Source organism: Bos indicus, chromosome 19 (assembly GCF_029378745.1).
Source record: "Bos indicus isolate NIAB-ARS_2022 breed Sahiwal x Tharparkar chromosome 19, NIAB-ARS_B.indTharparkar_mat_pri_1.0, whole genome shotgun sequence".
Classification (NCBI taxonomy): Eukaryota; Metazoa; Chordata; class Mammalia; order Artiodactyla; family Bovidae; genus Bos; species Bos indicus.
Window position 1 is genome coordinate 7,762,986 of NC_091778.1, and position 72,089 is coordinate 7,835,074.

The 72,089-nt window shown below is 41.5% G+C and overlaps 1 long non-coding RNA gene across 3 annotated transcripts; it reads left to right on the forward strand.

Moving 5' to 3' along the window:
* Window positions 1-19,752: 19,752 nt before the first annotated feature.
* LOC139177497 (uncharacterized) lies at window positions 19,753-47,810 on the forward strand. Of its 3 annotated transcripts, none has more exons than XR_011561895.1 (4): window positions 19,753-20,051; window positions 25,366-25,535; window positions 29,826-42,954; window positions 44,466-47,810. It is a non-coding gene; the product is annotated as an uncharacterized lncRNA (long non-coding RNA). The 3 variants fall into 3 exon arrangements; XR_011561894.1 differs by having other exon boundaries at window positions 29,826-41,983; window positions 42,621-47,810; XR_011561893.1 differs by having other exon boundaries at window positions 29,826-47,810.
* Window positions 47,811-72,089: the final 24,279 nt, after the last annotated feature.

Here is a 72,089-nt window from a genome sequence, read left to right on the forward strand (position 1 = left end):
AAAACCTTTTAGGATGTTTGACTGAGCTTGGCAAAATAAGTACCTGGGCCTTGGCCCTTCCTTCTTAGACAAAGGTGACCAAACACCTTACAATGACTCAGGTCTAAAAGAAGCCACAGGCATGATTACCCTTTTGTGGGAGACGGCACAATAGCACCCTCTGTCAGTGGAAATTTTGTTGGGGTATTAACTAAGGACACAGTCATAATAACTGGGTTTTTGAGAAAGAGTTAAAATCAACTGAAGTATCAGAATGTGTGTCCTAAAGGAAAGCAATGTATCTTTCCATTCCACTCTTCATGATCAAGAGCAGAGGCTGAAAAGGAAATTGTCTTACAATGACTCTTCCCAACCCCTTATTCTGTGGATGGTAAAGTATTCCTAGGAATTTTTTCGTGGTCCCATCTCATCCTTTGATTTTTCCATTAGATTTTTTAGAATCAGAGCAGGACTAAATGAGATTCTTAGGATCAGAGAGCCATCATCTAGATGTCAGTAAACCCAAACCCTCCCTGACAGAGTGAATAGAAGTAACAGGAGAGCAAAGATGACATCATTGGAGAAGCTAAGCCCTTCTTGAAACACTGTAATAGATATGAGACTGTTCATAGGCAGATACAATGCTTTCAAAGTGGTTTCTATCATTAGTTCACAGTATTTACTGAATGTTTACTATCTTCTATGCATTAGAAAGACACAGGAAGTGAAACGAACAAAATTCTTTGCCTTCCTAGAGTCCACATTTCAATGGATAAAAAACATTGTCATTTGGGAGATATACTATTAAACTATTAGTTTTTTTAAAAATTATTTTATTTTTTGCTGCACTGGTCTTCATTGCTGCACACTGGCTTTCCCTAGCTGCGGCAAGCAGGGGCTACCCTTTATTGCAGTACATGGGCTCTTCATTGCAGTGGCTTTTCCAATTGTAATGCACAGGCTCCAAGAATGTGGGCTTCAGTGTTGCAGCATGGGGGCTCACTAGTTGCAGCTCATGGGCTCTACAGAGCAGGCTCAATAGCTGTGGTTCACAGGCCTGGTTTCTCTGCAACACGTGGAATATTTCTGGACCAAGGATCAAACCTGTGTCCCATGCATTGACAGGCAGATTCTTATCCACTGTACAACCATAGAAGTCCAGAAGTTTTTAAAAGTCAGTTGCTGAATTGGTCAAAGATGGGTAGAATTTATTTCCTTTCTCCTATAAGCAGTTCTAATCCCCTATTTGATTTTTTTACCATGGTGCTACAAGTATTAATATTTATTCTTTTACTGAAATATTTTAACATTGACCTCCACTGTTACCTCAGACAGAATATGTTGTCTTTACCACTAGTATAACATCATATGCCCAAAATTAAATTTTATGAGGAGAAGCAACTAGATGCATTGCTTAATTTTCTTTTTTCCCAAATGACTAAAAAATGGAGATTGGGAAGTGCTAAATCTTTGAGCTAAAGCTTCCTCCATGGTTATGTCTTTCCTTCTCCTTGTCTTCTCATCAGCAGGCTTTTTTTATTCACTAAGAAAGCCACATTTGAAAGTAAAGATGTAAAATAGAATCTTATAAAAGCAGCAACCAACAGCTTGTATTTCTGCTTCAGAGCAAAAATATGGCACCCGGTCTCTACTTCTTCCCATTTCCCCATGTCAGTGTCATAAATGAATTCTTTGTATAGACAATGCCATGTTTAGTGAATTCCAGTCCAGACAGTTATCAACAGAGCTCCTATAAGATATGCTCTGTGGACTTTTCACAGGTACAGCCTTTCCAGTGCTGCATTAGCCCCAGCCTTGCTTTACTGCTTCCTAGTCCCCAGCTGGTCACAGCTGCTTCTGCTGATGCTCCCATCTAGAGGCTCAGCTCTCTCACCTGCTCTAGATAGAGATGAACAATGCAGCATGACTGCTATTTCAGGTTGGTATTTTATATTATCCTAGACCTAAGACTCTGAGCCCAGATGACCGAGGGACTCTACACTACTTGCCACTAACTAGATTTTAGATCTTCTAGTTAGATTGGTTACTAGGAGGGATGGGTAAGAGTTGGCTGCAGATCACTTCATCTACTTTCTTCCCCTACATTCATCCAGTCCAGGCTAGAGCTGCAGCCTTGATGCCCTATCCCCTGTAAAATCAGTTTACAGCCCTAGTTCATTAGTCCAGGTTCTAGCTGTAGTGACCCAGTTACTGACATTGATATTTTTGTTTTGAACAAGACCTTGGAGAATTTGTCCACCTAGCCTTCTAGTTTCTCGGTGTCTACCAGTCTAAATCTAGCTCCACTGACTGGAGGCAATTTGTTGGTACAGCCTTTTCCAAAATGAAGATGGAGACATGTACAGCCACAGGAACATTGGGCATGATCTGATATATAGTACCTCTGGAGCTATCCCTTGTTTCCCACCTTGATGCATATGTTTCAAGCTAACTCCTTCTCCATCCCCAGCTCACCTAACGATACTGTAGGAAGCAGGTGCTAAGTCACTTCAGTCGTGTCCAACTCTGTGTGGCCCTATGGACTGCAGCCTGGCAGGCTCTCAGTCCATGGGATTCTGCAGGCAAGAATACTGGAATGGGTTGCTGTGCCCTCCTCCAGGGGATCTTTTGAACCAAGTATTACACACTCATCTCTTACATCTACCTGCATTGGTAGGTGGATTCTTTACTGCTAGCATCACCTGGGAAGCCCACGTAGGAAGCAGGGGTACCCTAGAATTTCTTCGGAACTAGTTTGAGGCCTCATTAAACACCCTCTTGTAACATCTTGAAATTCACATTTCCATATTCCTTGGTGTTCCCAAAGCATGGCATGGATTTCAGTCATCACCAGCCCCTTTCAATGTTTCCATGTTTTTCTTTCATCTCTTCTCTAGTGATTCCTTGAAAAAAATCTGACTTTGGTTATACAAATGAATTTGGGAGGGGAAGAAGGAATCTGGAGCAGAAAGGGAAAGTGCAGTTCAGAAGAAGCTTGTTTAGATAATTAGATGACTCTTACCTTGGGAAAGTTGCCTACATTCCCATCACTGCATAGGTATTTTAAAGTGTCCTTTTTTCTTGCTTAATAAAAAGAGCCATGTGGCCCAAGTGTATAACTCATTGTCACATACAGGCGGTACTAGATATTTATCTTTTCATCCATGTCTAAACAGGGTATACATCTTCTAATATGATTTAAAGCATAGTGAGACACCTATTCTTTAGAGCAAAAAGAATGAACATTTCCTTCTTTTAAAATATCCATGATTCTCCAAGTCAGACTGTATTTCAGTTAAGTTACTCAGTCGTTTCTGACTCTTTGCGAACCTGTAGACTGCAACATGCCAGGCATCCCTGTCCATCACCAACTCCCAGAACTTACTGAGACTCTTGTCCATCGAGTTGGTGATGCCATCCAACTATCTCATCCTCTGTCATCTCCTTCTTCTCCTGTCTTCAATCATTCCCAGCATCAGGGTCTTTTCAAATGAGTCAGTTCTCCACAATAGGTGGCCAAAGTATTGGAGCTTCAGCTTCAGCATCAGTTCTTCCAATGAATCTTCAGGACTGATTTCCTTTAGTATGTACTGGTTGGATCTCCTTGCAGTCCAAGGGACTCTCAAGAGTCTTCTCTAGCACCACAGTTCACAAGCATCAATTCTTGGGTGCTCAGCTTTCTTTATGGTCCAACTTTCACATCCATACATGACTACTGGAAAAACCATAGCTTTGTATATATGGACCTTTGTTGGCAAAGTAATGTCTCTGCTTTTTAATATGCTGTCTATGTTTGTCATAGTTTTTCTTCCCAGGAGCAAGCATCTTTTAATTTCATGGCTACAGTCACCATATGCAATGATTATGGAGACCAAGAAAATAAAGTCTCTCACTGTTTCCATTGTTTCCCATCTGTTTGCCATGAAGTGATAGGACCAGATGCCATGATCTTGGTTTTTGAATGTTAAGTTTTATGCTAGCTTTTTCAATCTCCTCTTTCACTTTCATCAAGAGGCTCTTTAATTTCTCTTTGCTTTCAGCCATACAGGTGGTGTCACTGTATATCTGAGGTTATTGCTGCTTCTTCCGGCAATCTTGATTCCTGTTTGTGCTTCACCCAGCCTGGGATTTCACTCTGCATATAATTTAAATAAGCAGGGTGACAATATACAGCCTTGACATACTCCTTTCTCAATTTGGAGCCAGTCCATTTTTCCATGTCCAGTTCTAATTATTGCTTCTTGACCTGCATACAGATTTCTCATGAGGCAGGTAACATGACCTGATATTGCCATCTCTTTAAGAATTTTCCACAATTTTGTGATCCACACAGTCAAAGGCCTTAGCATAGTCAGTGACACAGAAGTAGATATTTTCTGGAACTCTTGCTTTTTCTATGATCCAACAGATGTTGGTAATTTGATCTCTGATTCCTCTGCCATTTTAAAATTCATCTTGAACATCTGGAAATTCATGGTTCACATACTGTCAAAGCATGGCTTGGAGAATTTTGAGCATTACTTTGCTAGCATGTGAGATGAGTGCAATTATGTCTTAGTTTGAATATTCTTTGGCATTGCCTTTCTTCAGGATTGGAAGAAAACTGACCTTTTCCACTCCTGAGGACACTGCTGAGTTTTCCAAATTTGCTGGCATATTGAGTGCAGCAATTTCACAGCATCATCTTTCAGGATTTGGAATAGCTCCACTGGAATTCCATCACCTCCACTAGCTTTGTTGGTAATGATGCTTCCTAAGGCTCACGTGACTTCACATTCCAGGATGTCTGGCTGTAGGTGAATGATCACACCATCATGGTTATCTGGGTCATTAAAATCTTTTTTGTATAGTTCTTCTGTATATTCTTGCCACCTCTTCTTAATGTCTTCTTCTTCTGTTAGGTTCATACCATCTCTGTCCTTTATTGTGTCCATCTTTTCATGAAATGTTCCCTTGGTAACTCTAATTTTCTGGAAGAGATCTTAGTCTTTCCCATTCTATTGTTTTCCTCTATTTCTTTACATTGATCACTGAGGAAAGCTTTCTTATCTCTTCTTGCTATTCTTTGGAACTCTGCATTCAAATGGGTATATCTTTCCTTTTCTCCTTTGTCTTTCATTTTTCTTCTTTTCTCAGCTATTTGTAAGGCCTCCTCAGACAACCATTTTGCCTTTTTGCATTTCTTTTTCTTGGGGGTAGTTTTGATCACCATCTTCTGTATATAATATTTTATGAACCTCTGTCCATAGTCCTTTAGGCACTCTGTCTATCAGATCTAATTCTTGAATCTATTTGTCACTTCCATGTAAGGGATTTGATTTAGGTCATACTTGAATGGCCCGTGATTTTCCCTACTTTCTTCAATTTAAGTCTGAATTTGACAATAAGAAGTTCATGATATGAGCCATAGTCAGCTCCCAGTCTTGTTTTTGCTGACTCTATAGAGCTTCGTCATCTTTGGCTGCAAAGAATATAATCAATCTGATTTCAGTATTGACGATCTGGTGATGTCCATATGTAGAGTCTTCTCTTGCATTGTTGGAAGTGGGTGTTTGTTATGACCTTCTTGGCAAAACTCTGTTACCCTTTGTCTTGCTTCATTTTGTACTCCAACACCAAACTTGCCTGTTACTCCAGATACCTCTTGACTTCCTACGTTTTAATTCCAGATCTCTATGATGAAAAGGACATCTTTTTCTGGTATTAGTTCTAGAAAGTCTTGTAGGTCTTCATAGAACCATTCAACTTCAGCTTCTTCAGCATTACTGGTTGGGGCATAGACTTGGATTACTGTGATATTGAATACCTTGGAAATGAACGATTATTTTGTCATTTTTGAAATTGCACCCAAGTATTGCATTTCAGACTCGTTTATTGACTATGAGGGCTACTCTCTTTCTTCTAAGGGATTTTTGCCCACAGTAGTAGATGTAATAGTCATCTGAATTAAATTCGCCCATTCCAGTCCATTTTAGTTCACTGATTCCTAAAATGCTGATGCTCACTCTTTCCATCTCCTGTTTGACCACTTCCAATCTACCTTGATTCATGGACCCAACATCCCCAGTTCCTATGCAATATTGTTCTTTACAGCATTGGACTTTACTTCCATCACCATTCACATCCACAACTGGGCATTGTTTTGCTTTGGTTCAGCCTCTTCATTCTTTGTGGAGCTATTTCTCTACTCTTCTCCAGTAGCATATTGGATACCTGCTGATCTGGGGAGTTCATCTTTCAGTGTCATATCTTTTTGCCTTTTCGTGCTGCTCACAGAGTTCTCAAGGCAAGAATACTGAAGTGGTTTACCATTCCCTTCTCCAGTGGACCACATTTTGTCAGAATTCTCGGCCATGACCCATCCGTCTTGGGTAGCCCTACACAGCATGGCTCATACTTTCATTGAATTAGACAAGGCTGTGATCCATGTGATCAGTTTGGTTAGTTTTCTGTGATTGTGGTTTTCATTCTGTCTTCCCTCTGAAGGAGAGGGATAAGAGGTTTGTGGGAGCTTCCTGATGGGCGGAACTGGCTGTGAGGGCATCAGAGTCTTGCTCTGATGGGTGGATAAATCTTTAATCCAATTTTCTGTTGGTGGGAGGCGCTGTGTTCCCTCCCTATAGTTAGGCCTGAGGTGAACCCCTTTACTGTGGTATCCAGTGCCCCTGACCCCAAGGAAAGCCATGTTGACTCAGTAGTATCTTCCATTTCCTTTGCATCTAGAAGCCTTCCCATTTTCTCACCCCTCTGTCTTCCCCCAGATCAAGTCCTGTGCCTCTCTAGTTTTACTTCTTATCCTGGATTCCTCTCTATTCTTTGGCTCAGCCAGGTCCACTTCTCCAGACCCACTCCTCACTGTCTCTGTTCCACATTAACTCCATCTCCCTTAAGTCCCACCTTCTACCCAACTCTTTTTGGGTCCCTGCCAATCACACAGGGCCACCCTCTTTCTCCCACCTGCAACACACACACCAAGCCTTTACTGGGCCTCCTGTGTAGGCAGAACTGCTGCAGCAATGGAACAATGGCTTATGCTGCTTGCTGTTTCTCTGAGGTGCAGTTAAGGAATGTCTGCGTGGAGTTCCAGCAGTCCAGGGTAGGTGGGGCTGGCTGGGAGTTCTTGGTGAAGAGCATGGGCTGCAGCTAAACCAGGTAGCTTTTGGTGGGCTAAAGTCACATGGAGCAGCAGCTGGAGGAGTGGGGTGGTGGGGTGAGAGGGTTGGGGCTCTGGGTATGGAGATTATCGGGCTGTAGCCAGAAGTCCAAACCCTGCGGGTCTTCTGGAGCCCAGAGGTGCAGGACTGAGGTGCCTCCAGCTGACCTTGCCCCCTACAGGTTTCAAGGAGTGTGGAGGTCATCAGAATTTAGTTTCCGGTCTGAGGCCTGGGAAAGTAGTTTGTTTGAGAAGGTTAATAATAGAGTTAAAACCTGGATGGGCTAATTCTTAGCCCTATGCACTTGCCTGCAAAGAATGTGGAGCCGCACTCCTGGTGGACAACAGTGCTGTTTGTGTTGCAAGGAGTATTTTAGGATTAAATATAGGTAGAAAAGAGACTGGGCTATTCAGACAGAGACTGGATGTTCAGGGTGACTTGTGGGGTGAGGAGTGTTGATGAGAGGAAACCTACTGTCATCTGTGGTCATTTTACTGACTTGCTGCATTTGGCAGCTGCCCTCTTCCTTGTAAACTACACTTAATAACTTTAGTCTGAAGCTTCTGCGAGAAAGATTAACTAAAAGGATAGGAGGAATGAAGTTGGGAGCATGCCTGCAGGCCTTTGGAGCCAGGTAACCAGCCAGGTGGAATGATGGCCTGTCATCAGTTGCTCTGTGTGCTAGCTACTGCATGGTAAGTAGGTAAAAAGTCACCTTTAGGCAAGGTAAGTGCAGGTTTCCTGGCAGAGATCAGAGTATTAAACTGTTAGAGTAGGGAGGAGCTCTGAATGTCTGTGTGTCCCAGGGTCACCAGGTACAACAGGATGAGCAGGAAGCTCAGATTACAATTAATTTCTGAGAGTCATTTCAGCAGTTGCCTTGCTGCAAAAATGAACATGTTTTCAGACAACTTCCTTTTATCTTCCCACCATTTGTTTTGCATACCAGCCACACCCAGGCATTTACCAAGTGTCATTTCACTGCTCAGATGTATCTGATGTCCAGCCTGTTTACCTTCCTTTTTTTCCTTTTCCTTTGCCACTTTGGGTTACACCTCTCACCTAGAATTGCTGTGGCCTCTTAACTAGCTTCTCGGTCTTCCATCTTTCTGATCCCTTTCATCCTATGCATTTACAGCCCAGTCAAGCACCTGAAAGATTGTAATCTTATCAAGCCCTTTCCAGTGTCCCTGTTGATTGCAGAGTTAATAACAATAATACCTGCAGTAATAACGAACACATTGCATGCTTTCTTAAGCTTTTGGCACTAAATGCTTTGCAGATGTTGACTTACTCAATCTTCATGTCAACCCTATATTGTAAGGTGCTCTGCACCATGTTGTAAGGTCCTATGTATGTGTATGTAAGGGACTGTGCTTATTACCTATTTACACTTTGGAAATAGGTATGTAGAAAGATTATGTTTACTGCTAAAGACTCAAACAGGGACTAGAACTCATCTGTCTAGGTCAAGACATGTGCCAAAATTACACTCCTGCATTGACTCTTTTAAAGAGGGCAAGTGCTGGTGAGTGGGCTATGCCCACTAATCTGTGGTCCAGTTTTACTGTCTATGACTCATCCACATCCTTCCTCTCCTCCAGTCAATACCAGCTATATAAATTACACATCCCACATCCCCCTACAGGTTTGCATTCATTTGTTTTGTGTGTTTCATCCCAAAGCATCCATTGCCTGAGCTGAGAAAGAGTGACTGGCTTTGTTTTGCATATTGTTTCCATTGTGTATTGTTATATAACAGGGCCGTCCTCCCTCCTGTGGGGAGGATATGAGTTTATTTAGAATAGTTTCTGTCCCTACCAAAAGTAGGAAATCAAGAAACACCTGGAGTAACAGGCAAATTTGGCCTTGGAATACGGAATGAAGCAGGGCAAAGACTAATAGAGTTTTGCCAAGAAAATGCACTGGTCATAACAGTTACCCTCTTCCAACAACACAAGAGAAGACTTTATACATGGACATCACCAGATGGTCAATACCGAAATCAGATTGATTATATTATTTGCAGCCAAAGATGGAGAAGCTCTATACAGTCAACAAAAACAAGACCAGGAGCTGACTGTGGCTCAGACCATGAACTTCTTATTGCCAAATTCAGACTGAAATTGAAGAAAGTAGGGAAAACCACTAGACCATTCAGGTATGACCTAAATCAAATCCCTTATGATTATACAGTGGAAGTGAGAAATAGATTTAAGGGCCTAGATCTGATAGATAGAGTGCCTGATGAACTATGGAATGAAGTTCATGACATTGTACAGGAGACAGGGATCAAGATCATCCCCATGGAAAAGAAATGCAAAAAAGCAAAATGGCTGTCTGGGGAGGCCTTACAAATAGCTGTGAAAAGAAGAGAAATGAAAAGCAAAGGAGAAAAGGAAAGATACAAACATCTGAATGCAGAGTCCCAAGAATAGCAAGAAGAGATAAGAAAGCCTTCTTCAGTGATCAATGCAAAGAAATAGAGGAAAACATCAGAATGGGAAAGACTAGGGATCTCTTCAAGAAAATCAGAGATACCAAAGGAACATTTCATGCAAAGATAGGCTCGATAAAGGACAGAAATGGTATGGACCTAACAGAAGCAGAAGATATTAAGAAAAGATGGCAAGAATACACAGAAGAACTGTACAAAAAAGATCTTCATGACCCAGATAATCATGATGGTGTGATCACTGACATAGAGCCAGACATCCTGGAATGTGAAGTCAAGTGGGCCTTAGAAAACATCACTACGAACAAAGCTAGTGGAGGTGATGGAATTCCAGTTGAGCTATTCCAAATCCTGAAAGAGGATGCTGTGAAAGTGCTGCACTCAATATGCCAGCAAATTTGGAAAACTCAGCAGTGGCCACAGGACTGGAAAAGGTCAGTTTTCATTCCAATCCCAAAGAAAGGCAATGCCAAAGAATGCTCAAACTACTGCACAATTGCACTCATCTCACAAGCAAGTAAAATAATGCTAAAAATTCTCCAAGCCAGGCTTCAGCAATATATGAACTGTGAACTTCCTGATGTTCAAGCTGGTTTTAAAAAAGGCAGAGGAACCAGAGATCAAATTGCCAACATCCACTGGATCATGGAAAAAGCAAGAGAGCTCCAGAAAAGCATCTATTTCTGCTTTATTGACTATGCCAAAGCCTTTGACTGTGTGGATCACAATAAAGTGTGGAAAATTCTGAGAGTTGGGAATACCAGACCACCTGACCTGCCTCTTGAGAAACCTATATGCAGGTCAGGAAACAGCAGTTAGAACTGTTAGACATGGAACAACAGACTGGTTCCAAATAGGAAAAGGAGTTCGTCAAGGCTGTATATTGTCACCCTGTTTGTTTAACTTCTATGCAGAGTACATCATGAGAAACGCTGGACTGGAAGAAACACAAGCTGGAATCAAGATTGCCGGAAGAAATATCAATAACTTCAGATATGCAGATGACACCACCCTTATGGCAGAAAGTGAAGAGGAACTCAAAAGCCTCTTGATGAAAGTGAAAGAGGAGAGTGAAAAAGTTGGCTTAAAGCTCAACATTCAGAAAAGGAAGATCATGGCATCTGGTCCCATCACTTCATGGGAAATAGATGGGGAAAGAGTGGAAACAGTGTCAGACTTTATTTTTCTGGGCTTCAAAATCACTACAGATGGTGACTGCAGCCATGAAATTAAAAGACACTTACTCCTTGGAAGGAAAGTTATGACCAACCTAGATAGCATATTCAAAAGCAGAGACCTTATTTTGCCAACAAAGTTTCGTCTAGTCAAGGCTATGGTTTTTCCTGTGGTCATGTATGGATGGAGAGTTGGACTGTGAAGAAAGCTGAGTGCTGAAGAATTGATGCTTTTGAACTGTGGTGTTGGAGAAGACTCTTGAGAGTCCCTTGGACTGCAAGGAGATCCAACCAGTCCATTCTGAAGGAGATCAGCCCTGGGATTTCTTTGGAAGGAATGATGCTAAAGCTGAAACTCCAGTACTTTGGCCACCTCATGTGAAGAGTTGACTCATTGGAAAAGACTCTGATGCTGGGAGGGTTTGGGGGCAAGAGGAGAAGGGGATGACAGAGGATGAGATGGCTGGATGGCATCACTGACTCCATGGACGTGAGTCTGAGTGAACTCCGGGAGTTGGTGATGGGCAGGGAGGCCTGGCGTGCTGCGATTCATGGGGTCGCAAAGAGTCGAACATGACTGAGCAACTGATCTGATCTGGTCTACCAACCATAATATAAGATACATCTTATTTCTGCCTGTTCTGAGCATGAAGGCAGTCATGGAACATGGATGTAAACCACAAGTCTTTGCAGAGAATTTCATAATTTGGAGATCATATGATTCCCATAGGTGTGCCCTTGAGCCTTCACAGCTAGATGGAGGGTCACTGCCCCATGGCCACAGTGATCTTCATCTGTATTAAATGTCAAGAGGCCCTTTTGTCTCGAGTACAAGCTCTTTCCTAGAACCCTTACTGGATTCTAGCATATTGAGTATTATTTGCTGCGTGACCCATTTTGCTAGAGCCTCATTTTCTGTCCAGGTTAACTCCCATCCTTTACTTTTCTCCTGAAAGAGAATTCCCTCGAATAGCCATTTAATAAATCGTGTCTTCAGAATACCACTTCACATCAAAGGTGCATTCAGCTTGTCTCACACTCTGCCTAGACTTGCAGTTGCCTCCTTTAAAGCCCTTTGACCTCCTCTTTGTCTTATGGGCCCAGTGGTTTCATCCACCATGTATGTTTTTGCATTGTACACCCCTTCTTCCTTCTCCACCCATTTCCCTGCCTGGAATCGTTTTACCATTTTACATATATGCATATGGTTTTGGGTCCCCAGGTCTTTGACTGGAGGTCGTATCAGACCAGAACAACCTGGCCCTTCTGTCAATCTTCACCTTGGCTAACATACTTGACTTAGTGATTCTAGGCCAGGTTTCTCATTGCAATCTTTTCCTTCTAGCATTTTAAATTCCTCCAACTAGAGTACATAGAGTGGATCTGTTTGGGACTCTTCAATATTGAGGGACCAATGTGTGTGTGTGGGGGGGGGGGTCTTATTGATCCACCCAACTTTTGATAGTGCTGCATTAAGACATTAATTAAGTACCATCCATAGGCACTTCATTAATCTTGTTTCTTAATAACAATCTAAGATTTCCACTCTGCTAGAATGAGTCCCGTTATTCTCCCTGTCTCTCCTGATTTCTTGTTAATGTAAGACCCATAGAAGACACTAAGACAAGTAATCTGATAAGTCTTCTTGAATTGCTCAGTTTCACATCAGTAAGGTTTCATGTGATGCCCATGCAAAAGGAATCCTCTTCATCAACATTTTTGCCAACGTTTTGCTGAGTCAGCATATTTGATGGACGAATATCCTGATCACAGTAATGGCAGTCCATCACAGTTTGATACAAATCATATTAGTTGCTTAATCAAGGGTGTCCCATCTGGAATTTATAGAATAGGAAGAATCAGACAGTTCCCCTTCTCAAACTTTCTAGTGACTTTATCCAGCTGAAACAGGCTGGCTGTTCTTTAGGGAATAATCTGCTGTGAGTCTGGATCATGTATAGCTGTCTATGACTGGCTTAGAAGCCATAGTGAGGTGCTTATAGCATAAATGATGCTATAACAAAGTTGTTATCCCAAGATGTGAAAAGACTGTAAGAAATGTAGAGGCATTTGAAAGAGTTTGCAATGTAACAAATTATATCATATTTTATTTTTAATAAATTTATTCATTTTAATTGGAAACTAATTACTTTACAATATTGTAGTGGTTTCACCATACATTGACATGAATCAGCCACGGGTGTACATGTGTTCCCCATCCTGAATGCCCCTCCCACATCCCTCCCCATCCCATCCTTCTGGGCCATCCTAGTGCAACAGCCCCAAGCACCCTGTCTCATGCATCGAACCTGGACTGGTGATCCATTTCACACATGATAATATACATGCTTCAATGTCATTCTCCCAAATCATCCCACCCTCACTATCTCCCACAGAGTCCAAAAGACTGTTCTATACATCTGTGTCTCTTTTGCTGTCTCGCATGTAGGGCTCTCATTACTATCTTTCTAAATTCCATATGTATGCGTTAATATACTATATTGATGGTTTTCTTTCTGGTTTACTTCACTCTATATAGTAGGTTCCAGTTTCATCCACCTCATTAGAACTGATTCAAATGTATTCTTTTTAATGGCTGAGTAATACTCCATTGTGTATATGTACCACACTTTCTTATCCATTCATCTGATGATGGACATGTAGGTTGCTTCCATGCCCTGGCTATTATAAACAGTGCTGTGATGAACATTGGGGTACATGTGTCTCCGTCAATTCTGGTATATGCCCAGCAGTGGGGTTGCTGGGACATATGGCAGTTCTATTTCCAGTTTTTTAAGGAATCTCCACACTGTTCTCCACAATAGCTGTACTAGTTTGGATTCCCACCAACAGTGTAAGAGGGTTGTGTCTTTGTATTGTTTGTAGACTTTTGGATATCAGCCATTTTGACTGGCAGGAAATGGTCCCTCATAGTGGTTTTGATTTGCATTTATCTGATAATGAGTGATGTTGAGTATCTTTTCATGTGTTTGTTAGCCATCTGTATGTCTTCTTTGGAGAAATGTCTGTTTAGTTCTTTGGCCCATTTTTTGATTGTGTCATTTATTTTTCTGTAATTGAGCTGCAGGAGTTGCTTGTATATTTTTGAGATTAATTCTTTGTCAATTGCTTCATTTGCTATTATTTTCTCCCATTCTGAAGGTTGTCTTTTCACCTTGTTTATAGTTTCCTTCATTGTGCAAAAGCTTTTAAGTTTAATTAGGTACCATTTGTTTAGTTTTGCTTTTATTTCCAATGTTATGGGAGGTGGGTCATAGAGGATCTTCTGTGGTTTATGTCGGATAGTGTTTTGCCTATGTTCTCCTCTAAGAGTTTTTTAGTTTCTGGTCTTACATTTAGATCTTTAATCCATTTTGAGTTTATTTTTGTGTATGGTGTTAGAAAGTGTTCTAGTTTCATTCTTTTACAAGTGGTTGACCAGTTTTCCCAGCACCACTTGTTAAACAGATTGTCTTTTCCCCATTGTATATTCTTGCCTCCTTTGTCAAAGATAGGGTGTGCATAGGTGCATGGATTTATCTCTGCGCTTTCAATTTTGTTCCATTGATCTATATTTCTGTCTTTGTGCCAGTACCATACTGTCTTGATGACTGTTGCTTTGTAGTAGAGCCTGAAGTCAGGCATGTTGAGTTTTCCAGGCCCATTCTTCTTTCTCAAGATTGCTTTGGCTATTTGAGGTTTTTTGTATTTCCATACAAATTCTGAAATTATTTGATCTAGTTCTGTGAAAAATACTGTTGGTAGCTTGATAGAGATTGCATTGAATCTATAGATTGCTTTGGATAGTATACTCATTTTCACTATATTGATTTTTCCAATCCATGAACATGGTATATTTCTCCATCTATTTGTGTCCTCTTTGATTTCTTTCATCAGTGTTTTATAGTTTTCTATATATGTTTTTTGTTTCTTTTAGTAGATATATCTCTAAGTATTTTATTCTCTTTGTTGCAATGGTGAATGGAATTGTTTTCTTAATTTTTCTTTCTGTTTTCTAATTGTTAGTGTATAGGAATGCAAGGGATTTCTGTGTGTTAATTTTATATCCTGCAACTTTACTATGTTGAATAGTAGTGGTGAGAGTGGGCACCCTTGTCTTGTTCCTGACTAGGGAAAATGCTTTCAATTTTTCACCATTGAGGATAATGTTTGCTGTGAGTTTGTCATATATAGCTTTTATTATGTTGAGGTATGTTGCTTCTATTCCTGCTTTCTGGAGGGTTTTTATCATAAATGTTGAATTTTGTCAAAGGCCTTCTCTGCATCTATTGAGATAATCATATGGTTTAAGAAATGAAGAACCCCAGGGTTAGTAGAAGGAAAGAAATCTTACAAATTGGGGCAGAAATAAATGTAAAAGAAACAAAAGAGACTATAGAAAAAATCAAACAAAACCAAAAGCTGGTTCTTTGAGAAGATAAAATTGACAAACTATCAGCCAGACTCATCAAGAAACAAAGGGAGAAAAATAAAATCAATAAAATTAGAAATGAAAATGGATACATCACAACAGACAACACAGAAATACAAAGGATCATAAGAGACTACTATCAGCAACTATATGCCAATAAAATGGACAACCTGGAAGAAATGGACAAATTCTTAGAAAAGTACAACTTTCCAAAACTGAACCAGGAAGAAATAGAAAATCTTAATAGACTCATCACAAGCACAGAAATTGAAACTGTAATCAGAAATCTTCCAGCAAACAAAAGCCCAGGACCAGACGGCTTCACAGCTGAATTCTACCAAAAATTTAGAGAAGAGCTAACACCTATCCTACTCAAACTCTTCCAGAAAATTGTAGAGGAAGGTAAACTTCCAAACTCATTCTATGAGGCCACCATCACCCTAATACCAAAACCTGACAAAGATGCCACAAAAAAAGAAAACTGCAGGCCATTTATCACTGATGAACATAGATGCAAAAATCCTTAACAAAACTTTAGCAAACAGAATCCAACAACACATTAAAAGGATCATACATCATGACCAAGTGGGTTGTATCCCAGGGATGCAAGGATTCTTCAACATCCACAAAGCAATCAATGTAATACACCACATTAACAGATTGAAAAATAAAAACCATATTTGAATGAGATACTTTCTAGGTACAGTAATATGGGTTGTAGGTTTTTCTCTTTCATCACTTTAAGTATGTCCTGCCATTCCCTTCTGGCCTGAAGAGTTTCTATTGAAAGATCAGCTGTTATCCTTATGGGAATCCCCTTGTGTGTTATTTGTTATTTTTCCTTTCCTGCCTTTAATATTTGTTCTTTGTGTTTGATCTTTGATAATTTGATTAATATGTGTCTTGGGGTGTTTTGCCTTAGGTTTATCCTGTTTGGGACTCTCTGGGTTTCTTGGACTTGGGTGACTATTTCCTTCCCCATTTTAGGGAAATTTTCAACTATTATCTCCTCAAGTATTTTCTCATGGTCTTTCTTTTTGTCTTCTACTTCTGGGACTCCTATGATTCGAATGTTGGGGCATTTCACATTGTCCCAGAGGTCTCGGAGGTTGTCCTCATTTCTCTTAATTCTTTTTTCCTCTCTGCTTCATTTATTTCTACCATTCTATCTTCTATCTCACTTACCCTATCTTCTGCCTCCATTATTCTACTGTTAGTTCCCTCCAGAGTGTTTTTTATCCCATTTATTGCATTATTCATTATATATTGACTCTTTTTTATTTCTTCCTTGTTAAACATTTCTTGCATCTTCTCAATCCTTATCTCCAGGCTACTTATCTGTAACTCCATTTTGTTTTCAAGATTTTGGATCATTTTTACTATCATTACTCTGAATTCATTTTCAGGTAGAGTTCCCTATCTCTTCCTCTTTTGTTTGGTTTGGTGGGAATTTATCCTGTTCCTTTACCTGCTGAGTACTTCTCTGCCTTTTCACCTTGTTTATATTGCTATGTTTGGGGTGGCCTTTCTGTATTCTGGCAGATTGTGGTTCCTCTTTATTGTGGGGGTTACTTGCTGTGGGTGGGGTTTGACGGGTGGCTTGTCAAGGTTTCCTGGTTAGGGAAGCTTGTGTCAGTGTTCTGGTGGGTGGAGCTGGGTTTCTTCTATCTGGAGTGCAATGAAGTGTCCAGAAGTGAGTTTTAAGATGTCAATGGGTTTGGTGTGACTTTGGGCAGCCTGTATATTCAAGCTCAAGGATATGTTCCTGTGTTGCTGGAGAATTTGCGTGGTATGTCTTGGTCTGGAACTTGTTGGCTCTTGGGTAGTGCTTGGTTTCAGTGTAGGTATGGAGGCTTTTGGATGAGCTCTTATCGATTAATGTTCCTTGGAGTCAGGAGTTCTCTGGTGTTCTCAGGTTTTGAACTTAAGCCTCCTGCCTCTGGATTTCAGTCTTATTCTTACAGTAGCCTCAAGACTTCTCCATCTATACAGCACTGATGATAAAACATCTAGGTTAATGATGAAAAGTTTCCCCACAGTGAGGGACACCCAGAGAGGTTCACAGAGTTACATGGAGAAGAGAAGATGGAGGAGGGAGATAGAGGTGACTAGGAAGAGAAGAGGGGGAATCAAAAGGGGACAGAACAAGCTAGCCAATAATCAATTACTTATGTGCTCTCCACGGTCTGGACCCCTCAGAGATGTTCACAGAGTTACACAGAGAAAAGAAGAGGGAGGAAGGAGACAGAGGTGACCAGGAGGAGAAAGGGGGAATCAAAAGGAGAGAGACAGATTCAGCCAGTAATCAGTTCCTTAAGTGTTCTCCACAGCCTGGAACACACAAAGAGACTCACAGAGTTGGGTAGAGAAGAGAAGGGGGATTGAGGAGATATAGGTGATCTGCTGGAGAAAAAAGAGAGTCAAAAGGGGGAGAGAGTAATCAAGCCAGTAATCTCCCTCCTAAGTAAAAATGGGTACTGAATATTGGATTCTTAAAGGTACAAAATTGATCAGATCAGATCAGATGAGATCAGTTGCTCAGTCGTGTCCGACTCTTTGCAACCCCATGAATCGCAGCACGCCAGGCCTCCCTGTCCATCATCAACTCCCGGAGTTCACTCAGACTCATGTCCATCGAGTCAGTGATGCCATCCAGCCATCTCATCCTCTGTCGTCCCCTTCTCCTCCTGCCCCCAATCCCTCCCAGCATCAGAGTCTTTTCCAATGAGTCAACTCTTCACATGAGGTGGCCAAAGTACTGGAGTTTCAGCTTTAGCATCATTCCTTCCAAAGAAATCCTAGGGCTGATCTCCTTCAAATGGACTGGTTGGATCTCCTTGCAGTCCAAGGGACTCTCAAGAGTCTTCTCCAACACCACAGTTCAAAAGCATCAATTCTTCGGCACTCAGCCTTCTTCACAGCCCAACTCTCACATCCATACATGACCACAGGAATAACCATAGCCTTGACTAGACGAACCTTTGTTGGCAAAATAAGGTCTCTGCTTTTGAATATGCTATCTAGGTTGGTCATAACTTTCCTTCCAAGGAGTAAGCGTCTTTTCATTTCATGGCTGCAGTCACCATCTGCAGTGATTTGGGAGCCCAGAAAAATAAAGTCTGACACTGTTTCCACTCTTTCCCCATCTATTTCCCATGAAGTGATGGGACCGGATGCCATGATCTTCGTTTTCTGAATGTTGAGCTTTAAGCCAACTTTTTCACTCTCCTCTTTCACTTTCATCAAGAGGCTTTTGAGTTGCTCTTCACTTTCTGCCATAAGGGTGGTGTCATCTGCATATCTGAGGTTATTGATATTTCTCCCGGCAATCTTAATTCCAGCTTGTGTTTCTTCCAGTCCAGCATTTCTCATGATGTACTCTGCATATAAGTTAAATAAACAGGGTGACAATATACAGCCTTGACGAACTCCTTTTCCTATTTGGAACCAGTCTGTTGTTCCATGTCTAATAGTTCTAACTGTTGCTTCCTGACCTGCATACAAATTTCTCAAGAGGCAGATCAGGTGGTCTGGTATTCCCATCTCTTTCAGAATTTTCCACAGTTTCTTGTGATCCACACAGTCAAAGGCTTTGGCATAGTCAATAAAGCAGAAATAGATGTTTTTCTGGAACTCTCTTGCTTTTTCCATGATCCAGAGGATGTTGGCAATTTGATTTCTGGTTCCTCTGCCTTTTCTAAAACCAGCTTGAACATCAGGAAGTTCACGGTTCACATATTGCTGAAGCCTGGCTTGGAGAATTTTGAGCATTACTTTACTAGGGTGTGAGATGAGTGCAATTGTGTGGTAGTTTGAGCATTCTTTGGCATTGCCTTTCTTTGGGATTGGAATGAAAACTGACATTTTTCAGTCCTGTGGCCACTGCTGAGTTTTCCAAATTTGCTGGCATATTGAGTGCAGCACTTTCACAGCATCCTCTTTCAGGATTTGGAATAGCTCAACTGGAATTCCATCACCTCCACTAGCTTTGTTCGTAGTGATGCTTTCTAAGGCCCAATTGATAACAAATACCAAAAAACAAAGATTAAAACTCTAGAGTAGAGGTTAGACTCTCAAAAATACAATATTAAAAAAAAAAAAAAACAAAGTCACCAAAATTATAAAATATATATATGAAGTTTGCTTTAAAAACAGGGTCTTTTTTTTTTTTTTGCAAGGTAATAGTAGATTATAAAAATGAAAATTAAAGGAGTAATAAAGGGCTTAAAAATATTTTTTTTAATTTAAAAAATGATAATAGTAAAAATATATCTAGGAATTTCTCTGGAGCTGTTGTGGACAGTGTGGGATCAATTCAGTTTCAGATAGTTCCTTGATCCGGCTTATACTTCTCAAGATCTATAGGCCCCTTCCAATGTAGTCAGTGCTAACTACAGGGTTTTAATCTGTTGCACCTGTCACTTCCAAAACGGTTCCCTGTTTACTTTAGCTTCTTCTGTTTGCTGTTTTTTTCAGTGTTTAATTTCCACCCTGACACAAGGGGGCGAAGGTCGTCACTTATTTAGGCTCACTTGTTCAGTCGTGCTGTGGGGAGGGAGGAACACTGCAAACAAATATCACTGGCATGTGTGGGGAGTGCTCACAGTGTTTAAGCCGCACTCGGTTTGCCCCCACTCATGGCATGTGTGCTTTCATGGTCTACACTTCGCAGGCTCTAGGTTGCTCTGCTGGGAACTGTCTGAGGTGGGCCCTGGGTTGTGTGCACTTTCCAGGTCTAAGCCACTCAGATTCAGGTTCTTGAGAACTCCCCAAAGGCGCGGACTCAGTTGGGCCTGCGTTTTGTGCCTTTCCCAGGTCCGAGCAGCTCAAGTGACCAGGAGCGCAGTCATCCCCAGGTGGGTGGTGCATCTTATCGCCTCCCCTGTCCCGGCCTCTTGGTTTTGTGGGTGTTCAATGGGCGCGTCTTCTCAGGTGTGCCGTGAGTCTCTTCTGGGGAGCTGATCTCTGGCTGCGACCCTCCCGGTGGATGTCAACCATCCAGAATCCTAAGAACTCTCGGTTAGCAATGGAGCCTGTTTGCAGTGTGGTAGAGGATGCCTCTCTGGGCCTGTGATTGCCCCTTTCCGGCTCTGGCTGCCCTTGCCTGCCTGTCTCTGGCAGGAGATGGGCAGCTCCACAGCTAGCACTCAGTCCTTTGTTCTGTGAGCGGGCCTGGCAGTGCCGCAGGTTAGGGCTTTTACCAGGATAGTTCTCTTTCTTCTTTCTCTCTCTCTCTCTCTCCCTTTTTTTTCTCTCTCTCTCTCTCTCTCTCTCTCTCTCTCTCTCTGGCTATCCCACAGTTTGGGTTACTATCTTATGTTAGTTCCCTCCGATTGCCCTCAGGGCATTCAGGCTCAGTCCTTACCCTAAGCAATGCAGCCCACGCCTCCCTGTTCAGCCCCTCCTTGCTGGTGGTGGCTGTGAGCCCTGGGAGATGTTAGGCACGTAATCTGTGGGTTTTATTTATTTATTTATTTATTTTTCCTCCTGAGATTATGTTGTCCTCTGAGATTCCAGGATTCCCCACAGACCGCTGGTGAGAGTGTTTCCTGGTGTTTGGAAACTTCTCTTTTAAGACTCCCTTCCCGGGACAGATCTCCATCCCCACCTCTTTTGTCTCTCTTTTTGTCTTTTATATTTTGTCCTAATTCCTTTTGAAGACAACGGGCAGCCTTTCTGGGTGCCTGATGTCCTCTGCCAGCATTCAGAAATTGTTTTGTGGAATTTGCTCAGCGTTCAGATGTTCTTTCGATGAACTTGTGGCAGAGAAAGTGGTCTCCCTGTCCTATTCCTCTGCCATCTTAGAACCTCCCCAGCAAATTAGATTTTAAAATTAAGAAGATTATGGCTTCTTCTTAGTAGATGTAAATAATTCTGAATCTTGATTTTGGACAATTACTATGTTTTACATACATTTTTATACCATTTCATTTTCTATTTTTCTATTAAACCAGATAATTTTAGATTCAGAAAGTCTCTTCCATACCCTCTGCCCTATACTATCACCTTTTCATTTTTCTAGTTTTTTTTTTTCTTTTTCTCACTTTCTCTTTCTTTCTCCCTATCTTGTAATGGTAATAACTTATCTTTAGATGGTGTTTTAACGTACAAAATGCTATTACATAGAAGTTTTCATTTATCCCTCTCAACAAATCAATATGATAGGCATAGATGCATTTATTTTCCTATTTTATAGATGGCAATAAGACCCAGAGTTATTAAATGAGCCACACAATACCTCATAATTAGTAACTATGCATGAACCAGTCTACTTTGATAAGCTCAATACCAAATATACAGCTTGCTTCAATTCAGAAGTACATTCTCTTTCCAGAAGCTAAGCAAAGCTAGAGCAAAGCTACTATGTGCTATCCAACATAATATGGCAGGAAGAACATTGCTTTTAGAGGCAGATATTCTTGGATAAAATCTCTGCTCCATTCCACATTATTCATTTATTCAGGAAATATTCACTGCATGCCTCCCATGTAGTAGTGTCTTGACAGGCACTGGGCATAAGCAGGGAGTAGGAAGTTGGAGCTGCTGGTTCAGTGAATGAGCTTCTCAAACAATGAGCCACATTCATTGATGGGAACAAACTCATAGACTATAATGAAATGGTAGCTGAAAAATACTACAAAGAAAGTGAAAGTGTTAGTCACTCAGTCATGTCCAACTCTCTGACTCCATGGACTGCAGCCCTCCAGGTTCCTCTGTCCATGGAATTCTCCAGGCAAGAATACTAAAGTGGGTTGCCATTCCCTTCTCCAGGAGATCTTCCCGACCTAGGGATGGAACCCAGGTCTCCAACTTTGCAGGCAGATTCTTTACCATCGGGGCCACCAGAGAAACTGACAAAAAAAGTATAGTGGGATAAAAGAGGGGCTATGGCAGAGGGGGTATCCAGGGATGATGTGATGTACTTCAGACAAAGGGTATCTGGAAAGCCCCTTTTCCAGAGATAACACTGGAGTGGAGATAGACGTGATGAGAGATTTATTCCACAAATATCTGGAAGAGAAATGGATCAGAGAGTGTTCCTCAAAGCTCAATCACATTAGAATTGCCTGGGGGTCTCTAAGGACATCACCAAGACCTACCCTAGAGCTACAAATTGAATTGAGCTGGCATGGAGTTTGGAAGATCCTTTGGAAGAACTCTTCTTTCAAATAGATATTTATTATTCTGTCCTCCCTCCTTTTGTGTGTGCCTGAAATGCTGGTGCATAAGAATCACCTGCAGGACCTGTTAAAATTCACAGTGAGACCCCACTCCCAGTTTCTGATTCTGTGGGTCTGGCTTGAGAGTTGGGATTTTACTTCTTTTCCCATCCTTCTCCTCCTTCTTCTCCTTCTCCTTCTCCTTCTTCTTCTCCTTCTTCTTCTTCTTCTTTTTTTCCAGATAAGGAAGCTGAGGTTTAAAGAAATTCTGAGAAATATCTGGAGAAGGTAAATCTGTAGAGACAGGAAGTGGCTTGGTGTTTGTGATTGGGAATGGAAATAAGGAGGTGACTACAAATGAACAAGAGGTTTCTTTGGGGATAACACAAATGTTCTAAAATTAGACTTGGGGAAGGATCCTCAGTCAATCAGTCATGTCTGACTCTTTGTGACCCTATTTGCTGTAACCCCTAAGCTCCTCTCTCCATGGAATTTTTAAGGCAAGAATAATGGGGTGGGTTGCCATTTCCTAATCCAGGGGACATTCCCGACCCAGAGATGGAATCCTATCTCCTGTGTCTCGTGCATTGGCAGGCAGATTCTTTACCACTGAGTCACGTAGGAAGCCTGTGGAAGGATGCATGATTCCATAAATTTACTAAAAATCATTGAATTGTACACTTAAAATGAATAAATTTTATGGTATTTAAATGATACTTCTTCTCCCCTTCTCTTTGCCATGAAGTGATGGGGCCAGATGCCATGATCTGAGTTTATTTAATATTTAGCTTTAAGCTGTTTTTTTTTTTCACGCTCCCCTTCATCCTCATCAAGAGGTTCTTTAGTCCCTCTTCTCTTTCTTAGAGTGGTATTATCCACATATCTGAGGTTGTTGATATTTCTCCTGGTAATCTTGATTCTAGTTTGTGACTCATCCAGCCCAGCATTTCTCATGATGTGCTCTGCTTATAAGTTAAATAAACAGGGTGACAATAAACAGGTTTGTAGTACTCCTTTCTCAATCCTGAACTAGTCAGTTGTTCCATATAGAGTTCTAACTGTTGCTTTTTGACTGGCATACAGGTTTCTCAGGAGACAGGTAAGATGGTCTGGTATTCCCCTCTCTTTAAGAATTTTCCTCAGTTTGTTATGATCCACACAGTTCAAGACTTTAGTGTAGTCAATGAAACAGAGGTAAATGTTCTTCTGGAATTCCCTTGCTTTCTCTGTGATCCAGAGAATGTTGGCAATTTGATCTCTGGTTCCTATGCCTTTTCTAAACCCAACTTGGACATCTGGAAGTTCATGGTTCACATAATGCTTAAGCCTCGTGTGCAGGATTTTGAGCATAACCTTACTAGCATGAGATTAGTGCAGTTTTCTGGTGGTGTAAACATTCTTTAGTACTGCCCTTCTTGGGAATTGGGATGAGGATTGACCTTTTCCAGTCCTGTGGCCACTGGTGGGTTTTCCAAATATGCTGAAATGTTGAGTGCAGCACTTTGATAGCATCAACTTTTGAGGACTGTAAATACTACTGGAATTCTGTTGCCACCATTAGCTTTATTGACAGCAGTGCTTCCTAAGGCCCAGTTGACTTTGCACTCCAGAATGTCTTTCCCTGGGTTAGTGACAATGCCATCATGATCATCCAGGTCATTAAGATCTTTTTTGTACAGTTCTTCTGTGTATTAATTTATTAACAGTAGTCATATATGCCTGTGAGAGTTGGATCATAAAGAAGGCAGAATGCTGAAGAATTGATGCTTTCAAACTGTGTGGCTGGAGAAAACACTTGAGAGTCTCCCTGAGCAAGGAGATTAAACTAGTCTATCTCAAAGGAAATCAACCTTTGAAAGTACTGGTGCTGAAACTGAAGTTCCAATATTTTGGCTACCTGATGCAGAGAGCTGACTCATTGGAAAAGACCCTGATTCTGGGAAAGACTGAAGGCAGGAGGAGAAGGAGAGGACAGAGGATGAGATGGTTGGATGGCATCACTGACTCAGTGGACATGGTTTGAGCAAGCTCCAGGAGTTGGTGATGAACAGGGAAGCCTGGCGTGCTGCAGTCCATGGGGTCTCAAAGAGTTGGAAACAACTGAGTAACTAAACTGAGACATCTCATTAGAAACCACCCTGAAAAAAAGAGGGTGGAATGAAATATATAATATTTTGAAAGAACAAACCACTGACCTAAAACTCTATATCTAATGAAACAGCCCTGCAAAATTGAAAAAGAAATAAAAACTTTTTCAGACAAATAAAAACTGAGGGAATTCATCAGCAGCAGGTTTGCTTTGGGAAAAAAATGCTAAAATAAGCTTTTAAGGGGAAAAAAGGTGGTATAGGTCAAGAAGTCAGAGCATCTACATAGAATATAAAAAGTGCCTATTACGTTGTCTTAAAGCTTATGGAAGGCATGAAGTTTGTCCTGTTCATCAGGCATCACCGAGGCTTAGCAAAACACATGCACACAATAGATCCTGAAAGACTGCTGAATAGTTCAGCTCAGTTCAGTCACTCAGTCGTGTCCGACTCTTTGCGACCCCATGAACCGCAGCATGCCAGGCCTCCTTGTCCATCACCAACTCCTGGAGTCCACCCAAACCCATGTCTATCGAGTCGGTGATGCCATCCAACCATCTCATCCTCTGTCGTCCCCTTCTCCTCCTGCCCTCAATCTTTCCTAGCATCAGGGTCTTTTCAAATGAGTCAACTCTTGGCATGAGGTGGCCAAAGTATTGGAATTTCAGCTTCAACATCAATCCTTCCAATGAACACCCAGGGCTGATCTCCTTTAGGATGGACTGGTTGGATCTCCTTGCAGTCCAAGGGACTCTCAAGAGTCCTCTCCAACACCACAGTTCAAAAGCATAAATTCGTCGGTGCTCAGTTTTCTTTATAGTCCAACTCTCACATCCACACATGACCACTGGAAAAACCATAGCCTTGACTAGATGGACCTTTGTCAGCAAAGTAATGTCTCTGCTTTTTAATACACTGTCTAGGTTGGTCATAACTTTTCTTCCAAGGAGGAAGCGTCTTTTAATTCTGCAGCTGCAATCACCCCATGCCCAAGGGCAGGAGCGGTAGCCGAGAGGAGCTACCCTGCCTCAGAGGTAAGGAGCAGCGGCTGCCCTTTGCTGGAGCAGCCGTGAAGAGAGACCCCATGTCCAAGGTAAGAGAAAGCTGAATGGTACATGAACAAATGTTCTGGAGTTTTCTTCTCACTAAGGTATACTCAGAAAATCCAAAGGCAGCTATGAAAGCTGTATTTCCTAAACTAAATGGAAAGATAAGGTAGCTTTGTATATATCTAAGATTTTTTTATGTCTTAAAAACATGTTAAAAGTCCCAGGCTAAAACCTAAACCCTAGCATTCACAGGAATTCTCCCTTTCTTACAAAATATATGTTCATTTGCATGATATAGCCTGCCAAAATCATGTCAGGGAGTGGTTAGCTTGTGGAGCAAGAAAATACTCCCACAGGAGAGCCTGCTGGAATTCTCCTTCTGCCCTTAAGAGGTGATTTTTATATTGAAGGCAGATTGGAAGACTAAGAAGGACCATCATCCTCTGTCAGTTCAGCCCCTGGTTCACCTGGGTATTACTGGCATAATGTTATATCCAAAGATCCAAAACATCCAAATCCCTCCTACAAAGTCATCTTTCCTCTCAATGTTTACCAAGGCCCCCAAAAAATCAAATTAGGTATATTAGTAGCCACCTCCTGTGACTTTCATGCAAGGATCCATGAAAGACAGGCTTATACCTGGAGACAGATGAGTGGGATTTTGCTTATCCCTCTATCTAATTTCTTGGACTGCAAGGAGATCCAACCAGTCCATTCTAAAGATCAGCCCTGGGATTTCTTTGGAAGGAAGAAATGCTAAAGCTGAAACTCCAGTACTTTGGCCACCTCATGCGAAGAGTTGACTCATTGGAAAAGACTCTGATGCTGGGAGGGATTGGGGGCAAGAGGAGAAGGGGATGACAGAGGATGAGATGGCTGGATGGCATCATTGACTTGATGGACATGAGTCTGAGTGAACTCTGGGAGTTGGTGATGGACACGGAGGCCTGGTGTGCTGCGATTCATGGGGTCACAAAGAGTCGGACACGACTGAGTGACTGATCTGATCTGATCTACCTAATTTCCCCAAAGTGAGTTTATTGATGACCATACGTCATATTAGCTCATTGTGTAGGTTAAGTGGGATGACCCCTGTGAAACACTCTGCCCGGTGCCTGGTATTCAGTAGGCACTCAATGAACATTAGCTATCACTGTTATCTTACTAGTTCTCTGTAGTCCTTCAGGTTAAACCTGTCATGTGTTTTTGGAAAGACCTTAAATATTGAATCAGATTTAGTCATCTTTCTTCATACAGTCATGGTACACACTTCCCAGTGGCAGCTGCAGCTTTGACACCTGCTATTGGGTGTGATTCTTGTTGGTGAAAAATGCTTACTTTTCATACCATCTGAGTCTGTAACTTGTCACAGAGGGCTGACAGTGGACAGCTCCCACAGTGGTAGATTGGAGAGGCTTCCTGGCCTCTGCAGAAATGGAAATGAAGTCTTCTATGAGAGACAAATAGAATTCAGTGCACACTCGAGTTGCATTACAGGATTAGAGAGATGTGAGTCATCAAGTGCCTTGATGAATCACAAGTAGTAAGTGATGTAAAGTATCATGTAAAGTACACGATAATTGAAAAGAATGAATAGTGCCTTTCTCCAGATCAAGCTGTGGGTGGGCTGGGGGTGGGAGAATTGGGATTACTCCATTGTATGAATTTATCCTGTGGAGTAATTGCAAATATCAAATGCCAACATTATGAGATTTTAACATTTATCATAAGTAAATGCATTAGCTTTTACAGAATTTATTCTGCTTAGGACAAATAAGTGTCTTAGGGGCAGTTTTGTTTCTCTAAATATATGTTAACCCTATGAATGCAGTTGAAAAAAATGCAGTTTTTTAATGCACTTGAACCACTACTGGTAATAAATATTCAGACTAATTTTTAGACAAATTAGATAAAACAGCAGAGCATCTCAAAAATTAATGACGACAATAGCAAATTGCTTAAACATGCCTCCCTATCCCCTCTGTTTCTTCCCTGAAACAGTGGAGGTAATGAGATGCTTATTTCATCATTGTGAGTATTTACCTCCCAGCACAGTTATGAGCTTAGAGCAGGTGCTCCAAAGATGTTAGTTCTCCCCACATGTGCATTATGTTACAGTTCTGATCTCCAGTTCTTTAATCTGACAAAAGAAGATCATTTTTATACCTACACTGTTAGTGAAAATGATATATAATACATACTAGTTACTTGTAATGTACTAGCCACCAAAGTAAGAGCTTTAGATGGACTACCTAACTTAACCTTCACAATCATTCCTCTACATAGAAGCTCTTTTCAGACCCACTTTGCAGCTGAGGAAAGCAAGGCAAGCAGGTGGAAGAGTTTAGAACATATCTGGGCTGTGACTCTAAGCTCCTTCTATAACTGCCATGCTGTATTCTTGGCTACGGGAATTTTGAAATGACTCTGGAATAATATGAGAAAAGAAAACACAGCCTAATTCACTTAAGGTAATAATATTCTTACTTCATCCTTATTCCATTCCTGCCTTTTCTTTGGTCCTTGTCTCAAGACCCCAGAAGCAACAGCTAAAAAACACTTCTTCTAGCTGTTGGAGGCCTATTGGACAAACACACCAGGGGATCATCTCAGGCCATCCTGATGGTTTAAGGCAGGAACCCTGGCTTGGAAACTGGAAGGAACAGTTTCCCATCAGGCTTTGCCACCAAGAATGTCATTGCCTTACTCTTGGCTAGGCAATGACATATTTTACATAAGCGTCTAAGATCCTTTACAACTCTAATATTCTGTGCTGTCTTTATTGTAATCATTAACTTATGATTTGGAACAATGGCTTGGAGGAAATGTGTGAAGAGACTAGACCTAAATTAACAGACATTTGGGAAGAAGGGGCTGATGTCACTCTCTTTCTGGCTATCCCAAGCCCTGGTCAATATCACAGATCTTTGTTCAGATTACAGGAGATAATGAATCTAAAACTGGAAACTACACTGTCTTTAGAGAAATAAAAATTAGTATTATTGAAAGAATTTATAGCAGTTCAAATTAAAAGACATTTGCTCCTTGGAAAAAAAGCTATGAGCAACCTAGACAGCATATTAAAAAGCAGAAACATTACTTTGCCAACAAAAGTCCGCATAGTCAAAGCTATGGTTTTTCCAATAGTCATGTATGGATGTGAGAGTTGGACTGAAAAGAAAGCTGAGCACCAAATAATTGTTGCTTTTGAACTGTGGTGTTGGAGAAGACTCTTGAGAGTCCCTTGGACTGCAAGGTGATCCAACCAGTCCATCCTAAAGGAAATCAGTCCTGAATATTGGAAGGACTGATGCTGAAGCTGAAACTCCAATACTTTGGTCACCTGATATGAATAATGGACTCATTTGAAAAGACACTGATGCTGGGAAAGATTGAAGGCGGGAGGAGAAGGGGATGACAGAGGATGAGATGGTTGGATGGCATCACTGACTCAATGGACATGAGTTTGAGTAAACTCCAGGAGCTGGTGATGGACAGGGAGGTCTGGTGTGCTGCAGTCCATGGGGTTGCAAAAAGTCAGAAATGACTGAACGACTGACTGAACTGAACTGAAAGTGATTGGAAAACTTCAAATGCAGAATACATGGTTATCACAGTGACATTGACAGATCACCAAGAGAAACATATTCTGAAATGAAAAGCCAAGTATTGTTTGACCAAAGAGTTTGTTTGAATTTTTCCTTACCATTCCATGGGAAAACTTGAACAAAATTTTTGGCCAAGACATTATAAGCCTATTCCTAATTGTTTGATCAGGGCCAAGAATGTAGAAAGTCCCAAAAAGTTTATAATTTTTTTTTCTAAATTTCTTAGTGGGAAGAAGGAGGTGGAACTTTCTGTAACAGAGGGTGTGGAGTTTCAGATGTGCTGTGCTGTGCTTAGTTGCTCCATCATGTCTTACTCCTTGCAACCCCGTGGACTATAGCCCGCCAGGCTCCTCTGTCCAGGGGATTGATTCTCCAGGCAAGAATGCTGGAGTGGGTTTCCATTTCCTTTTCCAGGGGATTTTCCTAACCCAGGGACTGAACTCCTGCATTGTCAGGTGGATTCTTTACCACTGAGCCACCTAGGAACCCTCTTTTGTCCTACTTAAGTTACCTGGATGGTGATTTTAGCTCTCACCACCACCAATGCCTAAAGCAAAACATAAGACCTATGAAAACAGGATTCTCATCTGTTTTTTTCACCACTGTGTCATCAAAGCCATAGGGGAGGTGTGCCATAGTGGTGCTGCATGACCAGCTGTTTTTTGTATGCTGTGTAATCTCAGCTTGGAAATAAATAGTCTGCATCTGCCTGTTCTGTTTATACAGACATTATGAGAATAAGGCCTTTGGTGTTCTGGAGGATTTCCCACCAGATCTACCTGCAGATGTGTATACAAACTTGAACTATAGGAGAATGGGATGGATTTGTTAAAGGTGAGTAACATTTGCAATTTTTAAAAATCAGTTATTGAGTAGGATCTATTGTCATTGACTGTAGCCAGTAGAAAACAACAGGTTTGATTTCTATAGTGTTATATTTCATTTTAAATTTTGGCTTATATGTCTGGAGTGCTGGGCTGAATTATGCCTTCACAACTTCTAGGGCTTGCTCTTTGTATACTCATATTTACTCTCTGATTTGCTCTGAAGGCTACTTTGCCCTTGCTGCTGCTGCTGCTGCTAAGTCGCTTCAGTCAGGTCCAACTCTGTGTGACACCAGAGATGGCAGCCCACCAGGCTCCCCCATCCCTGGGATTCTCCAGGCAAAAACACTGGAGTGGGTTGCCATTTCCTTCTCCAATGCATGAAAGTGAAAAGTGAAAGTGAAGTCGCTCAGTCATGTCTGACTTCTAGCGACCCCATGGACTGCAACCCACCAGGCTCCTCCGTCCATGGGATTTTCCAGGCAAGAGTACTGGAGTGGGGTGCCATTGCCTTCTCCGACTTTGCCCTTACTATAAGTTCATTCTTATCCCATGTACCTGGGTGGGCATGGAAGTCTTCTTGAAGAAGATAGTCCCTAAGCTTCGTTTTTGAAATCGAATCAAAGTTTTAGAGACAACAATGATACATATATGTGGAGAGGTAAGAGGGTGAGGGGCTAGTGGTATAAGGACATTCTAGACCCAGGGAACAGATGACTAAAGTGAGGAAGACATTAAACAACATGAAATTTTTTTTTTTTTTTAAATTGTGCGTAGTTGAAGGCTGTTGTGTTGTTGGGTACCAGAATCTGGAACTAGGCTGGGAGGAGTGTCCACAGCTTCTAGAAAATCTAGAGTTCTTAGAAAATCTAGAAAAATGGCCTTAGAAAATCTAGAGTTCTAAGATTTCCCCAGCTGAGCTATTTCAAATCCTGAAAGATGATACTGTGAAAGTGCTGCACACAATATGCTAGCAAATTTGGAAAACTCAGCAGTGGCTATAGGACTGGAAAAGTTCAGTTTTCATTCCAATCCCAAAGAAAGGCAATGCCAAAGAATGCTCAAACTACCGCACAATTGCACACATCTCAGACCCTAGTAAAGCAATGCTCAAAATTCTTCAAGCCAGGCTTCAGCAATACGTGAACCGTGAACTTCCTGATGTTCAAGCTGGTTTTAGAAAAGGCAGAGGAACCAGAAATCAAATTGCCAACATCCGCTGGATCACGGAAAAAGCAAGAGAGTTCCAGAAAAACATCTATTTCTGCTTTATAAAGCCTTTGACTGTGTGGATCACAATAAACTGTGGGAAATTCTGAAATAGATGGGAATGCCAGACCACCTGACCTGCCTCTTGAGAAACCTATATGCAGGTCAGGAAGAAACAGTTAGAACCGGACATGGAACAACAGACTGGTTCCAAATAGGAAAAGGAGTTCGTCAAGGCTGTATATTGTCACCCTGCTTATTTAACTTCTATGCAGAGTACATCATGAGAAATGCTGGACTGGAGGAAATACAAGCTGGAATCAAGATAGCTGGGAGAAAGATCAATAACCTCAGATATGCAGATGATACCACCCTTATGGTAGAAAGTGAAGAGGAACTAAAAAGCCTCTTAATGAAAGTGAAAGGGGAGAGTGAAAACGTTGGCTTAAAGCTCAACATTCAGAAAACGAAGATCATGGCATCTGGTCCCATCACTTCATGGGAAATAGATGGGGAAACAGTGGAAACAGTGTCAGACTTTATTTTTGGGGGCTCCAAAATCACTGCAGATGGTGATTGCAGCCATGAAATTAAAAGACACTTAATCCTTGGAAGGAAAGTTATGACCAACCTAGATAGCATATTGAAAAGCAGAGACATTACTTTGCCAACAAAATTCTGTCTTGTCAAGGCTATGGTTTTCCCAGTGGTCGTGTATGAATGTGAGAGTTAGACTGTGAAGAAAGCTGAGCACCAAAGAACTGATGCTTTTGAACTGTGGTGTTGGAGAAGACTCTTGAGAGTCCCTTGGACTGCAAGGAGATCCAACCAGTCCATTCTAAAGATCAGTCCTGGGTGTTCATTGGAAGGACTGATGCTAAAGCTGAAACTCCAGTACTTTGGCCACCTCATGCAAAGAGTTGACTCATTGGAAAAGACTCTGATGCTGGGAGGGATTGGGGGCAGGAGGAGAAGGGGATGACAGAGGATGAGATGGCTGGATGGCATCACCAACTCAATGGACGTGAGTTTGAGTGAACTCAGGGAGTTGATGATGGACAGGGAGGCCTGGTGTGCTGCAATTCATGGGGTCGCAAAGAGTTGGACACAACTGAGTGACTGAACTGAACTGAAGATTTCGCCTAGAAATTATGGAGAGTTATAAGAGGCATTAAATTGGAGATCTTCCTGCTACTTATAGCAGGGAGTGGTCTCTTCCATCCCAGTCGCAGTGTAATAGATACACAGCTAGCCCAGAGGCACAGAAATTCTGACAGACCCTTGCTGTGGTCAGGAATCTTGGTTGCAAGAAATAAAAGCTTACAAACTTCAAAAAAAGAGTTTATTGGCTCATAGCATTGAAAATCCATGGGTGTCTGTCTTCCAGGTCAGCTACATCCAATACTCCATTCCTCCAACTGAACTCTGTTTTCTTCTGTGTTAACCAGATTTTCAGGCAGAATCTTGTGCCATTGCAGAGATGCCACCAGAAGATGCCAGCTTACATTCTAACAATATATGTTAGCCCAGAGGAATAGAACATTTCTATTGATGGCAGTGAGTCCCAGGATTGGCTTTCAAAACCTCAGCATGGATTATGTATTTACTGCTTACTGGGGACACTTGTCATAGTTTTGGGTTTCTTAGTATTTTCAGATAGTCTTACTGCTGCTGCTGCTGCTGCTAAGTCGCTGCAGTCATATCCGACTCTCAGTGTCCCCATGGACTGCAGCCCCCAGGCTCCTCGATCCATGGGATTTTCCAGGCAAGAGTACTGGAGTGGGGTGCCATTGCCTTCTCCAGATAGTCTTACTAGTTAGGGTTAATTGTGATGCTCACTTATTGAAGGGAAAGCCAGACATTCCCTGTCCATCTCCCTACTGGCTGTGGTTCAGTCATGTGCTGTAGCCTTTTGCAGAGCCTCTGATGTGTGATACCTGGCATCAGAAGTCCACAATACAGAGTATGGCCCAAAGGCAGCAGCAGGTTGGCTTCTCTGGAATAGTCCTGAAGTTCTGAACCTAACTTTGGTCCTCGTAGATCTTCTGTGAGCTACCTGAAAGCCTTTAATAAGCCAATTTTTCTGCTAAACTTGCTCGAGTGGTGGTAAGCCAAGCCTTTTTTCACAGGTGCCTTCCCTGAACTGATCACTGTGACCATGTCTGGCTCATTTTCCCAGCCCTGAGATTAATGCCAAGTCAGTCCTGCTTAAACCACATAGTGGAGAAGGAGGAGAAGGGTGATGCCCTGAAGGAGAATGAGAAGCTAGCCTAAGAAGGGGAGAGTCATAGCAAAGCAGGTGAAAGCAACGGATGTCGACAACTACCCTTCCTTTCAAGGGCATCTTCAGCCTCTTATACCAATGGGCTGGCAGTCTTCACCCCATGATCTGCTTCTAATAGCTTTCTTTTTTCAAAAGCTAAATTAACACATTTCTACAGTCAGTATCATCTCAAGGGACTCTCTTGGTTCCTACAGCAGCCTTGGCTTGGATCCTTCTCAATGGTTGGCTAGAAGCTTCCCACACAGCTTGAAGGCAAAGGTTGCGTGCTTCGTAGCATTTCTTTGCTGCTGCTGCTGCTGCTGCTAAGTTGCTTCAGTCGTGTCTGACTCTGTGCGACCCCTAGACAGCAGCCCACCAGGCTCCCCTGTCCCTGGGATCCTCCAGGCAAGAACACTGGAGTGGGTTGCCATTTCCTTCTCCAATGCTTGAAAGTGAAAAGGGAAAGTGAATTCGCTCAGTCGTGTCCAACTCTTAGCGACCCCATGGACTGCAGCCTACCAGGCTCCTCCGTCCATGGGATTTTCCAGGCAAGAGTACTGGAGTGGGGTGCCATTGCCTTCTCTGATTTCTTTGCTATCTCCCTCCAAAAACTGATGCTATTTGCATGCAATAGCACAGTAGATATTAAAGAGATTTGGCCCCTATAGCTGTGACAGAAAGTAACATGGGAAAGAGGCAAGAAATTTAAGGTTAGCACAGTGAAATTTCTAGCTGTTCAGGAAGGACACTAACCTCTATGGAAATTTCATTTCCCCACTAAACACACCAGACTGGGTGGCCTAGTCCCAGGATGCCTGTAATATGTCAAGTCTTAAGAGAGGAGAAAGGGCACAACAGAGTAGCTGTTGGTACTCTAGTGACATCTGGTGGTTACCCTGATTTTTAAACCAAAAAAAATATTTTTGAATGCCTAATTTTGCTTCACTCATCATAAGAAAATTGTTTTGGTATATAATGAAAGTTTTGTTAGACTGTTTTTTTAAGTCATTATTGAATGTGCTATAATATTATTCCTGTTTTATGCTTTGGTTTTTTGGCCATGAGGCATGTGGGATCCTAGCTCCTTGACCAGGCATCAAACCTGCACTCCCCACACTGGAAGGCATTGTCTAAAGCACTGGACAACCAGAGAGGTCCCTGGATTGTTTTACTTTTAATGTGTTTTTATATCTATTAGACATTGTCCCTGGGCAACAAGCCTTCAGTGGTAACAAATGTCTGACTTTTTCTATTATTTTGTGCCTAAGTTAGTGGTTTATCATTCCCTATAAAGTCATCATATCAAAGCTTCTTGTGTAATTGGAATCACAGAAGCTTTCAGATGCAGTAACTTCTTTTTTTCTCCTTAGAACTTTATGAAAGAGAGGTAGGCGACTGCTGAGAAGTGGAGAGCCCTTCTCACAAGTTCAGCAGAGATACATTCTTTCCAAAGGTGCGGCTTTACTCATCCTTCTAAGTGTTTCTTTGCCCCATGGCTGTCACCCAATGGTGGTGTGTCCGGCAGGTGTGGACAACATTGTCTGATTCTTTCAGAAGCATCTGCTAAAGCTGTAACTTCTTGTGTGACTTTCAGAAAACTCAGAGTGTGATTTCTGGGCCTGACTACATGCAGTATCTGTAATTGTGGGAAGGCAGCTCATATTTTTTGAGAACTTTTCTAGGAAATCTTTGTGCCACAGTACTGGGGACTTGAAAACAACTTTCATAAAGAGTATTCAATATATTCCCTCCATGTATAGAGGACAAAGCCGGAATCCAGAGGGGTTAGGTAACAGGCGCACAGACAGGTGGTTAGCAGCCAGCTGGGGGCTGGAACTCAGGCCCACATTCCCAGCTCTCTCCTCCTACCCTCCCCCACAAGTACTGGCTCTAGACATTGTGTGTGTGTTTTTCTGCTCACTTTCATTGATTATGATATGAAGCAGTGGAATGGATGTGGGAAGTTTTAGCTGATACTCCAGGGTTCTGTGAAGCTTCCTTAGGGTCAGGCTAGGAAGGTGTGATGGACATTTACTGGGTGGGCAGATGGGATGGAATATAGGCAGGGACAGGGGAGATTTCAACTCCACTGTCCTCTTCAATCACACCAGCTGAGTGTTTTATACACTGAATTTCCATAAAAGTTCCTTTAAACAGAGTCTCTGTGATTTAAACAAAACTTTGGAACCACTGTACGGGATTATTGCTGGATTATTTTCTAACTCTACCATTCTGTAAGTCTGTTTGTATTATCCATTAAATATTGGCCATTAAAAAGAGATGGAGTGTAAGGGTGTGTTTGTGGGAATTGTTTGCATGTATTTTGTGTGTATACCCATTTGAATTCAGAGTTCCAAAGAACAGCAAGAAGAGATAAGAAAGCCTTCCTCAGTAATCAATGCAAAGAAACAGAGGAAAACAATAGAAAGAGAAGGACTACAGATCTCTTCAAGAAAATTAGAGATAGCAAAGGAACATTTCATGCAAATGTAGGTACAATAAAGGCAGAAATGGTATGTACCTAACAGAAGCAGAAGATACTAGGAAGAGGTGCCAAGAATACACAGAAGAACTATACAAAAAGATCTTAATGACCCAGATAACCACGATGGTGTGATCAATCTCCTAAACCCAGACATCCTGGAATGTGAAGTCAAGTGGACCTTAGGAAGCATCACTATGAGCAAAGCTAGTGGACGTGATGGAATTCCCGTTGAGCTATTTCAAATCCTAAAAGATGATGCTGTGAAAGTGCTAAATTCAATATGCCAGAAAATTTGGAAAACTCAACAGTGGCCACAGGACCAGAAAATTCCAGTTTTCATCCCAATCCCAAAGAAAGGCAATGCCAAAGAATGTTCAAACCACACAACTGCACTCATCTCACACACTAGCAAAGTAATGTTCAAAATTCTACAAGCTAGGCTTCAACTGTACATGAACAAAGAACACACTGATGTTCAAGCAGAATTTAGAAAAGTCAGAGGAGTCAGAGATCAGATAGGCAACATCCACTGGATTATCGAAAAAGCAGGAGAGTTCCAGAAAAATGTCAACTTCTGCTTTATTGACTACGCCAGTGGCTTTGACTGTGTGGATCACAACAAACTGTGGAAAATTCTGAAAGAGATGGGAGTACCAGACCACCTGACCTGCCTCCTGAGAAATCTGTATGCAGGTCAAGGAGCAACAGTTAGAACCGGACGTGGAACAAGAGACTGGTTCCAAATTGGGAAAGAAGGATGTCAGGGCTGCATATTGTCACCCTGCTTATTTAATTCATGTGCAGATTACATCATGCAAAATGCCAAGCTGAATGAAGCACAAGCTAGAATCAAGATTGCTGGAGAAATATCAATAACCTCAGATAGGCAGATGATGCCACTCTTACGGCAGAAAGTGAAGAGGAGCTAAACAGCCTCTTGATGAAAGTGAAAGAGAAGAGTGAAAAAGCTAGCCTAAAACTCAACATTCAAAAAGCTAAGATCATGGCATCTGGTCCCATCACTTCATGACAAATAGATGGGGAAACAGTGGAAATAGTGACAGACTTTATTTTCTTAGCCTCCAAAATCACTGCAGATGGTGACCGCAGCCATGAAATTAAAAGATGCTTGCTCTTTGGAAAAAAAGCTATGACCAATCAGCATATTAAAAAGCAGAGACATTACTTTGCCAACAAAGGTCTGTATAGACAAAGCTATGGTTTTTCCAGTAGTCATGTATGGATGTGAGAGTTGAACCATAAAGAAAGCTGAGCACTGAAGAACTGATGCTTTTTAACTGTGGTGTTGGAGAAGACACTAGCGAGTCCCTTGGACTACAAGGAGATCAAACCAGTCAATCCTAAAGGAAATAAGTCCTGAATATTCATTGGAAGGACGATGCTGAAGCTGAAATTCCAATAGTTTGGCCACCTGATGCAAAGACCTGACTCATTGGAAAAGACCATGATGCTTGGAAAGATTGAAGGCGGGAGGAGAAGGGGACGGCAGAGGATGAGATGGTTGGATGGCATCACTGACTCAATAGACCTGAGTCTGAGCAGGCCCCAGTAGTTGGTGATGGACAGGGAAGCCTGGCATGCTGCAGTCCATGGAGTCACAAAGAGTCAGACTGAGCGACTGAACTGATTTTGTGTGTATGTATCAATCCTAGTCCAGCTTGATTAGAGACCCCATAAGGGACTATTTCTGGCACAATTTGCACAGATTGCTAATTAGTTTGTATATAGATGGTTGGTAATTCAAGAAATCATCATTACTTAATCTCTTAGATTTTATGTGGCTTTCTGTCATCCTGCCAACACCTGTGCAGGATAGGAGCCATCATCCCCATCAGACAGGGAAGGAATCTGAGGCAGAGGGATGTTCAGAACTCTGCTCAGGTTCTCGTCAAGGTCTCACTGCTAGTTGGTGGCAGAGGCAGTTGTGGATCCAGGTACATCTGTGTCCGGAGAGGGTGATCTGGACCAGAGCAAACCCACCTCTCTGACCTCACAGGAACACTGCAGTGGGGGTGCTCTCAGGAGTGGACACTTGGGACTCCTTGAAGGTTTGTTCCATTGGCTTCCCAATGCCACACAATCCCATAATGAGTTTCTCAGTCTTTGTATATACGTATAGGTCACATACATATACACAATGGACTATCTGCAGAGTGTCTAGGGGAGGAGAAGACCAGTGTGGGTGCTGTAGAGATTTGAGCTGGCCCTGGCTGTGGTTTTGGCTGTTGTAATTATGTTACACTTAAAGTGAAGTTTTTGGATTATTTTAGGCATTGATTCTTTCTCCTATGAAACCTAAAATTCTGTGGTGAGACAGTCTAATGAACACATTAAAGAGCTGAGCCCTCTGCAGCTATGAAAGGAAGTCTCACCAGATTGTAGAGCCTCATCTGGTTCACGTTCCGTCACTTCAGCTGGGCAGTGGGATCTTCTGCAACTTTCTTTACTTTTCTGAGCCTCAGTTTTGTCATCTATAAAATGAGAATACTTATGGCAAATTCACAGGGAAAGTTTCAGCATCAAATTTGATGCTGCATGATATGTGTACATAGTAAGGGCTCAGTAAGATGTGATTCCTGCTGTTTCTTAGTCAAATTGTCTTCTCAATATTAGTACTAGAGACATAGTTGTTGTTCTGTGAGTGTTTATGGAGATGAACATGAAAGTGTTAGTTACTCACTCATGTCCAACTCTTTGCAACCCCATGGACTGTAGCCTGCCAGGCTCCTTTGTCCAGGAAATTCTCCAGGCAAGCATACTGGAGTGTGTGGCCATTTCCTTCTCCAGGGATCTTCCTGGCCAGGGATTGAACCTGGGTCTTCTGCATTGCATGCAGATTCTGTACCGTCGAAGCCGCCAGTGGAGACCTTATGAGATGAAATGGCTTCATTATTCTTGGTGAATCAGAACCAGTGAAGATATCAGTCCACTAAATATTTGGGTATTCGTGCGTCTTCCTATGACCACCAGGTGTAAGCAACCGTGTCTGACCATCCTCTTTGCATAGATGTCAGTGATTTAGGGGAGAACAGAGAGTAACGGCCTCATTTTTATTGAGTGTGATTCTGCTCCAGTCTCTCTCCAGAGCCTCCACCAAGTTGATTAACTTACCTAGGATCACACAGCTAATAAGTGAACAATCCTCTGTGACTTCATTGCCTTCTTGGAGAAAGGAGTAGTTTTCCTACATAATTAGGTCAACAAGGAACCATTCACAGGTGGGTAATGCATGTTCTCAAATGAGAACACCAGGTGGGAGCAGCCATGGTTTTGCAGGGGGCAGGTAGGTAGACAGGGTACAAAGTGAAGTAACAATTTAAGGGAGCAAATACCAAGTGGAGGAACAGAATCATGTCCCTTTGCTTCTGGCTTGTGGGCTTTCCTTCTGCTCATCTGACATGCTGGCCTTGATATTGTGCTTTGCTGGTGGTGTAGTGTGTCTATGTGTGGCAGTGGTGATAGCTGGACATTGAAGGGCAGAAAATCCATGTGTTCCTGGCCCAGAGTACCTCTGAGCCACAGTTTCCAGAGAAGTCAGGTGTGATCTGGCTGAGGCAGTTCTAACAGAGGCTGGAGATCCAGAGCGATGGCAAGAGGGGGAGCAAACGTAAAAAGAGGGCACATGTTGGGGCGCCTGCCAAGGCCACCCGTGTGAAGGCCACATTGACTGCTGGCATGTAGAGTGCAAGACGCTTATTCCCTGAGGTCAGAGACTGGACATGGTGTAAAGAAACAAGGGAGACTCAATTTATCCCCGGAAGCTTGGGTAAAATGTAAGTGGATGTTTAAACCTGATCAGTTCATTCTTTACCCTTGCATTGTCCAGGTGAAATCAGAACATCCAAGTGAATCAGAAGGCTTAGAAACTCACTTCAGGCTCATCTTATACTGCACACACCAGCCTCCTGCACATGGGCAGGAGAGCTAGTGGGACCATCTCTGAGGAGACACCTCTTCTCAGCAAAAACTCAGGGACTGAGGACCTGCTTTCCTTGACTTCCAGCCTCAGGAGAGAATCTGAGAGGGTTCCATGTGGCCACTTGCTAGACTGAATGGATGTGGCTATGGGGCTATAGCAAAATCTGAACAACAGTTCTGACATGTAAATCTGCCACCTTGGACATGTCACCTCACTCTTCTGAGTCTCCAACTTATCGTATATCAACTGGAGTCTATTTTATCAACTTCTTAGAACTGAGATAATTAATGAGCTGCTGCTGCTGCTGCTGCTGCTGCTACTAAGTCACTTCAGTCGTGTCTGACTCTGTGCAACCCCATAGACGGTAGCCCACCAGGCTTCCCCGTCCCTGGGATTCTCCAGGCAAGAACGCTGGAGTGGGTTCCCATTTCCTTCTCCAATGCATGAAAGTGAAAAGTGAAAGTGAAGTCATTCAGTCATGTCTGACTCATTGCAACCCCATGTACTGCAGCCCAGCAGGCTCCTCTGTCCATGGGATTTTCCAGGCAAGAGTACTGGAGTGAGGTGCTACTGCCTTCTCTGTAATTAATGAGAGAAATAATTAAATGAGTGATATATTGAAGTGTCCAGTACTTGCCAGTCAGTCAGTTCGGTTCCTCAGTCATGTCCGACTCTTTGCGACCCCATGGACTGAACCATACCAGGCCTCCCTGTCCATCACCAACTCCTGGAGTTTACTCAAACTCATGCCCATTGAGTCGGTGATGCCATCCAACCATCTCATCCTCTGTCATCCCCTTCTCCCCTTGCCTTCAATTTTCCCCATCATCAGGGTCTTTACAAATGAGTCAGCTCTTCACATTAGGTGGCCAAAGTATCGGAATTTCAGCTTCAACTTCAGTCCTTCCAATGAATATTCAGGACTGATTTCCTTTAGGATTGACTGGTTGGATCTCCTTGCAGTCCAAGAGACTCTCAAGAGTCTTCTCTGACACCACAGTTCAAAAGCACCAATTCTTCTGCACTCGGCTTTCTTTATAGTCCAACTCTCACATCCATACATGACCACTGGAAAAACTATAGCCTTGACCAGATGGACCTTTGTTGGCAAAGTAATGTCTCTGCTTTTGAATATGCTGTCTAGGTTGGTCATAACTTTCCTTCCAAGGAGTAAGCGTCTTTTCATTTCATGGCTGCAGTCACCATCTGCAGTGATTTTGGAGCCCAGAAAAATAAAGTCAGCCACTGTTTCCCCATCTACTTGCCATGAAGTGAGGGGTAAATAGAACATTTGCGGGAAGTCTTGAACCATGTTCAACACTAAGTAAAGGATGACATATCCTGTCTTTTGCTCCTGATTCTTGCCATTTTCTAACTCGGGAAAGCAAGTTCTTTCTCTCATTTCTTTGGAAGCATCCCTTAGTCCAAGCCAATCTCGTTACATGCTTTCATTTTCCTTTTAAAAAAATGATGTCTTAGAAATACATGTTTCAATATACCTTAGCATTTTATTAGCCAAATCTAAAATATACAGCAAGATTTTACAACAGTGGTGCCTGCCTTACCTATGCCCTGCATCTTGCCTTTTGTCATCATCTGTAGCAACATTCTAGAAATCTGCTCATGCACCCTATTGTCATATATATTTCCCTAGCCATCTTCCTTCACCTTCACCACATCCTGAGAATCAGGAGCAATTGGTATACGGATATAGAAGTGACAGTCTCTTTTCATTTGTAGAATGAAAGTCCCACCTACTTGAAAAATGAGGTGAATGCCTGTCTAAAGCACTGGAGAAGGATCTAAGAGAGAGATTTGCAAGCCTCCAATGACTTCCATGGACTAATGCCCTCAGACGTGCTGCAAGCACTAATGCTCAGCTTTCCTTTCTCTTTCCCATCCTCAGAGGCCTGCACACTCTCCAGCACCTTGTCCTTGAGTGTGTTTGCCTGACTCTGGGCTTCCTTTCCTCTCTTCCCACCCAGGACCCACTGCCTTCCTCCACTGTTGAATGTGGGTCAGATTATGGAAACCTTCACCTGTTATTTCTAAAAAGGGGAGTCCTCAATCATTCCATTGAGACACTCTAGGGTGGTCATGAGTGGAGGACTGACAACACCACCTAAGAGAAGCTGATCCCAGCTACCAGGCGACTTCCCAAATGTGAGTCATTGCAACACAGGAGGGTGATTCTGCTGAAGTTACATTGCCTTTACAGCTGACTCAGTGCACCAGGACTAGAAGACTCATGTCCATTTGCCATATGCCTTGCTGACTTGATTTACCTAATTTGAGATGACAATCCACTAAGTCTCTCCCCATTCCTGCTTGGGGAGGATCATTAACTGTTTTGATTTCAAACTATTTTGCAAAACAGTACAGGCTTGACAAAGCAAATAGTTTTCTTATCATTAATGTCTAGGTTTTTCTCTTTCCCATATGCCCCTGGAGAAGTCTGTCCACACCTCACTCAGTTCAGTTCAGTCGCTCAGTTGTTTCTGACTCTTTGTGAGTCAGTTGTGACTGACTCTTTGCAGCATACCAGGCCTCCCTGTCCACCACCAACCCCAGGAATTTACTCAAACTTGTACTTGTCCTGTGTACACTCTCCTCCCTACCTTGATTCTTCTTTGAGAATGAATCAAGTTAAGTCTCTTTGGTTTGCAAGTCCAAATGTGATCCAAGCACATTTTTAAAAATATAGCAGATAAAATGCTATTTTATATTTAAAAGATCATAACAGTTTTACTTCAGTAATAAGCATACATTTTTACTTGTTTGTTTGTTTCTCTCCTTTTAGAATCTTTGTCCAAATGAGTTCTGGCAGTCAATATGGGCTTGTTCTAAGAACTCCACATTCAAATTATTGCTCATCATTCCTGACTGCTTTTCTTCTAAACCAAGTGATTCCAGGAGGAAGACTGTCCGCCGGCAGTCCCTTCAGTGGCCACTTTGATGTCTGTGTCCCCCATGGCTGCTTTGCCCCCAGCAGCACCTGAGGGACCACGTTTGGTGACCGGCAGAGCTGGGGTGCCCCCTCATACAGCAGAATCCTGAGGTCTTGTCATGGACTGGAACATTAGATGGAATCTCAGGCTCACTTACATGCAAGGCCAGGGGTACAGTGATCCCAGGTAGGAATTTGGTACAGGGGCTCAAACCTGACATTAAGAATGAGCTCTGTTCTCTAAGGTTTCTTTGATGTTGGGCCATCTTTGGTGGCAGGCTGGCTTCTAAGAGCCAAAGGCAGGCCTACATCTTCCCAGGTTCATGCCGAGTCGAAAAAAGACAGCATTTCTTTCTAGTTGGTCCCAAACTATCCCATGATCCCCTCTAAACCATGTGTCAATCCCTGCCAGTCACTGTGGTCATATGGATAGAATTATGCAAAAAGGTGAATACTTCATAGATGTATAATTAAAATATCACCATTTGTAATATAGCTAGAATTTTAGGTGAATTGAATCTAAATGTCTCATATAATACAGGTCAAGTTGACATTTTATGTATAGAGTCATTCAGACCCAAGCACTAGGATTATACTCTTTGAGCAGAGAATCAATATGAAATGCTGTCATAGAAACTATATCTTTAAACAGTGTTTGATGGTCTGCTACTGCTGCTGCTGCTAAGTCGCTTCAGTCGTGTCCAACTCTGTGCGACCCCATAGACGGCAGCCCACCAGGCTCCCCTGTCCCTGGGATTCTGCAGGCAAGAACGCTGGAGTGGGTTGCCATTTCCTTTTCCAATGCATGAAAGTGAAAAGTGAAAGGGAAGTCGCTCAGTCGTGTCCGACTCTTAGCAACCCCATGGACTGTAGCCCACCCAGCTCCTCCTCCATCCGTGGGATTTTCCAGCCAAGAGTACTGGTCTGCTAAGAACTGAGAATGATGAGCTTTTAGATAAGGAAGTTGAAAAAAGTCACTAAGCCTGCTATAATTAGCAGAGTCAAGACCAATTCACATTCGTGCTTGCTAATACGAAGAAGACAGAACCATACAGCATTGATATATGAGATTATGTGGGAAACTGAGAACCTCTGAACCAAGAGTAAAGCTGGCATTAGGCACTCAAATGGTACTTAATGAGTGACTTTACTGATCTGGAGAAGACTGACCACATGACACATACCCCTCTGGATGTTTTGCCTCTGCAAAACCCACCCAGACAGAGAGGTTTGATGTGATTACGTTAAATACTACTTTGAAGTTTAATAAGGCAGGAAGAGAAGGGGACGACAGAGGATGAGATGGTTGGATGGCATCACTGATTCAATGGACATGAGTTTCAGCACCCTCCAGGAGGTGGTGAAGGACAGGGAAGCCTGACGTGCTGCATTCCATGGCGTCGCAAAGAGTCAGACATGACTCAGCAACTGAACTGAACTGAATTTAATTCAAGCCAAAATTTTCCCCCAAGCTATCATTTTAGGGGTTACAGATTCCTCAGTTTCTGATTGGTCTTTTCTTGAGACCACCAGATCCTTTATTTGTGAAGGGGTGTCTTTGCTGGTGTGGTTACTGGTTATACTTTAATATTATGGAAATGGCTCAGTCTGGACTGAATTCAGCTAAGATTAGTCAGGATTTCAGAATTTTGATGACTAAAGTAGCACTTTGGTCAGTGCTAATTTCTTTTCCCACAGGCGAATTATTCATACTGTGTAACAGTTTAAAGTTAATGAACACCTTGGTAACGAGAAATTACAGCAGAGAGTCACTTCCTGAAGATGTTCGTATTTCACAGTGAGAGTCTTGACCTGGCTCTCTGGCTGCAATTTCTCACCCAGAATCTTCACATCTAGGGCCTGCCCTTCAAAACCCCTGCTTCCCTACTGGGCTGAAAGAGAGAAAGCAGGAAGAGCCCATTCAATTCTCTTGTTTCCGGAAGCACCACCCAGCCGGCTCAGGGAATTGTCTTTAGATGTTTTGAGATGTGTGTTCACTTCACAGATATTTCTCAATGGTCTGGCATCCATCTGGCCAGGGGACAGCATGGTAGCTCCTGGGATGAGGGAGACACATGGGGTGCACCTTCAAGGAGCTATGATCCAGTGAAGACACAGCAGGCAAGCTGTTAACAGGTGATGAGTTGTGAGAGGGGGCAAGTAAAGGGGGCTAACCAAGTTTGGGGGGTTGGGCAGAACATGTTGGAGTTGGCTGGATGAGGGTTGAAGAAGAAAGCTATTCCACATGGAAGGAATAATTTCCATAAAATCCCTCAAGCAGGAGAGCCAGTCATGTTGCAGGAACAACTGGAGGCCCATAGGTCTGAGCAATGAGAGTGGAGGAAGGCATCTCACATGTGGCTGAAGAAGAAGGTGGTGAGGCTGTGGGAGATCCTGAGAGACATGGTAAGGACTTTTACTTTATACCCAGAATGCCAGTAAGTTTTGAAAGATTTTGGGCTGAGCAGTGACCTGATGAGACATACTCAATCCTAACAGCTGCTCATTCCCCAACGGTTCATCATCTCCAGCATTCCTAGCATGGTGTGGGGGTGCTGGCCAAGACGCTCTAAGCCCGTTCTATGAATCCTTCCTTCCCACTGTGAGGCAGCACGCTGAGAAGCCCCCACTCAAATCTAGTTTCCAAAGTAGAGCATGAGACTCAGAAGTTTAACCAGAGAAAAGAGATCAGAGAATCTCCATGTGCATGACCCCTGATGCTCCTGGCCCATGCTGTTCTCAGTACACCTTCCAGTGTGACTATATCATGCATCCAGTAAGAACAGAGCCACTGCAAGAGCCAGAAGTGGTAGAGAAAAAGGAAAGTCATATAAAATGTAAGCAGGTCTGCATTTCCCAAAGTTTAATTTTCTAAACTCCTCCCCAACTACAAGGAAGAAATGTGTGTGTGTGTGTGCGCACACACACACACACTCAGTCATGTCTGACTCTTTGCAACCTCATGGACTGTAGCCCTCCAGGCTCCTCTGCCCATGAAATTTTCCAGGCAAGAATACTGGGGTGGGTTGCCATTTCCTATTCCACAGGATCTTTCCTACACAAGGATCAAACCCATGTCTCTTGCATCTCCCACATTGGCAGGTGGATTCTTTACCACTAGCACAACCTGGGAAACCTATAGATATATATATGCTTAAGAACACAAAAGCTCAACATTCAGAAAACGAAGATCATGGCATCTGGTCCCATCACTTCATGGGAAATAGATGGGGAAATCATGGAAACAGTGTCAGACTTTATTTTTTGGGGCTCCCAAATCACTGAAGATGGTGATTGCAGCCATGAAATTAAAAGATGCTTACTCCTTGGAAGGAAAGTTATGACCAACCTAGATAGCATATTAAAAAGCAGAGACATAACTTTGCCAACAAAGGTCCATCTAGTTAAGGCTATGGTTTTTCTTGTGGTCACGTATGGATGTGAGAGTTGGACTGTGAAGAAAGCTGAGTGCCAAAGAACTGATGCTTTTGAACTGTGGTGTTGGAGAAGACTCTTGAGAGTCCCTTGGACTGCAAGGAGATTCAACCAGTCCATTCTGAAGGAGATCAGCCCTCAGTGTTCTATGGAAGGAATGATGCTAAAGCTGAAACTCCAGTACTTTGGCCACCTCATGGGAAGAGTTGACTCATTGGAAAAGACTCTGATGCTGGGAGGGATTGAGGGCAGGAGGAGAAGGGGATGACAGAGGATGAGATGGCTGGATGGCATCACCGACTTGATGGACGTGAGTTTGAGTGAACTCTGGGAGTTGGTGATGGACAGGGAGGCCTTGCGTGTTGCAATTCACAGGGTCGCAAAGAGTCGGACACGACTGAGCGACTGAACTGAACTGAACTTAGGAACACAAAAGCACATTATTTACTGAGGTCCTCAGAGCTTAGAACCAACAAAATAGAAGGCCTTCAGAAAAATTACTGTACATTTTCCGACTGACTATCCTTTTAAACCACCAAAGGCTGCTTTCACAACAAAAACTTACCATCCAAACATAAACAGTAATGGAAGCATTTGTCTTTATGCCCTGAGGTCACAGCAGTCACCAGCTCTGACTGTATCGAAAGTTTTATTGTCCATACGTTCCCTGTTTGTGACCCTAATCCAGATGACCCCTTAGTACCAGGTATGGCACAAATCTATAAATCAGACAAAGAAAAATACAACAGACACGCAAGAGAATGGACTCAGAAATATGCAGTGTAAAGTCAAAAAAATTTTCATATATACCAGAGTACTGTAAAATCTAGGTTTTTTCACCATTAGCAGGAAATTGAGCACTGTTTACTGCTTCATTGTACAATTAAATCTTTTGATTTTTACCAGTTTAAATGTATTTCTGAAGCAAGACAAAACAAACTTCCAAAAATATTCTTGAGACTGTGATGAGAGCATTTATCATTTTGTATGCATTGAGAAAGACATTTATTATGGTTTTTAAGATACTTGGACATCTGCATCTTCAGCTTACAAATCTACAATACATCTGAAAAGCAACTAAATTATGTTTTTGCTGAAACTAGATGTTTTTACATGAAAAATATTGTATGCGCTAAGATGTCATCAGTTTTATAAATATGTATTCAGATTTCATTCTTTGTTAGCTCACTTTATAATTTATATTTTTTATTGTACAGACTAAATATATTCTATCTACATGTATGTCAACTTGTTATTTTTTTTCTGTGAACAGTATTGAAAAAACCCAACAGCTGATAATGAAATGAATTAACTGTCTGTCTCCCTTGTCTTGGGGTATTCTGTGGATTGATTGCAGATTTCTTAAACCTGAAATGATCTTTACACTGTAATTCTCAGTATACTGATTATGGAGAAACACTTGTTTTGGTTTTGTTATACTTGGCTTAACATTATTACAATGTGAATTAATTACATTGCTAGGTAGAAAGATGTGTAACTTTTATTTGCTGCTAGTCACATCTGAATTTTTTCTGTATAGACAATATCGATAACTTTTACAGATCTTAATGTAGCTTTTTCCATTGAATAAAATGCTTTTCTACTAAAAAGAAAAAGAAACTTGATTGCAATAACAAGAATACCAAAGTTTTAGATATTTCATATTAATAACATTTGCCTATATAATATAACCTGAAAACCTTATCACTCATTTGACAATGCTTGTCATGTAATTTAACATACCAAATAACAAAGGCCTCTTTCCCCCTCATTCTCTGGGATCATAAATGATTAGATTAAGGTTTCAAGTAGCTCATTTATATCTCAAAATCACAAGAGAAATGTGTATTCATTCTAGAAAACTAGCTTCATATATCTGCACATGCAAAAGCATGTTTTAGAATATCCAAAGAGTTCTACCTTAGCAATTTTCCAGGATTTTTTTAATTACTAAATATTCAATTTAGTCATAATAAACAGCAGTAATAGTAAGACAACATATCATTCACTCACATTCACATGCCTCATTTTCAGAGGAACAAGAATCAGTGGTTGCATTACAAGGTCCCCATAACAAAAGTCAAAACCAAGAAGAGAGAACAGGATGTTCATGCACATGCCCACGATAAAAGCCAAACCAATTCCAAAAGGCTCACTTTGATACAATAGCAGAGCCATTAGGAACTCTTGTTCTCCAGATTCAAGAGTACTGAAGTCAAACAGTATTACAGTAAAAAGTATCATTCTTTTATTCATGAGAGCATAACTAAAGATTTCCCTGTTTTGCAAAATTACACCCTGAGGGACTGCTGCTGCTAAGTCTCTTCAGTCGTGTCGGACTCTGTGTGACCCCATGGACAGAAGCCCACCAGGCTCCCCTGTCCCTGGGATTCTCCAGGCAAGAACACTGGAGTGGGTTGCCATTTCCTTCTCCAATGCATGAAAGTGAAAAGTGAAAGTGAAGTCGCTCAGTCGTGTCCGACTCTTAGCAACACCATGTACTACAGACTACCAGGCTCCTCCATCCATGCAATTTTCCAGGCAAGAGTACTGGAGTGGGGTGCCATTGCCTTCTCCTACATGGTGGAAAATAGATCAGATCACTCATACACAAATATCAAGAGAACAAACTATATAATGAAAAATAATCTCCCAAGGTCATAGGTCTCTTGCCTCAGAAAGGGAAAAGTCTCAACTGATGTTCTCCTATGGTCAAAGCCAATGCAATAGAGAGTATCATGTTGTCTTCAGAGCTCAGGGACCAGAGATGTCTCAAACAGCCAGTGCCAGTACTGAAACACAGACACGTACAACAAGCATGGTCCTATAAACAAAGAGTCAGAGATGTAGCCCCCAAATTCCACTTCCACTCTCAAGTGGATGCCTCAGAATAAACTGGCCCAGCCCTCATAAGAGAATGGGCTCAGATTGGCTAGCAAGGAGCCCAGAGGAGCTTACTCTTTGATAAGGACATGACACAAGATGGAATGGGTAGAATTTTCTCATGCCAAATAATTCTAGTTAGCTTTTTAAAAATCTCTCTGCAATGCCTCAGGATTCCTTTGAAGCATCTCAAACTTCAGTTAGAATTGGGGAGTTTGGGAAGTTTGTCGAAAACATCAAAAAGATTCCAAAATACTTGGTCAAATATGATCACAGTTTACTGTGAAACAATACTTATTCACTTAACCAAGTGACAAAAGAATTAAAAAACAAATACAGATTACTTAAAGGCAAGGAAAATCATACAATCTGTTACCAACAGCAGCATGCCAAGAAAATTTTGCTCTCTTTACTGAGAGAAACGAAATCCACTCCTGCCCCAGTCTATTTCTAACAAAATTCAAAATTTTGTTAGAAAAATTCAAAAAATTCAAAAAACAAAATTTAAAATTCTAATTAAAGTTAATACAATCTTACAAAATCCTGTTCACACACAAAGCTCTTTTCTCAGCATTCTTTATTTTTTGCAAACCCTTTATCCAAACTATTTTTGTTTTTGTTGGAGTACTGTTGATTAATCATGTTTTGTTAGTTTCTGCTGTACAGCAAAGTGAATCAGTTGTACATATACATATATTGACTCTTCTTTAGAATGCCTTCCCATTTAGGTCACAAAAGAGCATTGAGTAGAGTTCCCTGAGCTATACAGTAGGTTCTCAGAAGTTATCTATTATTATACATCAGATCAGATCAGATCAGTCACTCAGTAATGTGTATATGAAAATTCCAATCTTAATTCATTCTACTTCCTGTTCCCCCCTTGGTAATTATATATGTTTGTTTTCTACATCTAGCACTCTATTTCTGCTTCACAGTTAGGTTCATCTGTACAGTTCTTCTATATTCCACATATTATGCAAAGTTTGTCTTTCTCTTTCTGACTTAATTCACCTTGTATGATAATCTCTAAGGCCATCCATATCACTGCATGTGACATTATTTCATTCCTTTTTATGGCTGAGTAATATTCCATTGTATATATGTACCATTTCTTCTTTATTCATTCTTCTGTTGATGGACATTTAGGTTGCTTCCATGTGCTGGAAATTGTAAACAGTGTTGCAATGAATATTAGGGTGCATGTATCCTTTTAGACCGGAGAAGGCAATGGCACCCTACTCCAGTACTCTTGCCTGGAAAATCCTATGGACGGAGGAGCCTGGTAGGCTGCAGTCCATGGGGTCGCACAGAGTCGGACATGACTGACCAACTTCACTTTCACTTTTCACTTTCATGCCTTGGAGAAGGAAATGGCAACCCACTCCAGTGTTCTTGCCTGGAGAATCCCAGGGACGGCAGAGCCTGGTAGGCTGCCATCTATGGGGTCGCACAGAGTTGGACACGACTGAAGTGACTTAGCAGCAGCAGCAGCATCCTTTTAGACTATGTTTTTTTCTGGGCATATGCCTAGGAGGGGAATTTCTGGGTCATAGGGTATCTGTTTTTAGTGTTTTAAGGAACCTCCAAGCTGTTCTCCATAGTGGCTATACTAATTTACATTCCCACAGTGTAGGAGGGTTCTCTTTTCTCACACCATCTTAGCATTTTATTGTTTGTAAATTATTTAATGATGGCCATTCTAACCGGCATGAAGTCATGTAAACCCATGACTGATTCATATCAATGTATGGCAAAAACCACTACAATATTGTAAAGTAATTAGCCTTCAACTAAAATAAATAAATTAAAAACAAATAACCTGTGTGAAATGACACCTTATTGTAGTTTTCATTTGCATTTCTCTAATAATTAGTGATTACTGGGCCTTAGAAAACATCACTATGAATAATTAGTGGGCCTTAGAAAGCATCACTATGAAAAATTAGTGGGCCTTAGAAAGCATCACTATGAACAAAGCTAGTGGAGGTAATGGAATTCCAGTTGAGCTATTTCAAATCCTGAAAGATGATGCTGTCAAAGTGCTGCACTCAATATACTAGCACATTTGGAAAACTCAGCAGTGGCCACAGGACTGGAAAAGGTCAGTTTTCATTCCAATCCCAAAGAAAGGCAATGCCAAAGAATGCTCAAACTACCACACAATTGCACTCATCTCACACGCTAGTAAAGTAATGCTCAAAATTCTCCAAGCCAGGCTTGAGCAATACGTGAACCGTGAACTTCCAGGTGTTCAAGCTGGTTTTAGAAAAGACAGAGGAACCAGAGACCAAATTGCCAACATCTGCTGGATCATGGAAAAAGCAACAGAGTTCCAGAAAAAACATCTATTTCTGCTTTATTGACTATGCCAAAACCTTTGACTGTGTGAATATCAAGAAACTGTGGAAAAGTCTGAAAGAGATGGGAATAGCAGACCACCTGACCCGCCTCTTGAGAAATCTGTATGCAGGTCAGGAAGCAACAGTTAGAACTGGACATGGAACAACAGACTGGTTCCAAAGAGGAAAAGGAGTACGTCAAGGCTGTATATTGTCACCCTGCTTATTTAACTTCTATGCAGAGTACATCATGAGAAACGCTGGACTGGAAGAAGCACAAGCTGGAATCAAGATTGCCGGGAGAAATATCAATAACCTCAGATATGCAGGTGACACCACCCTTATGGCAGAAAGTGAAGAGGAACTCAAAAGCCTCTTGATGAAAATGAAAGAGGAGAGTGAAAAAGTTGGCTTAAAGCTCAACATTCAGAAAACGAAGATCATGGCATCCAGTCCTATCACTTCATGGGAAATAGATAGGGAAACAGTGGAAACAGTGTCAGAGTTTATTTTTTGGGGCTCCAAAATCACTGCAGATGGTGACTGCAGCCATGAAATGAAAAGACGCTTACTCCTTGGAAGGAAAGTTATGACCAACCTAGATAGCATATTGAAAAGCAGAGACATTACTTTGCCAACAAAGGTTCATCTAGTCAAGGCTATGGTTTTTCCTGTGGTCATGTATGGACTGTGAAGAAAGCTGAGCACCGAAGAATTGATGCTTTTGAACTGTGGTGTTGGAGAAGACTCTTGAGAGTCCCTTGGGCTGTAAGGAGATCTAACCAGTCCATTTGAAGGAGATCAGTCCTAGGATTTCTTTGGAAAGAATGATGCTAAAGCTGAAAACTCCAGTACTTTGGCCACCTCATGGGAAGAGTTGAATCATTGGAAAAGACTCTGATGCTGGGAGGGATTGGGAGCAGGAAGAGAAAGGGACAACAGAGGATGAGATGGCTGGATGACACCACTGATTCGATGGACATGAGTCTGAGTGAACTCTGGGAGTTGGTGATGGACAGGGAGGCCTGGCGTGCTGCAATTCATGGGGTCGCAGAGTCGGACAGGACTGAGAGACTGAACTGAACTGAACTGAACTGAATAATTAGTGATATTCAGCATTTTTTCATGTTTGTTTTTTTTTTTTTTTTTTGCCCATCTATATGTCTTCTTTGGAGAATTATCTATTTAGATATTTCACTAATTTTTTGATTGGTTTGCTTGCTTTTTTGGTAGTGAGTTGTCTGAGTTATTTGTTAATTTTGGAGATTAATCCCTTGTTGATTGCTTCATTTGCAAATATTTTCTCCCACTCTAAGGTTTCTCTTTTCATTTTTTTTTTTATGATTTCCTTTGCTGTGTAAAATCTCTGAAGTTTAATTATGTCTCATTTGTTTATTTTTGCTTTTATTTCCATTGCTCCAAGCAGTAATTTGAAGAAGATCTTGATGTGATTTATGTCAAAGAATGTTTTGCCCATGTTTTCCTGTAAAAGTTTTATAGCATCTGAGCTTTCATTTAGGCCTTTAGCCTATTTTCGTTTTATTTTTGTGTATAGTGTTAGGAAGTGTTCCAATTTCATCCTTTTACATGTAATTGTTCAGCACCACTTATTAAAGAGACTTATTTTTCCATTATATTCTTGCCTTTTTTGTCATAGATTAGATGGACATAGATGTATGATTTATCCCTGGAATTTCTATCATCTTACATTGATCTATACTTCTGATTTTGTCCCAGTACCATATTGTTTTTGATGAATTTGTAGCTATAGTTTGAAGCCAGGGAACCTGATTCTTCCAGCTCCGTTCTTCGCTCTCAAGATCGCTTTGGCTATTCAAGGTCTTTGTGTTTCCATACAAACTGTAGAAATTTTTGTTTAGTTCTGCCATTGGTAATTTGATACAGATTACACTGAATCTGTAGATTACTTTGGGTAGTGTGCTATAGTCATTTTCTCATTATTAATTCTTCCAATCTAAGAACATGTTATATCTCTCCATCTGTCTGTGTCATCTTTTGATTTCTTTCATCACAATCTTATAGTTTTCTGAGTACAAGTCTTTTGTCTCTTTAGGTAGGTTTATTACTATGTATTAATTTCTTTTGCTGTGATGGTAAATGGGATTATTTTCTTAATCTCACTGATTTTTCATTGTTAGTGTACAGGAATTCAAGACATTTCTGTGGATTTATTTTGTATCCTACCACTTTACCAAATTCATTGATTGTCTCTAGTGGTTTTCTGGTGGCACCTTTAGAAATTTTTATATATAGTATCATGTCATCTGCCAACAGTGACAGTTTTACTTCTTATTTTCCAATTTGAATTCCTTTTGTTTTATGTTTTTTCTGATTTCTGTGGCTAGATCTTCCAAGAATATGTTGAATAATGGTGGTAAGAATATGCAACCTTGTCTTGTTTCTGATCTTAGAGGAAATGCTTTCAGTTTTTCACCATTGAGGATACTGTTTGCTGTGAGTTTGTCACACATGGCCTTTATTTTGTTAACGTAGGTTCCCTGTAAGCTCACTTTCTGGAGAGTTTTTCTTTCTTTCTTTTTTTTAATCATAAATGTGTGTTGAACTTTGTCAAAAGATTTTTCTGCACCTACTGAGATAATCATATGATTTTTGTTCCTCAATTTGTTGATGTGGTGTATCTCATTGATTGATTTGCATGTATTGAAGAATCCTTGCATGCCTGGCATAAATCTCACTTGATCAGAATATATGATCCTTTTATTGTTGGATTTGGTTTGCTAGTATTTTGTTGAAGATTTTCGTGTCTGTGTTCATCAGTGACATTAGCCTATAATTGTTTTGTGTGATATCTTCATCTTGTTTTGCTATCAAGGTGATGATCTTGTAGAATGACCTTGGGAGTGTTCTTTCTTCTGCAGTTTTTTGGAAGAGTTTCAAAAGGGTAAGTGTTAAGTCTTCTCTAAATGTTTGATAGAATTCACCTGTGAACCCATCTGGTCCTTCTCCATTTCGGGGGGGAGGGAGTGTTTATTACAGCTTCAATTTTAGTACTTCTGATTGGCCTGTTCAAATTTTATATTTCTTCCTAGTTTAGTTCTAGAAGGTTGTACTTTTCTAGGAATTTTTCCATTTCTTCTAGGTTGTCCATTTTATTGGCATATAATTTCTTGTAGTAGTCTCGTATAAGCCTTTTAATTTCTCAGGTGTCTGTTATAACTTCTCTTTTTATATCTCTAGTGTTATTGACTTGAGTCCTCTCCCTTTTTTTCTTGATGAGTCTGGCTAAATGTTTATCAATTTTGTTTACCTTCACAAAGAGTAAGCTTTTAGTTTCATTGATCTTTGCTATTGTTAACTTCATTTCTATTTCATTTATTTCTGCTCTGATCTTTATAATTTTTTCCCTAAGTTTGTATTTTGTTTGTTCTTCTTTTTCTAGTTGTTTTAGGTGTTGGGTTAGATTATTTATTTGAGATTTTTCTTGCTACTTGAGGTAAGATTGTATTCTAATAAACTTCCCTCAGAGTCACTTTTATTGCATCACATAGGTTTTGGACCAACATGTTTTCATTGTCTTTTGTCTTTAAATATTTTTTTATTTCCTCTTTGATTTCTTCAGTGACTCATTGGTTATTCAACAACATATTGTTTAGCATCCATGTATTTTTGTTTTTAATTTTTTTCCTGTAATTTATTTCTAATCTCATAATGTAGTTGTCAGAAAAGTGCTTGATATAGTTTCAATTTTCATAAATTTGCCAAGGCTGATTTGTGACCCAAGATGTGATGTATTCTCGAGTATGTTCCATGAACACTTGAGAAGAAATTATATTCTACTGTTTTCAGATGTAATGTCCTATAAATCATTTAAGTCTATTTTGTCTAACATGTAGTTTAAGGTTTGTGTTATTAATTTTCTGTCTGGATGATCTGTCCATTGGTATAAGTGGGATATTAAATCTCCCACTACTGTTGTGTTACTGCCGATTCCCCCATTGTGGCTATTAGCGTTTGCTTATGTATTAAGGTCCTCCTACGTTGGCTGTATATATATTTACAATTGTTTTATCTTCTTCTTAGATTGGTACCTTGATCATTAATGTAGCGACCTTCCTTGTCTCTTGTAATGGTCTTTATTTTAAAATCCATTTTGTCCAATATTAGTATTGCTACTCCAGCTTTCTTTTGAATTCTTTTCATGGAAAATCTTTTTCCAGCCCCTCCTTTTCAGTCTGTACGTGTCTAGTTCTGAAATGGGTCTCCTATAGATTTAAACAACATGTACATGGGTTTTGCCCTTATATTCATTCAACCAGTCTGTATTTTTTGGTTGGACCATTTAATTCTTTTATATTTAAAGTAATTATCAGTATGTATGTTCCTACTGCCATTTTCTTAACTGTTTTGTATTTTTGCATTTTTCCCCCTTCCTTTCCTCTTTTGTTCTCTTCTTTTGTATTTCCTGCTAGAAAAGATCCTTTAACATTTGTTGTAAAGTTGGTTTGATGGTACTAAATTCTCTTGGCTTTTTCTTGCCTGTAAAGTTTTTGAATTCTTGGTTGAATCTGAATGAGAGCCTTGCTGGGTAGAGTATTCTGGGCTGTACTTTTTCCCTTTCATTACTGTATATATTGTGTCATTCCCTTCTATCCTGCAGAGTTTATGCTGAAATGGAAATTCTTAACTTTATTTTGATTGCCTTTTATTTGTTGCTTCTCCTTTATTGGTGTTAATATTTTTTCTTTGTATTTAATTTTTGTTAGTTTGATTAATATATGCCTCTGTGTGTTCCTCCTTGGGTTTGTCTTGTATGTGACTCTCTGAACTTCTTGGACTTGGGTGACTGCTACCGTTACCATTTTAGGGAATTTTTCAACAACAATCTCTTCAAATATTTTCTCAGGCCTTTTTTCTCACTCTTCTCTTTCTGAGACCCCTATAATTCAAATGTCAATGCATTTAATATTGTCCTAGAGGTCTCTAAGACTGTCCTCATTTCATTTAACTCTTATTTCTTTATTCTATTCTATGGCAGTGATTTCCACCATTCTGTCTTTCAACTTACTTATCCATTCTTCTGCCTTGGTAATTCTGCTATTGATTCCTTCTAGAGTATTTTTCATTGCAGTTATCATATTGTTCATCTCTGTTTCTTTGTTCTTTAGTTCTCCTAGTCTTTATTAAACATCTTTTGCATATTCTTAAGTCAAGGCTATGGTTTTTCCAGTGGTCATGTATGGATGTGAGAGTTGGACTGTGAAGAAGGCTGAGCGCCGAAGAATTGATGCTTTTGAACTGTGGTGTTGGAGAAGATTCTTGAGAGTCCCTTGGACTGCAAGGAGGTCCAACCAGTCCATCCTAAAGGAGATCAGTCCTGGGATGTCTTTGGAAGGATTGATGCTAAAGCTGAAACTCCAGTACTTTGGCCACCTGATGCGAAGAGTTGACTCATTGGAAAAGACCCTGATGCTGGGAGGGATTGGGGACAGGAGGAAAAGAGGAAAACAGAGGATGAGATGGCTGGATAGCATCACGGACTCAATGGACATGAGTCTGAGTGAACTCCGGAAGTTGGTGATGGACAGGGAGGCCCAGCGTGCTGTGATTCATGGGGTTGCAAAGAGTCGGACACGACTGAGTGACTGAACTGAACTGAACTGAACCTGTGCCTCTATTCTTTTTCTGAGACCTTGTATTTTCTTTACTATCATAATTTTGAATTCTTTTTCAGGTAGACTGCTTATTCCCTCTTCAGTTAGTTGTTCTTACAGGTTCTTACCTTGCACCTTCATGTGCAGCACATTTCTCTGTTCTCATTTTCTCTGACTTGCTGTGTCTGTTGTCTGCTTTCTGCAGGCTGCAGGAGTATGGCTCCTGGTGTCTGCTCCTTGGTGAGTGAGGTGGATGTTGAGTGGGCCCTCCCTTTTGTTCTGTGGTTGTCACTGACCTGTCAAAGGCATGGTGTGCTCCTTAGTTGTTAAAGTAGAGGCCTCAGAATCTGTTTCTTAACTGTGTTTCTGATCTCTACTACAAGGTAGGCAGGACTGGGGCACTCCCAGTAGGAAAGAAGCCTCTGAGCATTTCTCCTCTGACTGTTCACTCCTGAGTGTGCCCTGTTGTGTCCCTTTTAACCACTGTGCAGGCTCACAGAGTACACTGTGTTGGCACTGCTCTTGGTCCCTGTGTAACCATGGGTACACTGGCAAATGTAGGCCACTGGCACCGAGGTCCACTGAGGTCAGGTCCCAGAACTGCAGTATTCATGCAACTGGATCCATTGTGGGGATTATGAAGGCAACTCAGACTCTAGCCTGGCCCAGTCCTTGTGTGTCGGAGCCCACAAAACCCACAGTTGCTAAAGCCAGCTCCATCTCAGCTGCAGGAGCACTTGGTGCCCATTTGGATATTCTTTAGGCACTGAATTTTAGAAACCATCAGCAGAGGCATAACTCTGTGGTTTGGGTGGCCACAGGAGAGGTTTTAGCATTGCTTCCTTAGTTGCACAGCCCCCGGAACTCAGCTGTGGTTTCAACACCATCTCATCAGCATCTGCTCCGAGGCTATTCTGAAGCACACGTCCACACAGGTCAAGAGTGGGGAAGCATTTAAGGACTTTGTTGAAGCTGTATGGGTGGAAGAAGCTCAAGCAAGCCTGTTGATATGGGTTCCCTATCATTTCCTCTGGAGGCAGGACTGGAGGGTGGGAAAGGATGATGCAAAGTGGCCCCACCCTTTACACACACACAACAATGACGCCTTATATCTATGGTGGTCTGAGCTTCTTGCACAAACTTTTCTGGTTGTTGAGCTCTGTAGTCCCTCCCCTTCAGGCTGTCTCTTCACAGCCAACAGCTGTCTCCTCCCTGGTTTGCTCTCCAAATCCCACTTTCCAGCACCCATCCCCCTCTGTACCTGGAGACAAAAGACTCAGGCTGCGGTGTGCAGGGCTGCAGCAAAGACCATGCACATAGGTCTTACTCTGTCCTGCCTTTCACAGACCAGTTATTGCATTCCCATCTGATCCCTTAAAGCTCCCTCTCTGTGCCAGCTGACCCACCGCAGTAAAGGGGCCTTACTGAGTGTGGGAACTTCTCCTCTCCTTCAGCTCCCCACAAGGGATGCTGGTCCCATCATGTTTCCTCTTTTTTTTTTTTTTCCTTTATTTCTTTCATCCTACCTGGTTGCACAGTGATTTTTTTTTTTTTTAGTCCTTTTATGGAGAAGACTATTGAGAGGCCCTTGGACTGCAAGGAGATCCAACCAGTCCATTCTGAAGGAGATCAGCCCTGGGATTTCTTTGGAAGGAATGATGCTAAAGCTGAAACTCCAGTACTTTGGCCACCTTATGCAAAGAGTTGACTCATTGGAAAAGACTCTGATGCTGGGAGGGATTGGGGGCAAGAGGAGAAGGGGATGACAGACGATGAGATGGCTGGATGGCATCACTAACTCGATGGACATGAGTCTGAGTGAACTCCAGGAGCTGGTGATGGACAGGGAGGCCTGGCGTGCCGCGATTCATGGGGTCACAAAGAGTCGGACACAACTGAGCGACTGATCTGATCTGATCTGATCTGATGTGTCCAAGCCCAAAGAATATGGGCACAATTACACTCATCTCCCACACTAGGAAAGTCTTGCTCAAAATTCTCCAAGCCAGGCTTCAACAGTACGAACTGTGAACTTCCAGATGTTAAGCTGGATTTAGAAAAGGTACAGGAACCAGAGATCAAATTACCAACATCCTATGGATCAGAGAAAAAGCAAGAGAATTCCAGAAAAAAAATCTATTTCTGCTTTATCACAGTAAATTGTGCAAAATTCTGCAAGAGATGGGACTATCAGACCACCTGACCTGCCTCCTGAGAAATCTGTGTGCAGGTCAAGAAGCAACAGTTAGAACTGGACATGGAACAACTGACTGGTTCCAAATTGGGAAAGGAGTATGTCAAGGCTGTATATTGTCACCCTGCAGATTACATCATGCAAAATGCAGGGCTGGGTGAAGCACAAGCTGGAATGAAGATTGGTGGGAGAAATATCAATAGCCTCAGATATGCAGACGACACCACCCTTATGGCAGAAAGTAAAGAGAAATGGAAGAGCAAGTACTCAAGGGATAAGTGCTAGGTATAAAGGGAAGATTGATGTATTCAGAAGGCTGTAACCTGAAGAGAGAATGGACTTGTGTCCAAAAACCTAACTCCAAAGATTCTGCTTAACCATAAAAGTGTTTAAAGGAAAATTGTTGGGAAAGGAATCAGAGTCTTCTCTATCTTTCATAGTGTGCAGACTATCCTCTGATTGGTTGGTGGCAAGGTAACAGGGCAGAAAGTGAAAATGAAAGTCGCTCAATAGTTTCTGACTCTTTGTGACCCCATGGACTGTAGCCTGCCAGGCACTTCTGTCCATGGAATTCTCCAGGCAAGAATACTGAAGTGGGTAGCTGTTCCCTTTTCCAGGGTATCTTCCCCGCCCAAGGACTGAACCCAGGTCTCCCGCATTGCAGGCAGATTCTTTACCATCTTAGCCACTAGGGAAGCCCAACAGGGTGGTGTACCATGAATTTTGTCCTCAGACTGAAGTTACCACTCTCCATGTCCAAGAACCTGCTCCATGGCTGCTCTGTTGTTTCTTGAGTACCCCTTTTGTTTTGTTTTGTTTTCTTTCTCTCCTTTCCCTGATATGCAACTGATTCAGTCTGTCCTTTGGAACACAGGAAAGTTCAAAGGAGGCTGAATGAGGCTTATTTCCTGCAAACAAGGAACAGGGGACACAGAAAGATTTGGTAACTAGGAAGGGCTCATATAGTCCTGCTCCGTTTTAGTCTCTTACACAAATAACAGTAAAAAGCAATCTGAGTATGTCACCTTAACTTATTCCATTTTCCAGGAACACAATGCACCCAACTACTAGTGACGTTTGTGTTACTGTATCCACTTCATAAATAGATTGTTTAAGTGAAAGCTGTAGGATCTCTGTTTCTGTATGCTGGTGCATGTGTGTTCAGTCAAGTCCAACTCTTTGCAACCCTATGGACTGTATCCCACCAGACTCTCCTGTCCATGAAATTACCCAGGTTGGAATACCGGAGTGGGTTGCCATTTCCTCCTCCAGGGTATCTACCCAATCCATGGATCAAATCTGTGTCTCCTGAACTGGCAGGCAGATACTGCACCACTGAACCACTGGGAAGCCTGTATGTTTATGTATGTCTATATATGTAAACCACAATCACAGAAAACTAACCAAACTGATCAAATGGATCACAGCCTTGTCTGACTCAATGAAACTATGAGCCATGACATGTAGGGTCAGCCAAGATGGATGGGTCATGGTGGAGAGTTCTGACAAAATGTCGTTTACTGGAGAAGGGAATGGCAAACCACTTCCATATTCTTACCTTGAGAACCCCATGAACAGTATGAAAAGGCAAAAAGATAGGACAATGAAAGATGAACTTCCCAGGTCAGTAGGTGCCCAATATGCTACTGGAGATCAGTGGAGAAATAACTCCAGAAAGAATGAAGAGATGGAGCCAAAGCAAAAACAACACCCAGTTGTGGATGTGACTGGGAATAGAAGTAAAGTCCGATGCTGTAAAGAGCAATATTGCATAAGAACCTGAAGTGTTAGGTCTATGAATTAAGGCAAGTTGGAAGTGGTCAAACAGGAGGTGGCAAGAGTGAACATTGACATTTTAGAAATCAGTGAACTAAAATGGACTGGAAAGGGTGAATTTAACTCAGATAACCATTATATCTACTACTGTAGGCAGGAATCCCTTATAAGAAATGGAGTAGCCATCATAGTCAACAAAACAGTCTAAAATGCAGTACTTGGATGTAATCTCAAAAATGACAGAATGATCTCTGTTCGTTTCCAAGGCAAACAATTTGTATATCACAGTAATCCAAGTCTATGTCCCAACCAGTAATGCTGAAGAAGCTGAAGTTGAATGGTTCTATGAAGTCCTACAAGACCTTTTAGAACTAACACCCAAAAAGATGTCCTTTTCATCTCAGGGGACTGGAATGCAAAAGTAGAAAGTCAAGAGATACCTGGAGTAACAGTCAAATTTGGCCTTGGAGTACAAGATGAAGCAGGGCAAAGGCTAACAGAGTTTTGCCAAGAGAATGCACTGGCCATAACAAACTCTCTCTTCCAACAACTCGAGAAGACTCTACACATGGACATCACCAGATGGTCAACACCCAAATCAGACTGATTATATTCTTTGCAGCCAAAGATGGAGAAGCACTATACAGTCAGTGAAAACAAGACCAGGACCTGACTGTGGCTCAGATCATGAACTCCTTTGCCAAATTCAGACTTAAATTGAAGAAAGTAGGGAAAACCACTAGACCATTCAATTATGACTTGAACCAAATCCATTACGATTTTACAGTGGAAGTGAGAAACAGATTCAAGGGATTAGATCTGTTAGAACTATGGACAAAGGTTCATGACATTGTACAGGTGACAGGGATCAAGACCATCCCCAAGAAAAAGAAATGCAAAAAGGCAAAATGGTTGCCTGAAGAGGCCTTACAAATAGCTGTGAAAAGAAGATAAGCAATAGGTAAAGGAGAAAAGGAAAGATATACCCATTTGAATGCAGAGTTCCAAAGAATAGCAAGGAGGGATAAGAAGCTTTCCTTCAGTGATCAATGCAAAGAAATAGAGGAAAACAATAGAATGGGAAAGACTAGAGATCTTGTCAAGAAAATTGGAGATATCAAAGGAAAATTCATGCAAAGATGGGCTCAATAAAGGACAGAAATGATATGGACCAAACAGAAGCAGAAGATATTAAGAAGAAGTGGCAAGAATACACAGAAGAACTATGCAAAAAAGATCTTCATGACCCAGATAATCACAATGGTGTGATCACTCACCTAGAGCCAGACATCCTGAAATGGGAAGTCAAATGGGCCATAGGAAGCATCACTACAAACAAGGCTAGTGGAGGTGCTGGAATTCCAGTTGAGCTATTTCAAATCCTAGAATATGATGTTGTGAAAGTGCTGCACTCAATATGCCAGCAAACTTGGAACACTCAGCAGTGGCCACAGGATTGGAAAAGGTCAGTTTTCATTCCAATCACAAAGAAAGGCAATGCCAAAGAATGCTCAAACTACCACACAGTTGCACTCATCTCATACATTGCTGCTGCTGCTAAGTCGCTTCAGTCATGTCTGACTCTGTGCGACCCCATAGACGGCAGCCCACGAGGCTCCCCCATCCCTGGGATTCTTCAGGCAAGAACACTGGAGTGGGTTGCCATTTCCTTCTCCAACGCATGAAAGTGAAAAGTGAAAGTGAAGTCGCTCAGTCGTGTCCGACTTTTAGCGACCCCATGGACTACAGCCCACCAGGCCCTCCGTCCATGGGATTTTCCAGGCAAGAGTACTGGAGTGGGGTGCCATTGCTTTCTCCAATCTCATACAATAGCAATGCTCAAAACTCTCCAAGCCAGGCTTCAACAGTATGGGAGCCGCGAAATTCCAGATGTTCAAGCTGGTTTTAGGAAAGGCAGAGGAACCAGAGTTCAAATTACCAACATTTGTTGGATCATCAAAAAAAGCAATAGAGTTCCAGAAAAAACATCTACTTCTGCTTTATTGACTACACCAAAGCCTTTGACTGTGTGGATCTCAACAAACTCTTAAACATTCTACAAGAGATGGGAATACCAGATCATCTTACCTGCCTCCTGAGAAATCTGTATGCACATTAGGAAGCAACAGTTAGAACTGGACATGAAACAACAGACTGGTTCCAAATTGGGAAAGGAGTACATCAAGGCTGTATATTGTCACCCTGTTTATTTCACTTCTATGCAGAGTACATCATGCAAAATGCCAGGCTGGATGAAGCACAAGCAGGAATCAAGATTGCCGGGAGAAATATAAATACTCTCAGATAAGCAGATGACACCACCCTTATGGCAGAAAGCAAAGAAGAACTAAAGTGCCTCTTGATAAAAGTGAAAGAGGAGAAATGAAAAAGTTGGCTTAAAACTCAACATTCAGAAAACTAAGATTACGGCATCCAGTCCCATCACTTAATGGCACAAGATGGGGAAACAATGGAAACAGTGACAGACTTTATTTATTTGGCTCCAAAATCAGTGCAGATGTTGACTGCAGCCATGAACTTAAAAGATGCTTGCTCCTTGGGAAAAAAAGCTATGACCAACCTAGACAGCATATTGAAAAGCAGAGACATTACTTTGCTGACAAAGGTCCGTCTAGTCAAGGCTACGGTTTTTCCAGTAGTCATGTATGGATGTGAGAATTGGAGTATAAAGAAAGCTGAGCACAGAAGAATAGATGGTTTTGAACTGTGGTTTTGGAGAAGACTCTGGGAGTCCCTTGGACTGCAAGATCAAACAAGTCAATCCTAAAGGAAATCAGTCATTAATATTCATTGGAAGGACTCATAATGAAGCTGAAACTCCAATAATTACCTGATGCAAAAAACTGACTCATTGAAAAAGACCCTGATGCTGGGAATGATTGAAGGCAGGAGAAGAGCACGACAGAAGATGAGATGGTAGGGTGGCATCACCGACTCAATAGGTATGAGTTTGAATAAGCTCAGGAGTTGGTGATGGACAGCGAAGCCTAGTGTGCTGCAGTCCATGGGGTTGCAAAGAGTAGTACACAACTGAGCAACTGAACTTAACTGATATATGTGTTCTCTATGTGCGTCCTCAGTCACTTCAGTCATGTCTGACTCTTTGCGACCCCGCGGATTGTAGCCCACCAGGTTCCTCTGTCCGTAGGATTCTCCAGGCAAGAATACTGGAGTGGGTTGCCATTTCCTCCTTCAGAATATCTTCCCAACCCAGGCACTGAGCTTGCATTTCTTATATCCCTTGCATTGGCAGGCAGGTTCTTTACCAGTAGCTCCATCTAAGGAGCCATGTATACTATAGATATGTGATTTTTTTTTTTTTTTTTTTTTGCGCTTTTGCTTCTGAATAGCATTACCAAGATTATTAGTATTTCCTAAAGGGTTCTATTTTATTGACTAAAGACAAACAAGCATTATATAAATCAAATATATACTCAGAAATACAGACACTAATCCAAATATTTTCTAAGTTATTTTGATCTAAGATAAGATTAAGATTAAAGCTATCTTAAATTTATTGGTTTAATTAAAACAGGTGTATCTTTAGAGTTGTGAGCATTAAATACATTTTTTCCTGTGTTTACAAAAAGTCAAATAATTTCATGATAGCTCAAACGATAGAATTCATAAGCCAGAAAGATTACTTAAGATAATAGTTAGCTGTTTAAGGTGTCATGAAATTTTCATGACTAATCTAAACACACATGTAAAGATGAAGGAAGCTAAATAAATGTGAGATAAAATTTTCAATAAAATTTTCAACAAGTTACATTTTATGCTATATCTACTTACCAAGTTTCCAAAAAGATTTTAGGACTTCTTGGCCTACATAATCATGTGAGACAATTTCTTGCTATAAATCTTGAATTTGGACAGAAATTTGACAAAGCATGGGAAGATTTCCTTAGAAAATTTGGTAAAGGAATAGCTTGAGGCAAAGCATAGAGGTAGGGAAGCTGGGAGGCAGGAATGTTTGCAGTTGGGAGCAAAAGCTATAAACATTTACTAACCACTTTCTAAATGCCAGGCACAGGATGAGCAATTTCACAGACATTAGATAATTTCATCCTTACACTTATATACATATAAAGATTCCTAGAGAGCATAGAATTGTGCCTAGTTACCAGCTATACACTCAATATAGAGAACACACAAAATACTGAAACTCTATGCTGAGGAATAAATAAAATAATGGAGAAGCAGTATCTCTAAAACCCTGGGAACACAATTCGACTTGATGGCAGAAAGATGGGTAAAAAACATACATACATTTAATCTTATATTCCACTTTATCCTCATCAGAAGGATGAATTTTGAGAAAAAATAAATGTTGAGGCTAGAATTGTTTTGGCTTGCCGAGTTTCTGTTTTGTTTGCTCTATTTTATAACTTAAAATTGTATTTGTTTATTTTTGCCTTTCCATTCTGATTCAACACTTTTGGAGGACTTATATTGACTGTCTAGAAGTCCACACAAGAGAGAGAGAGGCAGGAGGCAGAGCAGGATAAGGAAAGCAGAGCTTTTCATTCGCAGGCATGGATCCTGGAAGTTAAAAAATAAAAAAAAACTAATTCCCTCAGAGACAGATATAGAGGTTGCAGGGGGTGGGGGCAGCCACCAGTCCCATTTTCTCTTACATATTTTACTTGACTCCTCTCTAGTGGTTCATCAACTGAGAAACAGCCAATGGAAGCCAAGCAAGAGAAAAACAGTACTTGGAGCTCAATGAAGGACACACAGCAACCTCTGTTCTATGCCAAACAGCTTAGGAGAGACTGGGTCTGTTTCTAGTGGTCAGGTATTCTGCTCACCAAGGAGTGTGGGATTTCATTTACCAAGGGAAAGAGTATAATAGTTTTTCCAGGGACAGTAAGTATTATTTCAGGTCAGTGTTGAATCACTGCTGGATTGCTGAAAGCCCCCAAGTAGGAGTTCTCACTCTACTACTCTGTTCGGCTCCTGTTGGCTTCCAGCTACTTCAGGCTCTTGTAAACAGCATTTGTTTTCCATCACAAGCTAGGAAATGTGCCTGTGCAGCCAAGGTGCTGGGGTTTCTGGAGAGAGGGGCCAGGGAGCCTGTTTCCTCATATCTCATTTTAGTTTGCAACTTGCTGGTGGGGTTGAGCAATCACCGAAGTTCTGTGTCTTCACATCCTATTCTGTTCCACTAACTTATGAAACAGCCAGTGACCTGCTGGATCAAGCAGATGTTTCCTGAGTAAAGAGACACACACAGCATCTTGCAAGAGGGAGGGCTGGCGGGCACTCACCCCTCTGACATCACTGGGTGAGGTAGCCTATGGGGAATTTCAAAGCAGAACATCCTGGCCAGGAAAGAGCTCAGCTGGCCGCTCTGTGCTGAGATTAACTGACCCAGACAACTAGGGAGAAGGAATCAGCAATTTAAGTGTGTTTATTCTCCAGGAGTGGCTTCCCAGGTGGCGCTAGTAGTAAGCAACCCAACTGCCAAAGCAGGAGGCAAAAGAGACACGGATCCAGTGTTCTTGCCTGGAGAATCCCACGGACAGAGGAGCCTGGTGGGCTACACTCCATGGAGTCACAAAAGAGTGGGACACGATCGAGGCGACTTAGAATGCACACGTGCAGTTTCCAGGAGTTAGACCCTGCAAACCCCGAATATCCTAGGGCTCTTGCAGACTTTCCACATGGCTCCCCATGCACAGACAGGAAAAAATCTCACCATACTGCTTCTCATTCCAGCTCCCTGTTCCCCTGAATTTGTCTGAGGCAGAAGAGGCACAAGTTCAACTAATTGCAAAACAATAATTAATAATTATTAATAATAAATCAACTAGTCCTTCCTGCCAAAACATAGAGTAGCTCAAATCCTAAAAAAAAATATCTGATTTCAAGTCATCTCCCTATAGATCACTAACTTGTCAGATTCAGGGTGTTAAGAACTAGCAAAATGATATACTTTTTAAATATAGGAAATAAAGACATGGAATGGCCAGTTTTCCCTTCGTTGTTTTTGTTCAGTCACTAAGTAGTGTTCTACTCTTTGAGACCCCATGAACTGCAGCATACCAGGCTCCCCTGTCTTTCACCATCCCCCAGAGTTTGCTCAAAGTAATATCCACTGAGTCCACAATGCTATCCAACCGTCTCAGTCTCTGCTGCCCTTTTCTCCTCCTGCCCTCAATCTTTCCCAGCATGAGAGTCTTTTCCATTGAGTCAGTACTTCACTTCAGGTACCCAAAAGTATTGGAGCTTCAACTTCACATCAGTTCTTCCAATGAATATTCAGGACTGATTTTCTTTCGGATTGATTGGTTTGACCTCCTTGCAGGCCAAGGAACTCTCAAGGGTCTTTTCCAGCACCACAATTTGAAAGCATGAATTTTTTGGCACTCGGCCTTCTTTATGGTCCAACTCTCACATCCATACATGACTACCGGAAAAACAATAGCTTTGACTATATGGACTCTGTCAGTAAAGTGATGTCTTTGTTTTCTAACATGCTGTCTAGGTTTCTCATAGCTTTCCTTCCAAAGAGCAAGCGTCTTTTATTCTCATGGCTGAAGACACCATCCACAGTGCTTTTGGAGTTCAAGAAAATAAAATTTGTTACTGTTTCCACTTTTTCCCCTTTTATTCGCCATGAAGTGATGGGACTAGATGCCATGATCTTAGTTTTTTGAATGTTGAATTTTAAGCCAGCTTTTTCACTCTCCTCTTTCACCCTCATCAAGAGGCTCTTTATTACCTCTTCACTTTCTGCCATTAGAGTGGTATTATCTGCATATCTGAGGTTGTGGAAATTTCTCTCAGCAATCTTGATTCCAACATGTGATTCCAGCCCAGCATTTTGCATGATATACTCTCCATATAAGTTAAATAAACACGGTGACAATATACAGCTTTGATGTCCTCCTTTCCTAATTTTGAACCAGTCAGTTGTTCCATGGAAAGTTCTAGCTGTTGCTTCTTGACCCATATACAGATTTCTCAGGAGACAGGTAAGGTGGTCTGGTATTCCTCTCTCTTTGAGAACTTTCCACAGTTTGTTGTGATCCACACAGTCAAAGGCTTTAGCATAGTCAGTGAAGCAGAAGTAGATATTTTTCTGGAATCCCCTTGCTTTCTCTATGATCCAACAAATATTGGCAATTTGATCTCTGATTCTTTTGTCTATTCTAAACCCAGATTGTACATTTGGAAGTTCAGAGATATTACATTGTCAACAAAGGTCTGTCTAGTCAAGGCTATGGCTTTTCCAGTAGTCATTTATGGATGTGAGAGTTGGACTATAAAGAAAGCTGAGCACAGAAGAATTGGTGCTTTTGAACTGTGGTGTTGGAGAAGACTCTTGAGAGTCCCTTGGACTGCAAGGAGATCCAACCAGTCCATCCTAAAGGAAATTAGTCCTGAATGCTCATTGGAAGGACTGATGCTGAAGCTGAAACTCCAATACTTTGGCCACCTGATGCAAAGAACTGACTCACTTGAAAAGACCCTGATGCTGGGAAAGATTGAAGGCAGGAGGAGAAGGTGATGACAGAGGATGAGATGATTGGACGGCATCACCGACTCAATAGACATGAGTTTGAGTAAGGTCTGGGAGTTGGTGATGGAAGGGGAGGCCTGGCATGCTTCAGTCCCTAGGAGTGCAAAGAGTCAGACATGACTGAGCGACTGAACTGGTCTAACTTGAAGAATTTTGAGCATAACATTACTAGCATGAGAAAAGAGTGCAATTGTATGGTACTTTGAACATTCTTTGGCATTGCCCTTCTTTGGGATTGGAAAGAAAACTGATTTGTTCTAGTCTTGTGCCCACTGCTGAGTTTTCTAAATTTGCTGATACATTGAGTGCAGCACTTTAACAGCATCATCTTTGGAGATTTTTAGATGCCCAGCTGGAATTCCATCACTTCTACTAGCTTTGTTTGTAGTAACGCTTCCAAAGGCCCACTTGACTTCACACTCCAGGATGTCTGGTTCTATATGAGTGACCACACCATCATGGTTATCTGGGCCATTAAGAAGTTATTTTGTGTAGTTATTCAGTGTAGTCTTGCCACCTCCTCTTAATCTCTTCTGCTTCTGTTAGGCTCTTGCTGTTTCTATCCTTTATCATGTCCATCCTTGCATGAAATGTTCCCTTGGTATGTCCAGTTTTCTGGAAGAGCTCTCTAGTATTTCTCATTCTATTGTTTTCCTCTACTTCTTTGCATTGTTCATTTAAGATCTTCTTTTTTTTCTTAATATAAATTTATTTATTTTAATTGTAGGTTAATTACTTTATAATATTGTATAGGTTTTGCCATACGTCAACATGAATCCAGCACGAGTGTACATGTGTTCCCCATCCTGAACCCCTCTCCCACCTCCCTCCCTGTACCATCCCTCTCTTCTTATCTCTCCTTGCTATTCTCTGGAACTCTGTATTCAGTTGGGTATATCTTTCCCTTTCTCCTTTTCTTTTTGCTTCTCTACTGTCTTCAGCTATTTGTAAAGCTTACTCAGACAATCACTTTGCCTTCTTGCATTTGTTTTTTCTTTAGAATTGTTTTGATCACTGCCTCCTGTATAATGTTACAAACCTCTATCCATAGTTCTTCAGGCACTCTGTCTACCAGATCTAATCCGTCAAATTTCTCTTCACTCCCTCTACTGTATAATCATAAGGAATTTGATTTAGGTCATACCTGAATGGCCAGTGGTTTCCCTGTGTTCTTCAATTTAAGCCTGAATTTTGCAATAAGGAGTTCATCATCTAAGCCACAGTCAGAACAAGGTCTTTTTGTTTTATGCTGACTGTATAGAGATTCTCCATCTTCGACTGCAAAGAATATAATCAACCTGATGTCGACATTGACCATTTTGTGATGTCCGTGTATAGAGTAGTCTCTTGTGTTGCTGGAAGAGGGTGTTTGCTATGACCAGTGTATTCTCTTGACAAAACTCTGTTAGCCTTTGCCCTGCTTCATTTTTTAATCCAAGACCAAACTTGCCTGTTACTCCAGGTTATCCCTTGACTTCCTACTTTTGCATTCCAATCCCATATGATGAAAAGGATATCTTTTGTTGGTGTTAGTTCTAGAAGGTGTTTTAGGCCAGCATAGAACCATTCAACTTCAGCTTCTTCAGCATTAGTGTTTGGGGCATAGACTTGAATTACTGTGATGTTGAATGAGTTGCTTTGGAAATGAGCAGAGACCATTCTGTCATTTTTGAGATTGCAGCCAAGTACTGGATTTTGAGCTCTTCTTTTGACTATGAGGGGTACTCTATTTCTTCTAAGGGATTCTTGCCCACAGTAGTAGGTTTAGTGGTAATATGAATTAAATTTTAGTTCACTGATTCCCCTAAGATGTTGATGTTCAGTCTTGCCATCTCCTGCTTGACCGTGTCCAGTTTACCTTGATTCATGGACCTAACATCCCAGGTTCCTTTGCAGTATTGTTGTCTAGAGCATCAGACTTTGCTTTCACCACCAGACACATCCACAACTGATCATCGTTTCTGCTTTGGCCCAGCCATTTCATTCTTTCTAGAGTTGTTAATAATTATCCTCCACTCTTCCCCGGTAGCAAGCATATTGCACATCTTCCAACTTGTGGGGCTCATTTTCCAGTGGCATATCTTTTTGCCTTTTCATACTGTCCATGGGGTTCTCATGGCAAGAATACTAGAATGGTTTGCCATTTCCTCCTCCACTGGACCACATTTTGTCAGAATTCTTCACTATCGCCATCTGTCTTGGGTGGCCCTGCACAACATTGCTCATAGCTTCTTTGAGTTTTGCAAGCCCCTTCACCACAATAATGCTGTGATCCCCTTACAAAGGTCACTAAAAGTAACTAGAAACAAACAAACAAATAAATATAATGAATGTACTATTTGCTATCACTGTGATCTTATTAAAGCAAGATTAATTTCATTTCCTTTACTCAAATCTCTTAAAGGACTTTTGTTCACATTCATAATCAAATCCAAACTAGTGAGACCTAAAACGTTCCATATGACTAGGAATTGACACCGCCTGGCTTATAAGTTCCACCTTCTCCTCTTCTTATTTCTCTCCCACCTTATCTGTCACTCAAACATGTCCTTGTCTTTGCATTTGCTCTTCCCCATAGCAGTGTGCTCTTTCCCTATATCTATGGACAGTTCCATCCTGTCACCTGCAGCTTTCTAGCTGGGCTTCCAGGGATCTACCTCCTGGGATTCATGTCTGTGTGATGCCGTCCTCTCTGTGTGACTTCTAAAAAATAGACCAGCACAGACCTGCTGTCAAGAAGAACAACAGTGATGGGATGTCCCCCAAAGATTAGGCTATGAAAGACTGTGAAGTCTTGCTCACTCTCTCTCTCTGATGCTTCTCACTTGCTCTGTGAGTTACCATCTTGGGGCTGCTGTCTGGAGAGACTAATGTGACAAGGAACTGGAGGTGATCACTTTACCAGCAGCCAGTCAAGAGCTGAATTCCCCAACAGGTTGGGAAGGACTGAGTCTTGCCAGCAACCTCCTGAGTGAGACTGAAGAGGATCCTTTTCTGTCTTGTCCATCTTTGCAAGGACTGCAGGCCTAGAGGACTCTTGACTGCAGCCTCATGAGAGACTCTGAGCTGGACACCAGAAACACTGAAAACCTGCATTAAGAAGTGTAATTTTTAGCCAATAAGCTCTGGTGTACTTTGATACAGCAATAATTGATTAATCCTCCACCACACTTTGCTCAGGTCTCTGCTCAAATGTCTCCTTGTCTAAAATAGTCCTTCACCTCCCAAACCAACTACACCAACAAAATATGACCACACATTATTTCTTTTCCTTTACCCACCTCCATTTTTCCTTATGGAAATTATTGCTACTTATATTTATATTATATATTATTTTTTAGCTGGCTTTCCTACTAGAATAAAAATCCAAAAAACACTATGTCTGTCATTTTCCTGGTAAATAAGATGAATATATATTTGTCCTAATGGTGCTTAGGTTCACTTGTCAAATTCCTATTGTAAGGCTACTGTATACCAGGGACCACAGATTTATTCCCATTCCATGTAACATAA